This window comes from Rhizophagus irregularis, chromosome 8, assembly GCF_026210795.1.
Source record: "Rhizophagus irregularis chromosome 8, complete sequence".
NCBI classification, from domain to species: Eukaryota; Fungi; Glomeromycota; class Glomeromycetes; order Glomerales; family Glomeraceae; genus Rhizophagus; species Rhizophagus irregularis.
In genome coordinates this window covers 9,744-81,832 of record NC_089436.1, presented here as the reverse complement: position 1 = coordinate 81,832, position 72,089 = coordinate 9,744, and the positions used below count along the sequence as shown (strand labels likewise).

General features: G+C 31.5%; 10 protein-coding genes across 12 annotated transcripts; 4 read left to right on the top strand and 6 right to left on the bottom strand.

The window, feature by feature from the left end:
* Positions 1–18,484: 18,484 nt before the first annotated feature.
* OCT59_027922 (uncharacterized protein) lies at positions 18,485–19,012 on the bottom strand (the record flags this gene model as incomplete). The annotated part of the gene is made up of 1 exon (XM_066146964.1): positions 18,485–19,012. One exon carries the CDS (start codon positions 19,010–19,012, stop codon positions 18,485–18,487), a length of 528 nt encoding a protein of 175 aa, XP_065993725.1.
* A 2,979-nt stretch (positions 19,013–21,991) lies between these two features.
* Positions 21,992–23,404, bottom strand: OCT59_027921 (uncharacterized protein; the record flags this gene model as incomplete). Its single annotated transcript, XM_066146963.1, has 3 exons — positions 21,992–22,987; positions 23,069–23,277; positions 23,365–23,404. The coding sequence occupies 3 exons, from the start codon at positions 23,402–23,404 to the stop codon at positions 21,992–21,994; spliced, it is 1,245 nt and encodes a 414-aa protein (XP_065993724.1).
* Positions 23,405–26,055: 2,651 nt separating this feature from the next.
* On the bottom strand, positions 26,056–26,745 carry OCT59_027920 (uncharacterized protein; the record flags this gene model as incomplete). Its single annotated transcript, XM_066146962.1, has 1 exon — positions 26,056–26,745. The coding sequence occupies one exon, from the start codon at positions 26,743–26,745 to the stop codon at positions 26,056–26,058; it is 690 nt and encodes a 229-aa protein (XP_065993723.1).
* Positions 26,746–47,115: 20,370 nt separating this feature from the next.
* Positions 47,116–49,689, top strand: OCT59_027919 (uncharacterized protein; the record flags this gene model as incomplete). Its single annotated transcript, XM_066146961.1, has 6 exons — positions 47,116–47,150; positions 47,226–47,598; positions 47,786–47,945; positions 48,016–48,579; positions 48,645–48,950; positions 49,289–49,689. 6 exons carry the CDS (start codon positions 47,116–47,118, stop codon positions 49,687–49,689), a joined length of 1,839 nt encoding a protein of 612 aa, XP_065993722.1.
* Positions 49,690–49,735: 46 nt separating this feature from the next.
* OCT59_027918 (uncharacterized protein) lies at positions 49,736–52,221 on the top strand (the record flags this gene model as incomplete). 2 transcript variants are annotated; one of them, XM_066146960.1, is made up of 6 exons in its annotated part: positions 49,736–49,738; positions 50,021–50,479; positions 50,544–50,788; positions 50,853–51,352; positions 51,429–51,549; positions 51,615–52,221. In XM_066146960.1, 6 exons carry the CDS (start codon positions 49,736–49,738, stop codon positions 52,219–52,221), a joined length of 1,935 nt encoding a protein of 644 aa, XP_065993721.1. The 2 variants fall into 2 exon arrangements, with proteins under 2 accessions (XP_065993721.1, XP_025180654.2); XM_025329775.2 differs by lacking the exons at positions 49,736–49,738; positions 50,021–50,479; positions 50,544–50,788 and having other exon boundaries at positions 50,908–51,352.
* A 1,025-nt stretch (positions 52,222–53,246) lies between these two features.
* On the top strand, positions 53,247–56,676 carry OCT59_027917 (uncharacterized protein; the record flags this gene model as incomplete). Of its 2 annotated transcripts, XM_066146959.1 has the most annotated exons (6): positions 53,259–53,452; positions 53,536–53,864; positions 53,959–53,985; positions 54,122–54,367; positions 54,457–55,674; positions 55,851–56,473. In XM_066146959.1, exons 1-6 carry the CDS (start codon positions 53,370–53,372, stop codon positions 56,471–56,473), a joined length of 2,526 nt encoding a protein of 841 aa, XP_065993720.1. In that variant the 5' UTR covers positions 53,259–53,369. The 2 variants fall into 2 exon arrangements, with proteins under 2 accessions (XP_065993719.1, XP_065993720.1); XM_066146958.1 differs by having other exon boundaries at positions 53,247–53,459; positions 53,956–53,985; positions 54,457–56,676.
* Positions 56,677–57,654: 978 nt separating this feature from the next.
* OCT59_027916 (uncharacterized protein) lies at positions 57,655–58,720 on the bottom strand (the record flags this gene model as incomplete). The annotated part of the gene is made up of 6 exons (XM_066146957.1): positions 57,655–57,821; positions 57,944–57,955; positions 58,034–58,083; positions 58,146–58,288; positions 58,367–58,588; positions 58,655–58,720. 6 exons carry the CDS (start codon positions 58,718–58,720, stop codon positions 57,655–57,657), a joined length of 660 nt encoding a protein of 219 aa, XP_065993718.1.
* Positions 58,721–59,376: 656 nt separating this feature from the next.
* OCT59_027915 (uncharacterized protein) lies at positions 59,377–59,583 on the bottom strand (the record flags this gene model as incomplete). Its single annotated transcript, XM_066146956.1, has 1 exon — positions 59,377–59,583. The coding sequence occupies one exon, from the start codon at positions 59,581–59,583 to the stop codon at positions 59,377–59,379; it is 207 nt and encodes a 68-aa protein (XP_065993717.1).
* A 2,351-nt stretch (positions 59,584–61,934) lies between these two features.
* On the top strand, positions 61,935–64,106 carry OCT59_027914 (uncharacterized protein; the record flags this gene model as incomplete). The annotated part of the gene is made up of 15 exons (XM_066146955.1): positions 61,935–61,937; positions 62,047–62,088; positions 62,187–62,194; positions 62,335–62,359; positions 62,438–62,477; positions 62,556–62,582; positions 62,675–62,712; positions 62,809–62,839; positions 62,933–62,962; positions 63,435–63,472; positions 63,566–63,596; positions 63,688–63,717; positions 63,810–63,847; positions 63,942–63,979; positions 64,064–64,106. 15 exons carry the CDS (start codon positions 61,935–61,937, stop codon positions 64,104–64,106), a joined length of 462 nt encoding a protein of 153 aa, XP_065993716.1.
* Positions 64,107–71,495: 7,389 nt separating this feature from the next.
* OCT59_027913 (uncharacterized protein) lies at positions 71,496–71,924 on the bottom strand (the record flags this gene model as incomplete). The annotated part of the gene is made up of 1 exon (XM_066146954.1): positions 71,496–71,924. The coding sequence occupies one exon, from the start codon at positions 71,922–71,924 to the stop codon at positions 71,496–71,498; it is 429 nt and encodes a 142-aa protein (XP_065993715.1).
* Positions 71,925–72,089: the final 165 nt, after the last annotated feature.

Sequence of the window (72,089 nt, the reverse complement as noted above, 5' to 3'; positions counted from 1 at the left end):
TCATGATTAAATTGGCTTAGTGGCTTACGAGTCAGCTTGGAAGAGCTCAAGCCAGTTATTAGACTCAGTTTAAAAAGCTTAAGGTTGTAACAGATTTAGCTCAAAAAGCTCGAGCTGGCTCACGAGCCAAATAAGCTATTATACAAAAAATGTTGCAAAACATTTTTATATAATAATGCATGCATAAACAAAACGTTTTACAACTTTTTTTTTTATTATTTATTAAAGAAGTTGCGAAAATGTTTCTTTAAGTTTTTACATGTAAAATCAAAAAAAACGCTAGAACTACTGTATATCGCGAGCTACAATACCTTCTCCTATACACAGTACTCCTTTAAAAAAATTTATCAAAATTTTAAAGTATCCAGATATTTTATATAGAAATTTTCAATTTAAAATCTTAAAATTTGTAAAATACCTGGAGTATAAATACTTATTTATAATATAATATTCTGGATACAACTTTATTTATTAAATGGAGTATTACAATGCAGTACCTCTATAATAGATACCCCTTATATCTTGTGATCTAATGGTCAGAATTTTATAAAATTTTAAAATTATATAGCTTTTAAAAAGATAAATACATTAAGCAAATAAAAAAATTTTCTCAATTTTTTTTTGCTGACATAATACAAAATCACATGACTTAAAATAAATTTGATTGGCTAATGCAATACCTAATGTTAATTAGAATTATGCATAATTTTTTATATATAATTTATTATTTATTATAATTATTTAAAGTAATTTGATTAAGTATATTATCAGAAACTTTTCTGTGGGATTTATATTTTTTTTAACAAGTTTTCCTGTGATTCCTTTTTGAGAAATAGATATAATATAATTTGTAATAAATAAAAACTACTAAAAATTTTTTTAAATTTTTTTTTCAAAATTTTTTTAATAAAGCATAGGTAAGTTTATAAGCTAAAATAATTTATTTGAATAAGCACTATCAAATGATTATTTTTTTTTTATGTTACACAAAAATTACTTATTCTCAAATTTTTCCCATCATAATAAATTATCTGAACTTCAAACTTATGTAGTACTAGCATAATTTATTATTTTTTAATCTAACTCGATAAGTTTAAAAGCTCTTGATATGCTTTATTAAAATTATTGGTTAGAATTTTAAAATATTATTTTTTGCTAATGTGACATCTTTTTGAAAATATCACATTATGACTATAAAATTGGGTTGGTTATAGAGGTACCGCACTGTAGTCACATCTCTTTATAATCACCAAATATGGAGGATCATTGCAACTCTTTCCTGAATTTTTGAAAATACTAATAAAATTTATTTTTGAAATTTTCGTTAGAAAATTTCTAAGTGCTCGTTCAAAATACTAATAATTTCCCAGTTGCTTTCCTCTTTACTGAGCTCTAAACCATGACTACATCTCCAGCTCCTTCTGTTATTAACCCAGATATTCCACCGTCACCACGTCCTGTTGTTTCTACTCCCTCTGGAGACTGACCTTTATCTCCCACTAGTACCGCTGGCACACCTAATAAACGTACACGTATTGTCTCTGATGACGCTATGAATGTTGATATAACTTCGCCCTCTGCTCCTGCTCCCACTCTTATTTCTACCGTTCCTTCTGGTCTTCCTGTCAACAAAGTCCAAGTGATTACCTCTCCTCATAATACTACTACTCCTGTTGAAACTGTCGACGCTTCTATCCATGCTCTCACTAACACCAATGGTAAAGGCAAAGCTATTGCCTTCGATGTCCCTGAACGATGACCATCCTCCGATGGTAATGCTGCCGCTATAAAATCTGCTCCATCTCATTATTATGCTGCGGCATATTTACGCGACGTGCCTGACGCATTCAAAACTGCATTCACCACCAATCGCTCTATGTGTGACGAAGTGGATTGCTCACTCTCCCGATATTCCTCCTATAGTGCCCGCGCACGCTGCGATAGATCAGGCGATAACAAGAAAATCCTTGTCTTCTTCAATGATCAGCATGATTTTACCGATTATGTCAGCTCCCCACGTGCAGATCTTCTCAATTTAGTCTTCCTTCATTATTCCCCTGCAGATACCAAACTCAATGATGAAGCAAAATCTTTGTTTGTTACCGACATCCCTCTTTTCCTAACTGAGACTCAAGTCCGTCAGGCATTTTCCCGATATGGCACTGTAATCAAGTGCAAACTTACTCCTAGGAAACATTATTATAATAGGCATATCCAGTTTTCCTCTGCGGATGCAGTTACCCAATTTAATGATATTTGGGCGATCATTTGCCTTGGTAATTCTTTACGTGTCTGCCCGGCATCTTTTTCGAAATCCTAACGTGATAGCCGCAGAGAACATGTCGCTATCCTTGCCAGCATTCCTAAGAATATTAAAGAAGCTGATCTATTAGAAATTGCTACTCAAGTCAACGCTAAGGCCCTTAACGTTCCTTTATCTATCAGCTCCTACAAGCCTAAACCCTATGTATATTTGAATTTCTCCTCATTTGAATCTCTTGAAGCTGCCAAAGAAATGACTGTGGCTTTCTACGGCAAAGGATTAACATGGCACCCTCCCAATGAAGCACAAACTTTATATCACATTTGTGGGCATCCTGGTTGTTCTCCCTCTGTATGCAATCCCCGTACCACACGAAAAGTAGACGATCATCTTAACAAACTTTACTCTCACTTCAATGCTGGCCCTAGACGTGGCCGTTAGGATTCACGACAATCACGTGACAATTCCAATTCCCATTCAATATTGCGTTCCAATTCTCGATCTCGCAATAATAATTCCTCTTCATCCCGCTCTAACAACAGCAATAATAATTCTAACACTTCTCGTCCCAATACTTCTCGAAGTAGCAACCGGACCAACAATAATAATAGTAATTCCAGGAACAATGAAAATTCTTCCGGACCTACTCAACCTCCGCACAGACCTCATCCTATCATTTCTACACCACCTACTTCTTCATCTGATAATCCTGCCCCTACACTTCCGTCCTCAACATGTTATTAATGAATTAAAGGCGCAGATCAAAGAGATCGCTAACACTCTCCGTACTTTAGAGGAAACTGTCTCTTGGATGAATGATACTATCACGACTCATGAGTATAGGCTATCTAAGCTGGAATCAATGAGGAATTATGATGCCTCTGGCGACTCTGAATTGTATTCGCCTCAGGATGATCATGAAAATTATACTCATTCTTATGATAATGGATGGGATGATGCTCCAACCCAAGACACAAATTCTGGATTCAATCTTCCTCCCCATACTTCCTCTTCTCTTATGGATACTTCTCCTGATGCTTCCTTCTCAGCTCTGGATCCTAACTCCGTCCTATCAAGAAGACATGTCCCCTTACCTGTCTCCCGACCTATTAATATTACCCCCAATGCTAACGCTTCCTGTCTACAATCAGAAATTTTTAGTGTTACTAATACACAAAAAAATCTTTCTGCCCAACTTGGTTCGATTATGGAAAAATTGGACTCCTTCTCCCCCTCAAAACCCTCCCCTTCTAATGATTGAACACCAACTTAATTTGGGTGATTTACAGGGATTTCACCCCCCTAATAGTGCAAAACCTGATAATAATAGTCTTAATAATTCTTCCTCTCCCTCTTTTTCTTCCCCTCTTATTAACTTTGGACAAATCAATGTTAATGGTTTGTGTTCTTCTGTTCGACAATTACATTTGTTAAATTATTTCCTTCATTCTTCTTTCGGCGTTTTATCTTTAAATGATACTCGTCTTACTTCTTCTGGTGCTAAATTTATTTACCAAAATGAACATTCCCAACATAATTTTAAGTCTTACAGTGCGGTACCTCTATAACCAACCCAATTTTATAGTCATAATGTGACATTTTCAAAAAGATGTCACATTAGCAAAAAATAATATTTTAAAATTCTAACCAATAATTTTAATAAAGCATATCAAGAGCTTTTAAACTTATCGGGTTAGATTAAAAAATAATAAATTTTGCTAGTGCTACATAAGTTTGAAGTTCGGGTAATTTATTATGATGGGAAAAATTTGAGAATAAGTGATTTTTGTGTAACATAAAAAAAATAATCATTTGATAGTGCTTATTCAAATAAATTATTTTAGCTTATAAACTTACCCATACTTTGTTAAAAAAATTTTGAAAAAAAATTCAAAAAAAATTTTGGTAGTTTTTATTTATTACAAATTATATTATATCTATTTCTCAAAAAGGAATCATGGGAGAACTTGCTAAAAAAAATATAAATCCCATAGAAAAGTTCCTGATAATATACTTAATCAAATTACTTTAAATAATTATAATGAATAATAAATTATATATAAAAAATTATGCATAATTCTAATTAACATTAGGTATTGCATCAGCCAATCAAATTTATTTTAAGTCATGTGATTTTGTATTATGTCAGCAAAAAAAAATTGAGAAAATTTTTTTATTTGCTTAATGTATTTATCTTTTTAAAAGCTATCTAATTTTAAAATTTTATGAAATTCTGACCATTAGATCACAAGATATAAGGGGTACCTATTATAGAGGTACCACACTGTATTGGGCCCCTTCCCCTTCTAATTCACGACCTCATGATGGTGTTGGTCTTTTACTTCGTCATCCTTTACATAAACATGTTCAGAAGATTGATCTTTGGAAAGGTCGTCTTTTAAAATTAGATCTTTTTTTTCATCAAACAAAAATTTCTATTATTTCTGTTTATATTCCTCCTTATCATTCTATTCATTACAAAGAACGTGATGCTATTTTTGCCCAACTTAATTTATGGCTTGATAAAGTCCGTTCTAATAACTACCATGTAGTAATCCTTGGTGATTTTAATGCAGATGAAATTTCACATTCGCATTTTCCTCAACATCATTTGAAAATTTTACGATCACTTTCTTCTCGATATTTTACGGATCATCAATCCCATATTTCTTCAATTTCAGGTCCTAGTCCTACCTTTTATTATCAGAATGGTTCTTCAATACTTGATTATATTTGGTCATCCCCTGGATTTCCTGCTCCCAGTCTTTTCTCTTATGTTGAATCTTGTCCTAAGTTAAATGATAATCAATTTACTGATCACCGTATACTTATAACGGCCTTTAATTTCAGCTCTTGTTTCGCTACTCTTGCTAAAGCTAGATTAAAACAAAAAAGTGAACAACGCACAATTTTTCTCTATAAAAATATCAAAGAGGATTCTTGGGAGACATTTTCCAATGAAGTAAACTCACGTCTTGAGTTGTATCTGGCCACGCATTATCTCTTCATATCTTCATTTTCAGCTCTTTCTTTGGATAAACTTTGGCACGCTCTTAAACGCTCTATTCTTGGTGGTGCCATTGACTCTCTACCATTTCAACATGTATTTAATACCCATCACCATAAGTATCCTCCTGAGCTTACGATGCTTATTGCTATCAACAAATTCTTGGATAGATTATTGTTCAAATTGACCACGTCTCGACTTAGTTGTCTAGCTCAAATTTCACAGATGATTAATTCTTTGCCTACGCAATTAACTCTTCTCAAATCTCTTTTAAAAAATTATACTATACCTATTTATAGTACGACATCACTTCCTGCTTTTATCAAATTTTTGCGTTCGCAAAAAGCTTTGGTCTCTGCATATCTATCCACACAATTCCATTAACATCGTACAGACTCCATTGAATATTATACTGCTCTTAAAGATGAACATTTTCTACGACACCGGGATCTTTTATTTCTTCAGCCCTGTCAGTGGAACATCGTTCTATCGTTCTAGACAGAGTTTTGGTTGTAATTGATTCCAAACCCACTCTTCTTACTGATCCTTCAAATATCAAACAAGCTGCTATTAAACACTTCCAATCGGTTGTTACTCCTCCTTTGGTCCAGTATTCTTCTACCAATTCATTTCCTCCACGTTGGCAAAGAGCATATACTCCTCTTTCTGATATTGATTCGTCTTTATATAACTCGGTCATGTCTCCTATTTTGGAAGATGAATGGAAGAGCACTCTCAATTCTATGCCTAGTAATAAAGCCTCTGGTCCTTCCAAAATCTCTTATGAGATGCTCAAACATTTAACTGGCGAAGCTTTTAATTTGTCTCTTATTTTAGCTAATGCCTATCTTAACCAAGGTGATATTCCTGCTGATTGGCGTGAAGCACTCGTTTATCCCATTCCAAAGCCTCATGAATTTGATGCCCAATTAAAAAATACGCGGCCTATCACTTTGCTGGAAACTGTACGGAAATGTGTAGTTAAGGTCATTATAACTCAACTTTCAAAAATTTTAGCTGACAATCAAGTGCTTCAAGGTGGTAATTTTGCTGGATTACCAGGCGGTTCTACTGACATTCCTATTAAGATGCTTGATGCTATTATTCATCAACGACGCTTTGACAAAAGTGATGACTAAGAGTTATGGATTGTTTCTCAAGACATTTCTAAAGCTTTTGACTCAATTGATTTGAATATGCTTAGACTAGTTCTAATTCGTCTGCATATACCGTCTTTATTGATTAAATTTATCATTAATCTTTTTACGCGACGTAATAATAAAATTATTACCCATCATGGTGATACTTCTGGATATAGAGTTAGAATTGGTATTGACCAGGGTGAAATCATTTCTCCGCTATTATGGGTTATTTATTTGGATCCTTTACTTACCACACTTAATCGAGAAGCTTGTGATCCTTTTATTTTGAAATCTTCTGCATTAATGAATTATTCTCCGATTGAATATGAACAACATAATTTACCTGTTTCACATATTACATTTATGGATGATTCTACTTTGATTGCTTCATCTAAACGAGGAATTGAAGATCGCCTTTCCATCACTGCTGAATTCTATACTTTAAATAATACTCAAGCAAACTCAGCAAAATATATCCTTCTTTCTTCTGATCAATTTTCTCAAACTATTGTGTTTGATCTTTCTCCTTCTCCTTTAATTACATCTCATACCCTTACTTTAAAGGCGTTAGCCTTATCTACATCCTTTCGTTTTTTAGGTGTTTGGTTTAATCTTTTAGCTTCTTCTCGTTTTGTTCACAACCAAACTGTTTCCATGGTCAAAGATATGGCTGCTTTGCTTAGTTCTAAAAACTTTTGGTACAACATGTGGCTTATCTTTATAATATTGTTTTACTTCTGAGGCTAGAATTTCGCCTACAAATTACATTATTTGCTAAATCTACCATTAATCGCATAGTTTCTCCAATACTTTCCCTTATTCGACAGAAGGCTGGTTTTGCCTCAGTCACTTCTCTTTCTACGCTTTTCACACTGTTACCATTCTCAATCCAACAAGCATTTGGTCGATTTTTTTCGTCCCATGTGGCTTCATGGCAGAAAATTTTTTCTCACCCTTTATATAAGCTCTTTGCCAATTATATAATTACTTATCTTCAAGGTTTTTTGGATTGTGATGCCTGCCCTTCTATTATTGATCTGGAACCATGGTCCCATACCTTTTCCTTGCGAACACATTCTTTATTCAATTCTTTATTGTTCTCTTCTCGATTGAATATCATGTGGTCTTTATTGTTCCGACTTCCGAGGAAAGATTTATGTCCGGCGATTCCACTTCGGTCTATTTTACCAAAAGATTTATTTACTTCCATGAAAAATGTTCAGAATAATTTCTGCACTCATTATCTGGCTCAACTGATTACACCGTGTGACTCTCAACTTTTGTCATGGAAAGATTTACGGTTCCTTAAACGAGTATCGAACAAAGGATCTGTGCCTGCTTGGTTTAATTATTTATTTAATCTTATTGTTATTCCTAATTCTCTTTCTTTATTTGTTTTACCACAATTTAGAATTCTTATTTCTCATATTGTAGCTTCTATTTCTTTTATAGATATTAGTCGAAATTATTGGTTTAACCCTCAATGGGCTATTTCTTTTAATCGCAATACTAACTCTTTCCTCGTTGGCCGTGTGATTACTACTTATCCTGCTCCACGTAATGAAGCTCTTATTTCACATTGGATTGCGTCATTTGTTGATGATATGCTTTCTGAATTTACTGCATGCCAAGGTTGTGCCTCTGCTATCTCGCGATCCTCTACCTCTAAGACTTTACTTAAACGATGTCCCTCTGAAGGATGTTTTTCTTATGTTCCGTTATCAAGTTTGATCCGTTATATATTAAGGTAAAATATGATGGTGTAAGTGATCACAGAAGATATTTACAGGAGAAAATGCAGCACAAAAATTTGTAATCGAAATGCTAAATGAGGCTAAAGCAATCCGTAATGAATTCAGAAACCCAATGGAAATGATGCCATTAACAACCCAAGAGCAAGCAAGTTATGATAATGCAATAAACTGCTAGATATGTCGTAACCCTTTAGATGGAAATAAAGTAAGAGACCACTGCCATATTACAGGAAGGTATCGAGGTGCAGCACATAGAGGATGTAATCTTGACTTATCCATAAAACCTCGTGAAATGCATATCTCAGTAATCTTTCACAATTTATCAGGATATGATGGACACATAATTATGCAAGGAATTGGTGCAATGGAATGTGAGGATGATATTGATCCTATCCCTTATAACATGGAAAAGTATATGGCATTCAAGTTAGGTTCCCTCCGATTTATAGACAGCTTACAATTCATGAAATCAAGTTTCGACAAATTAGCATCCAATCTAGGTGCAGAAAAATGTAGAAAGCACAAGAATGTAGTAATCCACAACACTTATGGCGAATTGATGCAGGTAGATGCTTTGCACATCCCAAAAACTTTAAGATAACACGAAGTCAAATACCACCTGAATTACTCGAGATTTATCTTAAGAAAGGTGTCTACCCGTATGAATACATGGATGACTGGAAAAAGTTCGAGAAAACTAGTTTACCACCTAAAGGAGCATTTTATAGCAAACTTAATAAAACTCACATTAGTGATAAAGAACACGAATATGCACAGTATGTATGGGAAAAAGCAGGATGTAAAACAATGCAAGATTATCATGACATTTATCTCAAAACTGACGTCCTCCTACTAGCCGATATATTTCAGAATTTCCGAGAAATGGCCTTAAAAAAATATGGGTTAGATCCTCTCTGGTACTATTCAACACCAGGCTTCGCATGGGATGCACTATTCTTAATGACAGGGCAAAGATTGGATCTTATAACTGACCAGGACATGTACATGATGGTAGAACAAGGATTACGTGGTGGAATCTCTATGGTAAGTAAACGATATGCTCGTGCAAATAATCCAGGTATGGGAGAAGGTAAATGGACCGCAGATAAGCCCAAGTCATCTATTCTATACTTAGACGCAAATAACCTATATGGATGGGCCATGTTGCAATACTTACCTACAGGTAACTTCCACTGGATAAAGGAGGAAAACGAGTTATCTAACATTCAAAGGCAAATAGAAAGTAATGAAATACCAGACGATTCTTCTGAAGGATATATCCTTAAAGTTAAACTGGAATATCCCCAAGCCCTCCATTCACAACACACAGATTACCCCCTTGCACCAGAACGAATGAAGGTTAAGAAGGAATGGCTTAGTAAAAAGCAGCAGGAAATAATAGCACGCTCAGGACAACGATATACACCCACAGATAAGCTCATCCCTAACCTATTTGATAAGGATGAATATGTAGTTCATTATAGAAATCTCCAGTATTATGTTAGCCAGGGCTTAGTAATCAAGAAGGTCTATGAAGCTATAAAATTCGAGCAGGCTCCATAGATGAAACCATATATAGAATTTAACACCGCCGAACGTGCTAAGGCTAAGAATGATTTTGAGAAGGACTTCTATAAACTCATGAATAAAGCTCCGAACAGTTCCGGTTTGAACCGGGAACCGATCCGGAACCGGCAAAAAATTCGGTTCGGTTCTCGGTTCGGTTTTGGACTTGAAACCGTCCGGTTCGGTTCGGTTCTATCCGAAATTAAGAAAAATGCGAAAAAACGAATACACGACCATCCAGTGATCGTACAAGGACGAGCCATAGCTTGTTGGAATCCTCTCATCGAGACGCGTCGAATGGTGGTAAAATCAAGTCTCTAGCATAGATAGATCACGAGATAGAACATGGTGAGTGTTTCTTAAAAAATTTGCATTAGAAAACGATCCATTGATGCTAGAGACATGAATTTACCACCATTCGACGCATCTCGACGAGACGAATCTAATGAGCTATAATTCGTCTTTTTACAATCACTGGATGGTCGTGTATTCGTTTTTTCGCATTTTTTTTTTAAATTTTCGAACGTAAAAAATTAAAATTCCGATACAAGCGATTAAACGCCATCTATTGCTCACACAAAGACGAATTTTAGCTCATTGGATTAGCCTCACTGAGACGAGTCGAATGGTGGTAAAATGATGTCACTAGCATCGATAGATCGTTTTCTAATGCGAATTGTTTAAAAAACACTCACCATGGGCTATCTCACGATCTATCGATGCTAGAGACTTGATTTTACCACCATTCGACTCGTCTCAGTGAGGCTAATCCAATGAGCTAAAATTCGTCTTTGTGTGAGCAATAGATGGCGTTTAATCGCTTGTATCGGAATTTTAATTTTTACGTTCGAAAATTTAAAAAAAAATGCGAAAAAACGAATACACGACCATCCAATGATTGTAAAAAGACGAATTATAGCTCATTAGATTCGTCTCGTCGAGATGCGTCGAATGGTGGTAAATTCATGTCTCTAGCATCAATGGATCGTTTTCTAATGCAAATTTTTTAAGAAACACTCACCATGTTCTATCTCGTGATCTATCTATGCTAGAGACTTGATTTTACCACCATTCGACGCGTCTCGATGAGAGGATTCCAACAAGCTATGGCTCGTCCTTGTACGATCACTGGATGGTCGTGTATTCGTTTTTTCGCATTTTTCTTAATTTCGGATAGAACTGAACCGAACCGGACAGTTCCGGTTCGGTTCCATTTCGGTTTTCGGTTCTACCCGAACCACAAAAAAACCGAACCGAACCGACCCGTTCGGAGCTTTACTCATGAATAATAGTGTATTTGGTAAAACTATGGAAAATCTCAGGAAACATGTACGTGTCTCAGTAGTACAACCCCAAACCCATCCCAAGAAATATAAAAAGCTTACCTCAGATCTTGCATTCAAGGGTCGTAAAATATTCTCAGAAAATCTTGTTGCAATCCACCGACGAAAAGTGGAGGTAATGCTTAACCGTCCAACATATGTGGGTATGAGTGTGCTTGACCTCTCGAAGCTCTGTATGTATCGGAATTACTACTATATAATCTTTCTTAAAGTACGATATGGTGAAAAAATCCAGTTATGTTATACAGACACAGACTCACTTCTTGTACAAATCCAAACTGAGGATATTAATGCAGACCTCATAGATATGGCAGACCAATTTGACTTCAGTGATTATCCTAAAGATCATCCTGTACGAAAAGCATTAGGTGATAAGACTGACATAAATATGAAAATCCCAGGGAAATTTAAGGATGAATGTAATGGAGCAGTTATAGCAGAATTTATTGGCCTCCGCCCCAAAATGTACTCCATTCTCAAGGTAGGGGATGAGACCACCAATCCAAAACATGGTATCCGTAAGGCTAAAGGTGTCCCCTCAAAGGTAGTTAAAAAAGAGTTCCACCATGAGCGGTATAATAAGCGCACTCTTTGATCCTAAACATAATGATACAGTCACCTTTAGAGCAATCCGATCTGATAGATATGCTATAAATGTTATAGAAATGTCGAAGGTGGGGTTATCCCCTATGGATGATAAAAAATGGATTGCACAAGATAATATCACAATGTATGCACATGGAGATTATAGGATACCACAACTTGAAAATTAATATAATATATGAGTAGGAGGCAGCATAGTATCAGATGGCACAACTAATAATTCTTCCCGAGTAAATATTTTTTTAGGTCCATCAGATAACCTATATATAACCGGCTGCCCATCAACAACTGTGGAAGATTCAATTGTATAAACTTTAGTAGACCATATTGGATCAGTTGCACGTCTCCTACCTTGGTAATCTGAATTATCAAGTAAGTATCTCACAAGAGAACCAGCTGGTAAACGTATTTCTTCTGCACCTACAGGTCTATCCTTCCGAATTTTTGAAGGTAGTGCATACACTTGATCTTTCTGGATTGCCTCAACTGGAGACATACCTAGCAGACGAGTATTAGAATTATTTAGCTCATTCACAATATCAGAAAGGTTCTTAACCCAGGCAGTATTCACACCTTCTGTAAGGAGTTCCTTTGCATCCTGTATTTTAAATAGCCTCTCTGCTAAAGTTCGATTATACCGTTCAACAATAGCCTGACTCTTATGAGTAGTACCCACCCGAATACGCACACCTTTTTCATCCATTAATCGGATAACTTCATCCTTAAATTCTGATCCCCCATCTACTTGTAAAACTCTTGGCCAAATAAGCGGGCAGTCTGCTTTACCATAAATCTTTTTAAATGCCTTAGCAACACGTGCAGAGCTGCGATCTTCTAGAGGTACTGAAGCTTTATATCGGCTAGCAACATCTACAATATTCAGACAGTATTTATACAGCTTTCTATCTACAGTATCATAGGGCATATATAAGATATCTGCTTGATGATACATATTTGGTCGAGTAATCTTATTAAAAGAAACCTGTGGAACATACTTGGGTATAGGTGAGTGTATTTGCCATATAGCCTGTTTATGCAACCACTCTGTAATATCAGATATGTTAAAATCATGGCCTTCAGCTTGCACTTTAGCCCAAAGTTTTTCAGGAGTACGATAATATCCACATGGATGGTAATAGATTTGTTGAAGGATATAATTTTGTTCGATTTGTTTATTAAATGTAGGGTCTATAAAAATCTGTGGAACTGGCAATGGAAGATACATCATTAAAGACACAGATTACAAAGCTTGCACATACATTGCAATCACAAGAGCAATATATAAAATACCTGTATGGTGTAATTGAGGGTCATGAATCTGAAATAGAAGAACTTAGGCAAAAAAATGCTGAGTTGCGTGCAAAGCTTAAGAAAGCATTAAAAACGGCATCACTAAAGGAGGAAGGGCTTCAAGCATTAGAACGTCAGCTGATTGAAGTTGATACTCTAAATATTCAACTCAAAGATCGAATAAAAGAACTTGCTAATAGACAACGGAAAAACATGGCAGCAATTCCTCCTGACCCTATTACAGAAATCTTAAATAATCGGACAACTATAGCAAATAGTGTAGCTGGTATTCGTATTCACCTTGATCGTACAACTATAGCAGCACACCCTCATATAAATCATTTATTTAACACTGCAAATGATAGTCTTGATGCCATTATCCGATATGCTAATGAGTTGCGAAATATTATAGAAGATCAAGATAATATGGAGGATAGACTTGAAGGTTTGTTAGATGATGCACATAACCGTGAAGAATATCTTAGACAAGAACTTAATAATACACGTGCTACTATACTAAGAACAAGACGTACCTATGAGGATGCATATGCAAATGAAGTGCGTCATCGCCAACATTGGGAAGGCCTTGCACAAAATACTCAGATCCAATTGGCTAACATCCAGGCTCAATTTGCTAACAGTCAAATCCAACTAGCTAATGTCCAGAGAGAACGTAATGAGAGTAGAATAAATGCTCATAGATTATTACAGCGCTATAATACTGAAACAGAGCGAAGTAGAAGGCGGGCTAATGGTATCATTCAGCAAGCTCGAGCATGGAGAGGGCAATTTTTAAACTATCACAATCATGGTCAAAATTTGCAAAATCAGGTCAATAATTTGAATCAACAGATTCTAGCATTACAAAATAACCCTCTGGTAATACAACAACCTATAATGGCAGGATATGCACCTAAAAAATTTAGAGAAGCATCTGGTGAAGATCCAGAACTTTGGCTTCAAGAATTCAGGCAATGGTGTGAGTCTGCTGGACTTGATCCTGCTGCTAATGCTAGGACTCGTGTTAGGATTCATGGGATCTTTGAAACTTTACTTGAAGATGATGCTAGAGATTGGTATGAAACACATATCGAAAGGAAAAAATTGGGAATGTGTAAATCTTTTGGATAATACTGGTGTGGCCAATCTTGCTGCTTTTAATGCTTTGAATAATGGCGCTATACAGGCTGTAGCGGCGAATCAATTTCGTGGAGGGGCTGGTGTATTACATGGACAAGCAGCTGCAGATAATACTATTACTGGTGCTAATTTTATACCTGATCATACTGTATGGGATGAAGATTGGTCAATAGTCGAGGGTCATCCTACTGATATAGCTGTTAATAATCCTAATGCTAATAATGGAGGTACAATTGTGGCTCCTGGAATACGTATTGGACAATTAATATATTGTTTTAAGCATTACTTCCCTACTATAACATCTGAAAAGTCTAAGCTTGCATTTAATGCTATTGTTCAGGGTAGTGATACTGTAAGCCGATTCTATTCTAAATTACAAAGAATGGTTAGACTTGCATATCCAACTCTTCCAGAGGTAAATCAGAATGAATTAGTACGGCAACAGTTCTTAAATGGTCTTTCCAGTGAAAATAAGTTGGATGCGCGACGTATTGGTTTAGAAAATTCAGTTGCATCTATTCTGAATAAATTGGAAGAAGTTGAGAAATACAGGACAGATATGCCACCTACTCCTATAGTTACATATCAGGGTCCAACTTTAGCGGATATTGAGAATCTTATAAATTCTAAAATTCCTATGACTACGGCTAAATCATCTGCAGTACCAGTACCATCTTCTAGTCCATTTTCAAGTCCTCAAAATGATACATCATTTCAGAGATTACTTGCTTTAGCATATAAATTAGGTCTTCCAAGAGATATCGATATAAGTAAAGTAACCTTAGTGATCTTGAAATATTTATTGATACAGAACTTAATAAAAATTTACCATCTGACCATATTTACCGTGGTAATCAGGTATTTGGTATAAGTTCAGGTACACGCAAACCAAAGAAATCAAAGAAATGCTCAAGTTGTGGAAAATCTGGTCATACTAAGAGTTCCTGTCCAAAATCTAAGAAGGGAAAGAGGAAAACAAATTATGCACATGACTCCTCTGACTCCTCTGATAGTGATTCAGACTCTGGACATGCCTGCTATGGATTAAAAAAAAAGCCTACAGAAAGGAAACGTGTAGATAAAAAGCCTACTGATAAGAAAAAATCACAACTTGAAAGGCAGCGTATTATCTTTGAGGTTTTTATACAACTCTTAAAGCTTCTGGTTCAATCCTTCGTTAATGCTGTACCAAAAGAGACTGTTATATCTGCTTACAATGCTCTGAATGCTGAATTCATTAATTATAAAGAACCAGTACTCAGTCAGCTTAAAGGAGAACCCTCGATAAAAACATGTGAAAAAGTTTGGGATAATGTTAAGGACCTTTTCACATCTATCCTTCATCCTATGATTTCGGTTGTAACTAATAGTATGGCTGCAAATTTAATCTGTAAAAATGATGATGTTATATGTAATAATGACTTATGGTCTTCTATAGCAGGTATTGGAATTGTTAACCGCAAGTCTGCTAGTGATGTAGTCACTATTAAGACCAAAGTAGTCGCACCTGAGAGTGAAAAATCTTTAGTTATTCCTACGACAATTTTCGATACTGGTTCTGATAGTTCTCTGATATCTAACAATATTGTAAAGCGCCTAAATCTTGATGTTGATAGAAGTAATGCTCCTGACCTTAGTGGTGTTGCGACAAAATCTGATACTATTGGAACAGTATATGGTCTTGGTATCCTTGTATATGATGGGGAGAACTCTAAAAAAATCGAAGATGACTTCATGATTGTTAAGAGTGATAAGGACTTTTTATTGCTAGGTGTACCTTGGATTGATCGTGCCAATGTCATTCTAGATTTCCAAAATTGGCAACTGACTATCCCTCTATCATCACGTAAAAAAATTACCATTCCAATTTCTCTACATAAACGGAAAACTAACGTGACTTCCTTGCAGATGGATACTATCGACTTAAAAAAAATTTACACTCTCGAGGAAGATTAACCTGTCATCTATGTGGAGCAAGTTTTGACTTTCCCTCTAAGTTAAAGCATCATCTTGCTAGGAAAAATCCATGTGTTTCCCAAACTTCTGCGGCAGTGGTGAACAGTGATGGGCAGTAACAAGCAGTGCCCAAATTTTTTCGGCAGTAACGGGTAGTAACAGGGCAGTGCCCAAATTTTTTTGATAGTAACGGGCAGTAACAGGGCAGTGCCCAAATTTTTGGCAGTTACTAGTCTTTGCAAATATTACATTTACGTGTTACTCTGATTTCTAGGTCTTTACGGGTTTCTATAAGTTTATCAATGGCATTTCCCTTGTTAAAATATCTCTAACTACATCTGATATCTAGCTTTTGAAGGTTTGGTAATATATGCAGGATTTTACTTAGCAAATCTCTAACGTCACCTTTTCCACCATAGTATTGATAATCTTTTATGCTAAGTTCCTGGATATTGGGACAAGCTTGTAGCATTTTTACAATACAAATGGGCCATAATTTTACCTCATCCATATTAAGCTTTCTGATATATTTTCCGCATACTGTTCCTGGTTTTGTAAGATGTTTGTACATTTGGAACTCCTTAATATTATAGCGGTTATAAAGGTCTGTTTCACCCCATAGGAGAGAGTTTGCTACTACAGCCCATTTTCGACACACTAATGCATAATTGCAAAGATAATGCCAACGGGAGTAAGTACCTTCATATGAAGTTTTGAATATCTTTTCTAAAAGTTCGAAAGGTAAGCTATTGTTTGTCATGGTATCTCATATGAGATATTGATGAAAAAGTTTTATTTAATTAGATTTTTTCTTAGGATAAAATAATTTGAACATTTCTTTTCTATTAATAGAAAAAATCAGACATGCTTACTTTTAGTGAACTTACTCCATCTCTTACTGTTACTGAATTTAAGATCAATGTTGAAGGGCTTGATTACACCGTGCTTGGTCATAAGCTTGAACCTACTAAGGATGTTATTGCCATTAATAGCAACTTTATTCATAAAGCTTTTGAGGGTTATGAACAGTACTTGTCTAAACCAAAAGGTGAGAGGCGATGCAGACGAAGTACACCTGACAATCCATTAAATAGACGGCGACATACAGGGGATGGTAGCACTTTTAATGCATGCATTGAGTTTGTTATCATCTTAGCTGATACTGTACATACTATTCGTTATTTTCCTAAATCTGGTAGTATACAAGTTTTCGGGTCTTTTGATCCTGTTGCTATCTTCTTACGTTACCTTTCTGAATGTTCCCTACCTGAATTTTCTTCTGTAGAACTTGTGGGTGAAAATAAGGCTCTCCTGCGCAATTATAAATTTGTGATTAATATTGGGGTGATAAGTTTATTAATCTTTCTACCTTAGCATATGCTTTAGAATCTACAGATGGTATTCGTGAGATTCTTCCCTTTCCGATAAAATATATTAAGAATGATGCGGGTGATATTCATTCTAAAATTGCTATAATCTTTACTTCAAAGATTCGGGTACATATCTGGCCTAAATCTGGTAAGGTTAATATATTTGGCACTAAGATAGACTGAATTGGATGCTGATATGGTTTATAAGTTCTTACAGAAGTTGTTTTCTAATCCGAATGATTTTGGGGATTTTATTTGTGATGCACCTATTCCAGATTGCGAAAGGTAAAAAAATGGTTTCACTGAAAACTAGAAACCCTCTATTTGTAAAATCCAGCAATCGCATTCATGACTTCTTGTTGGCATAAGACATTCGTCACATAGAGTTATAGCCAACTCATTTTTTAGTCTATCCAGCTGACTCTCGGTGGTCGGTGCAAGATTCTGATAGTATTCATTGAATTCATTCTGCTCTATAGAGGTGCGCTCCGGATGAATCTGGTCAATCCGTCATCCGGATGATCACGTGACGGATCAATCCGGATTAAAAAAATCGGATCATCGGATTATCCGCGGATTGACCGGATTGATTATAATTCCGGCCGGAATTAAGTAATCGGCATAGAGTTATCCTTTTTAGGGTACGAGTAACGTTACACAAATCCAAAAAAGGCAATTTTGTTTCCCAGCAAAAATGAAATTTTGGGTTTCACAAGAATCCTAAAAAGGAAATTTTTCGCCGATCTTTTAATTTCAGCCGGAATTTATGATTAGGTATTTAATTGTTGTCACGTGACGCACGGGCATGTCGATCGTTTCCATTTTTGGCGATACCCGTTCCACAAAAAACCAGTTTTTCTAAATTTAGTTTCCGGTCGTGTAACATAAAATTTCCTAAAAAGGAAATTTTTTTGTCGATCCCGTATAGGATAGATCGGATATCCGGTCATCCATCCGGTCTATTTGACGGATTCATCTGATCAATCCGAATCCGCCTATTAGACGGATTGATCCTAGGATGACCGGATTGACCAGATTCGGAGCCTACCTCTACTGCTCTACTTCATCTATGTCTTCATCTGTGTCTTTATCTGTATCTTCGTCCATATCTTCATCTCCTTTAATATGGTAGATGCTGAATTCATTTCTATATTCATCATTAGGATTCGTGAATATTCTTTGTATATTGTAATCTATAATGTTGAATGTTGTAGGTTTCTTTTTTGATAATATTTCTACTAAGTCTAATAATGCATATGCTAATTCTTTATCCTCTGAGAAGTTCTTAATGATATCTGAAAATCTTTCATATATTGCCATCTCATCTGGTAGAATAGAATATCTTATTCGTGATAAAAGTGATGGATGTATCCATATATCATCACCTTCTAACATCTCATCAAATATTTCTACTAGCTCTTCTAATCCAGATACTAACATACTTTCTTTGCTAAATTCGGAATCTAAAGCTTTTAAATATGCTATATCTAAATACCACATTATTTCCTTTACCCATTCTTCTATGTTGAGTTCAAACTGGCCTAGTATACGTCTTAGTAATGGTCTGTATTGTGACATCTTGTAAACCTTTTATATATGAATCTTTTATTCAATTACATTTTTTCTCAGTATAAGGGTAATTGCTTGCCTTGCTATTCCACTCTATTGACTCCATGGCTGGTTTCCTGGATGGGTTAATATTTCCTTACCTTTTTTAGCTCCGTTAGCTTTGAAATCCTATTTCTTGTTCGGTTGATATTTTTCAGATTATATGGTGGTAATAGAGTTGTATGGTGGTAATAAAACTATATGATGGTAACTAGATTATATGAAAAGTGGTAGGTGGATTATATGGTGGTAATTATATTATATGATGGTGGTAAGCTAGATTATATGAAAGTGGTAGTTAAATTATAGTAAAAGTGGTAGGTGGATTATGTGGTGGTAATTAGGTTATATGATGGTGGTAATTAGATTATATAAAGTGGTAGTATTTTAGATTATATGGTGGGAGTGAGCCAGAATTGGGGTTTTCATACTACTTTATTAAAGTTAGTCAAATATAAACAATCATATTTAAAAATCGTGATTTCAATTTACTAATCAGTCTGTATCAAGAAAAATTCGCAAGAATTTTTCTTGAAATCGTGATTTCAGTTTACTAATCGGTCATTAAACTTTAAAATAAGCAGCATCAAGAAAAATTCGCGAGAATTTTTCTTAAAAAATCGTGATTTCAATTTATTTAAACTTTAAAAATAAGCAGTATCAAGAAAAATTCGCGAGAATTTTTCTTGAAATCGTGATTTCAGTTTGCTAATCGGTCTTTAAACTTTAAAATAAGCAGCATCAAGAAAAATTCACAAGAATTTTTCTTAAAAAATCGTGATTTCAATTTATTTAAACTTTAAAAATAAGCGGTATCAAGAAAAATTCGCGAGAATTTTTCTTGAAATCGTGATTTCAGTTTGCTAATCGGTCTTTAAACTTTAAAATAAGCAGCATCAAGAAAAATTCACAAGAATTTTTCTTAAAAAATCGTGATTTCAATTTATTTAAACTTTAAAAATAAGCTATCAAGAAAAATTCACGAGAATTTTTCTTGAAATCGTGATTTCAGTTTGCTAATCGGTCTTTAAACTTTAAAATAAGCAGTATCAAGAAAAATTCCCAAGAATTTTTCTTAATAATCGTGAATTCGTGATTCTAATCGGTCTTAATCACCATATACAGATCACAGTTGTTAGTATCAGCTGATCTTATATTTTCAGTGCTATCTTTGTGATTGGCCGCTATGCTAATAAGTTGTTTTCTAAAAAATCATGGGGCATTTTAAATTTCAGTCCATCAATATCAATACAGTATATATTTGTGAAAAATAGTTTCAGAAATCGGAAGATGATCATGATTTACGTCGCAATCAAACGATTAGAATTTACAAACAAACAATTGGAATTGAGTTTAATTAGAAATCGCTCTTTTTATTATTACATAATAGCATTATGACTATCTATTTTATATTATCTAACTATTATTGTTAGAAAAAAGCGCAAATTGATCAATTTTGTTAATATAACAGAATAATCATTAAAATTAAATTCGCGTTTAGCTATTTTTAGAAATTGATGGGCCTTATTTTTCAAAGGCTGATTAATAAATAAATTGAAATTGAAATTGAAATTACGATTGACAATTTTTAAATTTAAATCCAATTAATTGCGATCATCAAGAAAATTTTCTGAGAATTTTCTTGGTACTACTTATTTTTTTCGATTAATATATAAAATTGAGATTGCGGTCGTCACTGGATATAACGCGGTATATAAATTCTACCAATAAAATCAAATCACATGATTAAAAATAATTAAGGTGAATTATGAATTATCTTTATTATTATATTATATTATTTAATTCTTTACCCACTTCTGCGTATAAAATCTTATAGATTCGTTTATAAATCTTTTAACTACTGCCAAAGTAACTTTTTCTGGTATAAATAAGTTATTTCATTTTTGTATTCATACCCTATCAACAATTTCTTCATCAGTAAGTCCACCCTCTAGCATTTCATCCTCAATATGAACATATCCATACGCGTTAATATCAGCTAGAAATTAACATATCAAGGTCATCAATTTTTCCATCAAAACTAAGAAATAAAAGAAATAAATAAATATTAGAAGAATTTCATGCATTAAATTCAAGAGATTAAGTTCAAGAAGAATTTCATTAAAATACTAATTTGCATTCACGCCTTCTTATTCCAAAAATAATGAACGGGAAGGTTTTTGTAGTTGACATTTTTCATAATTTGTTGATATATTGTGTTAATATTGGGTTTTTTTTTAAATTTTGTATTCCGATAAAGAAAAAGATTATCCAATTTTAATTCACGTGATCATTCAGTATATAATATATTTGATCAAACAAACACGAGTTTTGGATAAATAGTTCTGCACTATTTGGTTCGATATAACGAGTTTTCAGTATATCCAGGTTTGTAACCAGTGGCGATTGTATTTCTAATTTTGTACTTTAAAGTAAAGATGACGACTATAAAAATTAAGATAAAAAATCAGATATAAAATTCCCATGCGCTTCGCATAAACTTTTACATTTAAAAATTATAATAAAATGGATATCAAAGTACTAACCCGAGAAATGAAATAACAAAAGGAGAAAAACACCCAAACAATGACTTAAACATGAACGTGAAAGAAAGTGTCAAAAGAGAGCCAAAGAAACGGACGAAATCAGTACCAAGTGCCGAGGAACAAAAAATCAAAAAAATAATGGATTCTACTGGTGAAATTAAAGAGGAAAAGAAAGGAGGAAGGGAAGGGAAGGGAAATGAAAGAGGAAAAGGAAGGAGGAAGGAAAGGGAAGGGAGGAAAAGAACGAAGAAGGAGAGAAGAAGGAAAGAAGGGAAGAAAAGAGCGAAAAAGGAGAAAAAGAAGAGAGGGAGGATACGAGCGAAGAAGAGAGAGAAGAAGGGAGGAAAGGAGGAAAATAACGAAGAAGGGAGAGAAGAAGAGAGAAAGGAAGCGGAGGAAAGAGTTAAGATTCATCCATAGGAAGAATAGATTCTTCGTTATTGGTATAATATCTTGGTGATTCTTCGTTATCAGGATTGTCATTATCAGAATAGTATCTTGGTGATTCTTCATCAATGTAATAATATTCTGCCGATTCATATTCCGCCGATTCATATCCCGCCGATTCATACACTTGTTTAAGAATATTTTCTCTTAATGAATTCTCCTCCTTCTTTTTTTGTTGATAGATTTCGTATCCTTGCTCCTCTGAAATTATTTCTCCCGTTTCTATGATCTTCAGCCAACATTCATATGCAGAGACATTAATTGACGACGATTTAAAAAAAGCTACATCTAAATTAGGAAATATGTCAACAATGAGAAAATTTTTATTGGAAAGACTTAATAGCCTATCAATTCTTTTTGCTGCTCTGAGAGTGATGGTGAGAGTTGTTAATTTAATTTTTTGTTTGCTATAATCGACAATTTTGGTATTTGTTTGATTTTTTATTGTTTGACCTTTCAATCTGATTTTGTATATGTTACAAAATATTTCGATTTTTTTATAAATCTTTAAAAAATTCAAATAATTACGAAATCCATTTTGTCTATTAATCTCTGCTTCGATATATTCCTGAAGAACATTGTCATAAATTGATATTAATTGAGCGACCAGCGCTCTTATTATTTCTTCCTTACTTCGTTCGAAGGAAGATTCCTCCATTTTTAACAAATTTACCTCCGAGGTAATCTCAAAATTATCTTTTAAATTTTCATTATTAGGAGGTAGACCGATTTCTAAGAAATTGTTATTATTACATCTAAGTTCTTCAACAAAAGCTTCTTTTGTTGAAGAACTTTTTAATTTGTTCAACAAAAATTGTACATATGATTCAATTATTGTGAATTTTGTCGGGTTCATCGTAAAAGATTGTTGATCTGGGAGTTTATCGATATTTAGTAATAATTCTCGTAGATTCCTTGCCATCGTAATAGCCGGAGATGATAAAAACGGTTTCTGCGCATAACAATGCATAATTAATATATTGTCAAAATGAATAGAATCTTAATGAATTAAAAGTATAAAAAAATTATTAACTTTTTTATTTTTTATTGTGATTGACTGTTTTTTTGAATCAACTTCTTCTTCATCAATTTCATTAAAATCGTTTTCTCCAAAATGAATTCGGAATATCCCAATATCATTATTTTCTAATATAGCGTTTGAATTAGAAATATTAAGAAATCTAATTTCTAATTCTTTCATCTCTTTAAATGTCTTTGAGGCGAACCTTATTAAATTTTGTTCTTTTGGAAAAATTATTAAGTAAATAAAAAAAAACTTATAATACATAAATAAAAAACATAAATTTATATATCTCATTCATTACATACTAATTTCTTTTAATTTACTTTCTTTGTCGATTGAATCCATTTTTGAGATTTTTGAGGAAAAAATTGAAGGAAGAAGAAAAAATTGAAGGAAGTTTGAGGAAAAAATTGAAGGAAGAAGAAAAAATTGAAGGAAGTTTGAGGAAAAAATTGAAGGAAGAAAATTAGTGTTAAAGATGTTAAATCGATAAAAAATTAAAGAAAAAATTAATTATAAGGGTGATTTTTGAGGAAAAAATTGAAGGAAGAAAATTAATGTTAAAGATGTTAAATCGATAAAAATCAGAAAAAATTAATTATAAGGGTGTTGAATCGATTTAAAAATCCAGAGAAAAAATTAATTGTAAAGGGTGTCTATTTAATAAACTCGAATTGATCTAAAAAATCAAGGGGGTGTTTTATTTATTAAAATAAATTTAATTACAATCTAATTATGGTCAATAAGGGTGTTGAATCGATCTAAAAATTTAGAGAAAAAAATTAATTGTCTCAAATTGATCTAAAAAATCAAAGGGGTGTTTTATTTATTAAAATAAATTTAAATTACCAATTTAATTATCTAATTATGGTTAATAATACTCTCATATATGTAATATTTATTTTGTGAATATCACAGCGCAAACTGACGGTTTTGCCTTTTAATATACTCATATTGATAGTCTTTTTTACTCATCTTTTTAATTAAATGGCAGAGGAAAAATTTTTTTTTTCCTCTTATTAAAACTTGAATCAAACTTGGATGCAGTGATCCCACTACCTGTGAGAATATCAAGAAAATTCCCCTTATATACAAATTTTATTTCATATGATTTTACGATCATCTTTTATAAGTATAGAGTTATCTTTAAACGTAATTGGTAACGATTCAAACAACAAACAATATCCTTAGTTTCACAAATAAAAATTACATCATCTCCATATAATCTAGCAGGTCGGGCGCGGTTTCTATTCATGCGCGATGCTGATCCCTACTGTAAACTGTATAGATAATTTCACGTGATCATATAAAAAATCCATCAGAAGTCTGATTTATAACGAAAATTCGCAAGAAATTTCCTTCATACTTGCTTAATTTTAAAGTTTAAAAGTCTGATTAAAAATCACGATCATCAAGAAAAATTCGCAAGAAATTCTTTGATAGAACCTTAATACTAAATTAGCTGAATTAGAATTAAGCAGTATCAAGGAAAATTCTCGCGAATTTTTCTTGATAACGACTAAAACATACTAAAAAAACTCGTTTTTTTTTTGAATTTGAAATTTTTTTTTTTTGTTCGCAAAAAAAAAAAAAAATTTAGTGTAACTGAACGATTTAATTAGATACTGCGTAATTTTTAAATTAAAACCTTAATACTAAATTAGCTGAATTAGAATTAAGCAGTATCAAGGAAAATTCTCGCAAATTTTTCTTAAAAACGTGATTTCAATTTTATTAATCGGGAATTAAGCACGGTATCACAAAAATTAAGCAGTATCAAGAAAAATTCTTGCGAATTTTTCTTTAACAATCGTGATTTAGATCTATTAATCTCGCAAATATTTTGCTATCATTTATTTTCTTTTTTCTTTAATATAAATATGGAATTTACAAGTATGGTAGTAAATTTACTGAACTACAGTATTTCATTGGTATGCAAAAAACTTTTATCAATGTTTTCTGGTTGATTATTTAACGTAAATTAAGACACTAAGTCCATTTTATATGAAATCATAGTACTTTAATTATACCTATAATATATACATGATTGCATATTTAAGTATTACTAAAATGTTTGATAAAAATCCACATTAATAAATTAAGATTGCAATTATTAAAAATTTTTATGAAAAATTTATTTAATTTTTATTATTATTTATTAGAAGAAAAGTTTATCATGTTACCTGGCAACCTTAAAACTTTTCAAAAATTCTAAAGTTTTACCTAGTTATGCTACCTAGCTAACCAACCTACTAGGTAAAACTTCAGTTATATGAAAAAAAACCAAAAAATAAAACTTCAAAAATTCTAAAGTTTTACCTAGTTATGCTACCTAGCTTAACCTACCAGGTAAAACTTCAGTTATATGAAAAAAAAACAAAAAAATAAAACTTCAAAAATTCTAAAGTTTTACCTAGTTATGCTACCTAGCAAACCTACTAGGTAAAACTTCAGTTATATGAAAAAAACAAAAAAATTATAAAATCTTTAACCATGTATGTTAAAAAAAAAAATTTTCATTACGACCTTTAATTTAAATAAAAAGAAAAGTTAATAAAAATATTAATAATAAAATAAATTGAAAGATATATATATAATCATTAATTACCTTTAATGACCAAAAAATATCGGCAATTTAATTATTATTTATTAATAAAAAAATATATTAATATATTATTAAAATCAAAAAGTATAAATCTAAAAATCTTACCTAAAAAAAAATTTTGAATTAATTGTGTTGGTTGTATATAACCTTCTTTAAACAGAGGTGTGACCCGATCATTAGTACAATTTCCCGATGTTCCATGGATTGGTCCCCAACACTTTATACAAATATTCTGAAGTTCTTGTACTGTAAAAATTATACTTGGACAATTTATAAAGCCATGTTCATAATATAGGCGAATATGGCAGGGGTCTTTATAATATTCCACTGGTAATAAAAAAATATATTAATATATTATTAAAATCAAAAAGTATAAATCTAAAAATCTTACCTAAAAAAAAATTTTTGAATTAATTGTGTTGGTTGTAAATAAAAAAAATTTTTGAATTAATTGTGTTGGTTGTATATAATCTTCTTTAAACGGAGGTGTGACCCGATCATTAGTACAATTTGTCGATGTTCCATGGATTGGTCCCCAACACTTTATACAAATATTCTGAAGTTCTTGTGCTGTAAAAATTATATTCGGACAATTTCTGAATCCGTGTCTGTAATATAGGCAAATATGGCAGGGGTCTCTATAAAATTCCACTGGTAAAATCCAGTTGGTTGTCAGACAAATTTTTATATCTTTCGCCGAATAAAGTTGTACTGGTGGTGGAGATGATGATGGCGGAGGCGGAGATAATGATGACGATGACGGAGATGAAGATGGTGGAGATGATGATGGGGGCAACGATGATAATGATGATAATATTGAAGGTGGTGGTGACGATGACGTAAATGATGTCGGTGGTGATGATGATGATATTGACATTTTTACCATGCATAATAACTCATGTATTGTTTTATCCTGATTACGAGTTAATTCATTTATTGTGTCATTTTGAGTGCGTGTTAATTCAACTAAAAAATTTGATAGATTAGTGATGACTCCAAAGCTTTTATCGATATTATTGAGTATATCTTTTGTAGTAACGTTATTTTCTATGACTGAAAAACTTTCGTTATCTTCAGTCATTTTTGTAAAACAGCTTGGTGAATAAAAGAGTACTTAGTGTGAGTAAAAAAAAATTTGCGTGAAAAAAAGTATTTAAAAAAAAAATTTTGCGCGAAAAAAAGTATTTAAAAAAAAATTTTTGCGCGAAAAAAAGTATTTAAAAAAAAATTTTTGCGCGAAAAAAAGTATTTAAAAAAAAAATTTGCGCGAAAAAAAGTATTTAAAAAAAAAAATTTGCGTATTTAAATAATGTGTGAAAATTTACTTGGTTCTAATACTTAAATAGAAGTTGATCTGCTTATCTTAAGGCTTTTTACTCATTCTGGTATTTAAGCTTTTTGGTAGTAGTTTTTTTAATTATACATGCTGCCCAAATTATTTTGGGATGCCATAATTATAATTTGGGATGCCATAATTCATTCGGTTTATATATAATTTACTATGTAAAGTGCCAAAATAATTTGGGATGCCATAATTGAATTTGGGATTTTACTTATAATTACGGCAGCCCAAAATAATTTGGGTGGCATGTATATTTTTAATACTTAATTAGAAATCGACCAGCTTATCTTGAGGCTTTTTACTTGTTCTGGTATTTAGATATTTATTTTTGACTGTAAAACTACCATTCTAATAGGAAAAATTTTTTTACTGCATTTCTTACGTTAAATGCTAAATATTTAATAATTTTCATTGCTTAAAAATGGTTTGTAATACCAAAATTACCCAATAAATTGATATTTAAGTTATTTAAGTCTACATTTGTTTTACTTTATTAATTTCTCATTCACATAGTAATTTTTAATATTAAATAAGGTAAAACAAAAGTTAATTTACTGGACACCATGTTAAAATCGTCATACGATTTGCATAATATCGACCATAAACAGTCTGAAATTTAAAAATCACAAGCCATAAATCAAATAAATTGCGTAAAATTGCGTAATATAGCATAGCCTATCTAAGAAATCAGTAGCACATAAATCAAATAAAGTCATATAGGAAAATTAATTGCGTAATATAGCATAGGCTATCTAAGAAATCAGTAACACAATATTTATGATCAAATGTTAGTATTTACGGATATTATTAATTTTTATGTAGTCATTCTCTTCAAAATGAATTAGAAGAAATTATGATTGAACTAGAATTAATTATTTGATAATATGTACTGTAAATAGTTTGATAAAAATGTATGTATTTTTGGCTATATCTAATTATCCATTAGTTAAAGAAGATAATATAAGACTTTTGTCATTTTTGGGAAATGAATCTCATGAGTTTATTGATGTATGTGCTATTGACCATTGTGTAGGATTTATTAAAATTAATTAAACTTACTATATAATAGATAAAGAAGAACTAAATAATGATTTAGATGAATGGAAAAATTTTTTTTTTAAAATACATAATATATGAAATAATGATCTAATATAAAATAAAAATTAAATAGAATTCAATACTAAATGATTGCTTGAATTAAAAAAAAGAGCGAAAAAAAATATTTATTTATAATATGATCTGACCCTATATCACTATTTTCAAAATAGTGTAAGACTAAAATCGGGTGAAAAACTGGATGAAAACTGGTATTTAAATATACAGATGATCAAGTATTTTTTTTTAATATGTCAGAGTGGCACAAAGCCAACCAATTCTCCATTATTCCTCCGTAATTCCATAAAAATTCTGTGATAACATGAAACGATAAAACACGGATCAACATTTTTTTTTACATGGGGCTTCTTTAATGAGATTAGATAGATTGGTTTATATAAATTTATATAATTCTGTGATACTGCTTTAGCTAATTTAGTATTAATTAAGGTTTTAATTTAAAAATTAAGCAGTATCAAGGAAAATTCTCGCGAATTTTTCTTGATACTGCCTATTTTTAAAGTTTAAAGACCGATTAGTAATGAATTTAAGAAAAATTCTCGCGAATTTTTCTTGATACCGCTTATTTTTAAAGTTTAAAGACCGTAAAAAACTAAATATAGTGCATGTGATATTTAACCTCATTCCTTTTTTACATCAGCTCATGATTTAAACTTATTATAAATAGCAAAGCGTGATACTGTTAAGAATTTGGTCGATTTATTATTATACGATTGAGGTTGTGAACGGGATCTCAGCCATCTTTTATGAATCAATTAAATTCAAATCTTTTGACGCCACCAGTTCATTTGATTAGATTTTATAAAAATTTGTTTATTATTATTTATTGTATATTTTATGCTGTACATATCCGGATGTAAACTAAAAATATTTGTTTTAATATTTTAAAATAATAACGGATTAATTAATTAACAATAATAAAAAATTTAATCAAATTATTTAATTTAATGATCAAGGCTTTTAATAATCAAGGCTTTTTAATGATCAAGGCTTTTTAACGGTCAAAGCTTTTAATAAACACGGCTTAATTTTAATTAAACATCCTTATTAGATTACAGATTTCTTCTTTTCGATGATACATATGGTACCTTCAGATATTGTTTTTCAAATGTTAAAACTAAGAAATCCGGATCTCAGCCCATCATCTATCTAATTAAAAAAATTTTGTCATATTTAGATTACCCGGTATAAATAATTTAAATTGTGTAATATTGAAAAGTGTGATATTCTTGCGTTCAATCTATTTCGTAATTATCATATCATAATTAACTAACTACGATAGCCAATCTTTAAACTAATACATTTATAGTTAATTAAAATTTTAACTGGATTTTAATACTAACAAAAAAAAAGTATAATTTCTCTTATCCCCTGATCGGCACCATTTACACGATTATGCAAATGTAGTTATACCTACTGGATAGCAAATTTTATATGTATTTATTTATCCGTTTCTAGGAAATTTTGCGGTAAAAATTAACTATTGATTATACTATAATGGACTGATTTGAAAATTTGAGTAATTTGGAAAGATTTGCATTTTCCAAATGAGAAAAACTTTCTTTTAATTTATTTGTAATCTCAATATTATTTTTCAAGTGTATTAGTAATAGTTCCGAAGCTTTTTAAAATTCAATTATTTTTTAAAATCTTTTAAAATGAAAAAAAAAACCAAGCGAAAGAAAAATAAGATACAACAATAAAATAAACTATATTAAATTCATGATATACTATAAAACACTTACTATTGTGTAAATGGCAGGGGATAAATCAATTATCTCCTGGCTAATTGGAATAGTAAAATTTTACTTAGAATCGGAACATGATCAGCCTTCGGCCGATCATTTATCCAATCCTAGTAAAATTTTACTTATTCCTAATTAGCCAGGAGATAAGTAATACTTATGCATTTATTTGCGGTCATTAGTTACCACGAACCATTTCTATAATAATAATTTTTACTAAAAAACCGAAACTACCTTTTTAGTCTTTTTTTTATTAATTTTTTATCCCTCTTTTTATCATTATTGTTTCTTTTGGTTAACTTAACCAAAATTTTTTTATTCTTATTGGATTTTTTTTTAGGGTTTTTTTTTAATCGGAATTTATCAAAATTTTGGATTTTTTTTTTAACCCAAAAAATATACCCTGTAAAAAATCTGATCCGTGTTTTATCTTTCCATATTTTTTTCCGTGAATGCATCATTTTAATGGAATTTATAGCCTTAAATCATGGAAATTTTCATCTCGCTAACACGGATATCTGTGAATGTATCATTTTCACAGAATTTTTACGGAAGACACGGAGAAATAATGGAAATATTCAGATAAAAATTTTTTATAGGGATAGTTTATTCTTTTTTTTGGTTTGGGTTAAGACTATAGAACTATATCCTACGGCTTTTTGTGAGATTTTTTTTAGTCAATGATATTGTTCTGACTAATAAATTCGTGTGAAAATTTTTTTTTTAGTGAGAATTTTTGATTTAGTGAGAACTTTTTCTGTTTATTGAGATTTTTTTTTCGATTTAATGAGAATTTTTTTTATGAGATTGATTTTTTCAATATTATTTCTGACTAATAAATTTGTGAAAAATTTTTTTGATATTAACGAATTTTTTTGTGAGATTGTTTATAATTATATAGATATTTTGTATTAAATCAATAATAAATTTTTTGATAAATCTATATAACTAAAAAAACTATATAACTAAAAAAATTTGTCTGACGTTTGGACTAGTTTTATTTGATTATATATAGATTGAAATTCGAAGAAAATAGTACCAACAAAACTTTTTTATTAAAAGACCAAAATACATATATATTTTATTAATTAGTATGCCTTTGTGTACGTGTACTCACTGTAAAGCTTTAACAAATGGTATTGGAAAAGAAATTCATAGAACAACAGTAATTCGTCATATGAAAAAAGAACAAGAGGAGCAAGAACTAGAAAATGCATACCAAAGTCTTCATTCTGAAGAAATTATTTTGAAGAAAATGAAGAAAATGAAGAAGAAAACTCATATGAAGAATGCTCATCTCCTATGGAAATATCGGAAATATCTGACAATGAAGAAATTCTTATAGAGAAAGAAAATCTTACTACCTTACATAATGATGAGGCTTCTATGGAAATTCTCTCCAGTTTTCAAGATGAGGATGAGGAAATTGATGATTACTATCATGAAAGCGATGACTTAAACCATTATGATTCTCAAAGTGAATTAGAGTTTGATACCTCTGATGATAAAGAAGGTGAATTTCGAAATAATTATAATAATATTTTAAATTAGTAATTTACCAACTTTTTTTTAGATAATACGACTTTTTCTAATGAATTGTTCGAAGGATTAAGGCTTTTATATGTGAAATCGAATTTTAATTTTTCTGAAGCAGCATTTAATAATATATATAAAGCCTTCAATAGAAATAAAATAAGTTTTAATAAAGTAAAAAGAAAGCTTGGTTCAATAGTAGGAATTGAACCAAAAATATACGATATGTGCGTTAATTCATGTTGTGCATTCGTAGGAGTTTTAGAAAATGAAACAAAATGTAAATTTTGTAAGGAGGATCGATATTATAGTAATGGTAAAGCGAGAAAAAATCTACCTTTTATTTCTATAATTGAGCGTTTAAAGCTTCAATTTAAAAACCCTGAAAGATCTAAAGAACTATTATATAGGCACAATTATACTTGTAATAAAGGAGAATTTGCTCATAATAACATAGGTGACATTTTTGATGGACAGATTTATCAAGAATTATTAAATGACGAATATTTTCCCGATCCAAGAGATATCGCATTTACTGCTTCTTGCGACGGCTACCAAATATTTCGTCAAAAGACCGATGATTGTTGGGTGTTCCTGTTTCTAAATAATAATTTACCTCAAGAATTAAGAGTAAAGAAAGAAAATTTAATGGTAACTTTAATAATCCTGAGGCCAAAACAACCTAAAGATTTTAATTCATTTCTCTATCCATTAATTCAAGAAATGAAATCCTTACAAGGTATATTTTAAATAAATGGTACGTAATAAATGTAATATTTATTAATAATATTTTTAATATTTACAGATGGAATCTCTTGTTACGATGGTAACAAAGAGGAACAGTTTACTCTACGTGCTCACATTCTGGCTTGGACCGGCGATATCCCTGCCCTTTCAAAAGTTCTATGTTTAACAGGACATAATTCATACTCAGGTTGCAGATTTTGTAATCTTCGAGGGACTTTAAATGAAACGAATAGACATGTGTATTATCCATTGCAACAAAATATTGATCCTAAACGATTACCAATTCGAACACATGATGAAATACTGAATAGCACAAATCAAATAGAACGTCTGGAGGAAGATCGTAGAGAAACTTATATACGTGATTGCGGTTGGTCCAATATTTTAAAATAAAAATAAATTCTTAGTAATTAATATTAATATATTTTCTCAATTTTAAAAATTTTTTGTTTAATAAAAAAATTAGGAATTAAAGGAAAGAGTATTTTATTTGAGTTATTTTCTATAAATTTTCCACGTTCATTTCCAGTAGATATAATGCACCTTTTTTTCGAAAATGTTGCACCCCATATGTTTCGACATTGGATAGGAAAATTCTATCCAAAAAATAATGAATGGAACTCAAATGAATATACAATAAGTTCTAAAACATGGGTTGAAATTGGTGAAATCATGGAACGAAGTAGATCTCATATGCCACCTGATATTGGACGTCCTCCACGCAATATCGTTAAACATTCAGCTGGGTTTAAAGCTGTAGAGTGGGCTAATTGGATCATTTTATTCTCTTTACCATTACTAAAAGGGCGATTGCCGCAAAGGTAATAAAAAAAATCAAATTGTTGGCAGATAAAATAATAAAAAGTCTGCTGATATCATTATTTAACTTAAAATAATAGTAACCTCTAAGGATGGTCAAGATTTGTTGAAGCTGTCAAGTTATGCATTCAACCTCTAATAGAATTTGAAGAGCTAGATTTAATTCGAAATTTATTAATAGAATTTTACAATCATTATGCAAAGTAATTTTCTTATGAAATTTATATATGCCTTTTTCTTTAAACGATATTTTTATTGATCGCGTGAATTTTTTTGTGCAATAGTTCATATGGCGTTGGAGGAGAAAGATTACCGGCATTTTTAATTTCTTTTCATTATTTATTACATGTAATAGATTCGATTGAAGACTTTGGCCCTTGTCGTGAATTTTGGCAGTTTCCGATGGAGAGGTTTTGTGGAATGTTAATTCCACTTGTTAGCTCTCGAAAACTACCATATGTGAATTTGTTTAATAATGTGTTGATGCAAGAAAGATTTAAGTATCTGCAACTTTTACCAATATATAATGAAAAAGTTTTTTCCAATTTTAAAGAAAAAGAAAAAAAACATGGCCGGTGCATAGAGTATATTCTAATGAATTATATGTTCACGAATACGAATTTTATTCACCATTTGTTAATTGTGTATTAACAAAAAATGAAGTCATAAAGTTAAAGCAATGTTATGCAGCTATATTTCAAAAGAATACTAGCGAAATTACGGTGATTTTATATTATAACTCACATAATAATATGTATAAGAATATTCTTTTTTAAAAAAAATAATATATAATTTTTTTTATATAGGACATTAAAAAAAACTATGCTAAGTATGGAAAACTTCGTACAAAGGATGGTAACATTATATCATCTAAGTGGTGGAAAAAAGAAAATGATAGTAGTCGAAATGATTTTTGCGTCGCTGTAAGAAATAAATATATTAATTATTATTATTGTTTCATTATATATTCAAAATTCAAAATATTAATAAGATAATTTTATTATATAGATTAATTTAACTGTTGACTTACAAGAAAGAAATTACCGTGCTCCTCTAAATTTGAGAGAAGAAGAAATTTTTGGACAAATTGAATATTTTATGGTTCATGAATTTCAAAATCAAAAGCGAATGTTTGCATATATTCGAAAAATCAAAAAATTAGAGAAAAATAGTAGTGTGAATTTAAAATTTTTTGATAGTTTTGGTCCTTTACAATATGTGGAAGTAATTGGTATTGATAGAAATGTCGGATTTTTTGAAGTATTCCTTGAAAAAAAAAATATTATTATATAATAGATAAATATGAAAATTGGTAATAAAAACCTTTACCTTGAAAATTCATATTATTAATTCTCTAATAAATAAGAAATATTTGCTTAAATTTTTTTTTCTTTGAATTTACATAAATAAGAAATTCTCGCTAATTTTTCTTAGTGATCGCGATTAGTAAATTCACGAATTTTTCTTAGTGATCGCAATTTAAATTTACTAATCGGTCTTTAAACTTTAAAATAAGAAGTATCAAGAAAAATTCGCAAGAATTTTTCTTAAAAAATCGTGATTTCAATTTATTTAAACTTTAAAATAAGCGGTATCAAGAAAAATTCACAAGAATTTTTCTTAAAATCGTGATTTTAGTTTACTAATCGGTCTTTAAACTTTAAAAATAAGCAGTATCAAGAAAAATTCGCAAGAATTTTTCTTAAAAAATCGTGATTTCAATTTATTTAAACTTTAAAAATAAGCAGTATCAAGAAAAATTCGCAAGAATTTTTCTTAAAAAATTGTGATTTCAATTTATTTAAACTTTAAAATAAGCGGTATCAAGAAAAATTCGCAAGAATTTTTCTTAAAATCGTGATTTTAGTTTACTAATCGGTCTTTAAACTTTAAAAATAAGCAGTATCAAGAAAAATTCGCAAGAATTTTTCTTAAAAAATCGTGATTTCAATTTATTTAAACTTTAAAATAAGCGGTATCAAGAAAAATTTGCAAGAATTTTTCTTGAAATCGTGATTTTTAGTTTACCGTATACGGAATTTATTTTTATTTTTATTTTTTACCGTATACGGAATTTAATACGGAATTTATAAAAACGTATATCAAATATATATAAAATGTATCATTTCCATATACAGATTTCTTATAGTTTGAACTTAAAATAATCAGACCTAAAAATTCAACGATATTAAGGAAAATACTCGCGAATTTTTCTTAAATTAAGCAGTAGATCGGACTTTGAACATTAAAATTAAGCGGCATTAAGGAAAATTCTCGCGAATTTTTCTTAAATTAAGCAGTAGATCGGACTTTGAACATTAAAATTAAGCGGTATTAAGGAAAATTCTCGCGAATTTTTCTTAAATTAAGCAGTAGATCGGACTTTGAACATTAAAATTAAGCGGTATTTTGCGCTTTAAAAATTAAATACTATTAAGAAAATTTCGCGCGAATTTTTATTGATGATCGTAATTTAAATTGGACGTTAGTAATAAGAAAATTTTACTGATCAGGGTTTGTACTTTAAAAAAAATTTATTAAGGAAATTGTCCCGAATTCTTATTAATGAATGCGATGGATGTGGTATATGACGAAAAATCACATTCATGCCTTCCGAGCGTGTTTTTTCTTTAAAATATTTTTCGGTGACGTATTGTATCTGTTTAAATACTATGGAATTGAATTTTTTACCATTTTTATATTGCGTCCATGTAACAAGAAGGGTTTAGGTTGATTCGAAAAATCTTCCTGATTTAAAATACTATGTGATAGTCTATTCTATCGTTTCACTTGATTTGGCGTTCGTTCGATATCAAACCGCAATTTGGAATATTCTTTATAATACAGTCAACTCCCTCTATAGTCACTCCCGTTATAGTCACATTCTACTATATAGTCACACCAGTTGAATGTTCAAAACACTTTATTATTAAAATCTATCCTATATAGTCACAATCTATCTATAGTCACTATCACACCTATCCTCAAAAATCTTATATTAAAAAGAACCGTTTATAATCACAGTTATATAAAGAATATATTAAATAACTTGGCATCTAATAATCGTACAAAGATGTACCATAGCTTGTTAGAATCGTCTCACTGAGACGAATCGAATGGTGGTAGTTTTATCCTTTTCCTTTGCAAGTGTTTACGGCCAGACCACCCATTGCCTCTTATGAGACTAATCTCGGGTCGTGTCCTATCATCTTCAATGGGCAACCATTAAACCGAGTACTTAATTCCTCAGGTAACAGCACCACTATGAAGACATCCCCCATCGGGCCATTTAGGCTGATCTGAAGCTAGGTACACGCCGCCTACTCATCCTATACCCATTGCATGATCGACTGATACTCAATTTATTTAACGACCTTTAGAGAGCATCTACTTTCATGGAGGACTTTCGACAGGTAACATCAACCATCTAGTACCCTTCCATACCACCATTTTAGGTACTAAGTCTCACTCAAAGGCCACTACAGCCCGCGATTACCTAGCACCGATAGTACAGTTGTTTACCCCAAGTGGTATACTTTTGTAGTGACCACTCGGACAGGAAGTAGCAGGCATCTGTCCAGGATCACCCCTTATGGTGGGTATCAACCACCAGGGATCACCAACCAGGACCCAAGGAGTAGGGAATCGAACCCCATAGCCATGCTACCTGTTCTGTGCACGAACACCTTGGTTGGTCCCTAAGACCCCTAACAGAAGGTCTAACTACCACTAAGACATTGCACCCTCAGCTTTACCATCTAGGACAACCATCTAGCCATTACTGACCCCAAGCGGTATCGTAGAGTGACCACCCGGACAGGAAGTCCCCCAAGGTATAGTAGTGACCTCAAGGACAGGACTGCGCGCATGCCAATGGCCTCATAGGGAACGCAAGGACACCAGCGACCCTTAGTTGAAATGCGCGGCCTAACCGTACACACTAATTACCACACGATGCAGTCCAACTACACTAATCCCTGTACCTTCACGCTATTGGTTGTAGCGTCCGCAGTAAAATTCTTTTTATTTCCGTGGTCATAGGAATCGAACCTGCGACCTCACCATACTCAGGCTTAATGAGGGTCTCAGTGACTAACCACCGAGATAGGGTGACCAACCCTAGTTTTATCCTTTTCCTTTGCAAGTGTTTACGGCCAGACCACCCATTGCCTCTTATGAGACTAATCTCGGGTCTGTGTCCTATCATCTTCAATGGGCAACCATTAAACCGAGTACTTAATTCCTCAGGTAACAGCACCACTATAGAAGACATCCCCCATCGGGCCATTTTAGGCTGATCTGAAGCTAGGTACACGCCGCCTACTCATCCTATACCCATTGCATGATACTAATACTCAATTTATTTTACGACCTTTAGAGAGCATCTACTTTCATGGAGGACTTTCGACAGGTAACATCAACCATCTAGTACCCTTCCATACCACCATTTTAGGTACTAAGTCTCACTCAAAGGCCACTACAGCCCGCGATTACCTAGTACCGATAGTACAGTTGTTTACCCCAAGTGGTATACTTTGTAGTGACCACTCAAGTTTTATCCTTTTCCTGTGCAAACAGTCTTATGACTTTATCTTTTATTTATACTTTGGACTTCGAAAAGTGATCGAACAATATTACAAAAATAAGAAAATAAACTAATAAAAAATAAAAAGAGTAGCTTCACGACTCATACAAGTAAAGAAATCTAAACTAAAATATATTTAAAGCAAAGAAAAACTGAACTATTACAGAATCGCATACCCCAACTTTACCCGAAGGCCAGTGTGAGTCAACTATCCAACATCCAAAAATCCAGTCCGTTACCAGAAAGAAATCCTAAGAGGTTGAACTGTTAAGCGGCGCAGAAAATCCAAGTGCGAGATCCAAGATCCACCCCGAATTATAGAAGAGGATATCCAAGAAATCCAGGAATCCTGAGAAACTGACGCCAAAGAAGAGTTACGTTGTTGTGGAGAAGTAGTATTAGGGAAAGAATTTGTAGAAGGGCCACGTAATTTGGAAGCAGCCGAGATACCCTGCGACTCCTCCCAAGCATGGAAAAGAACATTCCGACACAGCCAAATTTCACCATATAATTCGACTTGGAAGTCATTAAGAAGGGGAGAAATAATCTTGTATATAACAGAGAGAGGAAAGTATTGATTCAAAAATGCCGTTAAATGCGCAGGCAACAATCCTCGAGTAAGCCAAAGACAGGATGAAGAAGGAGCTTCATAGTTCCAGCAATCCAAAGCAAAGAACTCGGTATGAAAGGAATTATCCAAAGATTTCAAGGATAGGAAAGAAGATAAACAAGAATCTCTAAATTTAATGACTTCAGACCGGTGTGTTAAACAGGGATTTAAATCTGGTAAAATATAAGGACAAGTCCAAAGATGGTTCAAATCTTCAGGAGCAGAATTACACTGCGGACAGAGCCAGTCAGGAGAATATAAGTAAGGTTTACGTTGTTGAAGAGTAGTTAAAGTAGGCAACATATCCAAAAGAAGTTTAATGCGGAAGATCCAAAATTCAGGGCGACCATTCCTATGTGAAGCAAAACCTTTAATTTGTGAAAGGCAAAAATATATACCAGCCCAATCAAAAAGTGAAGGAGAACCAAGAGCAGTAAAACGCGCTAGCGAACAGAAAGATAAAAGAGCACGAGCATCTGCAATAGAGCGGAGAAAATGTCGAATATTCACGTCAATAGGTAAGGAGTTAAAAGTCAACAAGCATGGAGCATAACAAAATGTTGAAAGTAGAGTAGTGGGTTGTAAAGACGAATGAGCATCTTTTGCCAAAGAATCCGCTTGTATATTGTAGATATCATCGCCATGAGCAGGGACTTTAATCAATTCGACATTAAGATTACGATCCATGATAAGTTGTCGAATAGAAAGCCAAAGAAGATGATTAGGTTCTCGGAGCAACTTCGGTGAGAAAGGGGCATCAACAAACCATGTCCATAGTGAAATTAACTGACTACAATCAGTATGAATAAAGATTGACGAATCACGGGAAAGGGCGTTCAATCCTAATAGAACAGCAGAAATTTCAGAACGCAAAGCGGAAGGAAAGTAAGAAGGGAGGTGCATGGAAGAAGATTCCAGAACAAGTCCAACATCATCAAGAGCAATCCAAGCAGAAGTCATGGAAGAGGGCGAAGAATCATTGGCAGGATGGAACGAACCATCTGTGTACAAAGATTGCACCGAAAGTGGTAAAATAGTGTCTTCAATTCTATCGATTCTATCCTTAAAGAGAGGAGAAAGAACAGGAGACGCGTTTGAAAATTGAACAAGAGCCAAGGAAGTCGCATAACTCCATGAAGTAGATAGAGTAATGGGAAGGTAAGCCGCGAAAACTTTGGCATTTCTGGTAGGATAGCCCACAGTATCTGATAGAGTTACATTAAAAAAGCATTTCTCGCTATTACAGCGTTGTCTGATGGCAGATTTCATGGATAAGGCGGGAATGTTGAGAGCACAACCGGGACAAGGGTCATAGGATCGTTCATCAGCCGAGGTAGATACAGGAAGCCAATGAGACATAATAGCCGAGTTTTGTTTCTTATAAGTGATACACACACGACCAACAGATAAAGTTTGGGTAGCAGAGTCAAAAGTAATAGCCCATTGAGGATAAAAAGAATAATCTTTAACAGTATGATCTAATAAACAAGGAGAAGCTAAAGTAAAAGAAGAATTAATAAAATATGAAGATAAAAGTAAAGTAGAAGAAGAAGAAGAGAGAAAATTATTATTGATAAAAGTAAACCAATTAGGGATCCGTCCTTTACGACCAACGATGCCAAGATAACGAAGGTCAGGCCAATTCATAAGGTAACGTCCACAAGGAGAAACCAACTGAGCAAGCACAAATATATTCAAGTTTTTCCAAAGTTTCCAACTCGATTGAAAAATGGAATGAGGTAGAATAGACCGGAGTGGCAGAGCAGGTTGCAGATCATGCCTCGGAGGCCGGAAGGAGAGAGACCACGTGATGTTCAAACGCGAAGAAAACAATAACGAATTGAACAAAGTGTGCGTTCGCAAAGAAACGATCTGCGACCATGGTTCTAAGTTAATAGTAGTCGGGCAACTTTCAGCACCCAAATATCCTTGAAGAAAGGAGATAGCATAAAGAGCAAAGTCTTTGAAATCAGGATGAGTGAAAATTTTTTGCCAAGATGCCATATGGGAAGAAAGAAAGCGATAGAAAGCATTTTGAATCGAAAAAGGAAGTTTGAGAAATAACAAGGGCAACGGAGTAGTCGTAGCAAGACCAGCTTTTCTTCGAAGTACTGAAAACATAGGTTTAACAATTGATTGAATAGTACTTTCAGAGAAAAGGGTAGTTTGAAGACGAAATTCCAATCGCGGAAGAAGGACAGCATTATAGAGATAGGCCACATGTTGAGCTAATAATTTCTTCGGGCCCAGAAGAGCAGCCATATCTTTAACCATGGAGCGCGCTTGTTTCAAAACAAAGGCGGAAGAGGCGGACAAGGAAAACCAAACTCCTAAGAAACGAAATGAAGTATTAAGAGATAAAGAGGAAAGGGAAAGAGAAGTATCGGAAACTAAAGAAGAAGGTAAAAGTTCAAAAATAATATTTGAAGAAGGCGAAGAGGATGAAAGAAGAACATATTTTGCTGAATTAGCTTGAACATTATTTAAAGTATAAAATTCAGCAGTAATAGAAAGACGGTCTACTATTCCAGATTTGGAAGAGGCAATAAGTGTAGAATCATCCATAAACGTTAAATGTGAAACTGGTAAAGAATGTTGTTCAAATTCAAGTGGAGAATAATGTAAAAGAGCTGAAGATTTTAAAATAAAAGGATCTCGTGCTTCTTGATTCAAAACAGTAAGTAAGGGATCCAAATAAATAACCCAAAGAAGAGGGGAAATGATTTCTCCTTGATCGATACCAACATGTACTCTATAAGCAGCTGTGTCGCCATGACAAGTGATTATCTTATTATTTCGTCGTGTAAAAAGATTTAAAATAAATCGCACTAAAAGTGCAGGGATATGTAACCTATCTAAAGCTAATTTAAGCATATTTAAATCCATAGAATCAAAAGCTTTAGAGATGTCTTGAGAAACGATCCATAGTTCCTGATCATCAGTAGAGTCATGTTTATGTTGATGGATAATCGCATCAAGCATTTTGATAGGGACATCAGTAGAACCACCAGGTAAGCCAGCAAAGTTACCACCTTGGAGAACTTTATTATCAGCAAGAATGTTGGAGAGACGATTCGTGACGACCTTAACTACACATTTTCGAACTGTTTCCAGAAGAGTAATAGGTCGAGTGTTCTTGAGTTGAGCATCAAATTCGTGAGGTTTAGGAATAGGATAAACCACAGCTTCACGCCAGTCAGCAGGAATATCACCGCGAGAAAGGCAGGTATTGGCCAGTAAAAGAGAGAAATCCAAGGCTTCACCGGACAGATGTTTAATCATCTCATAAGAAATTTTTGAAGGGCCGGAAGCTTTGTTATTTGGCATGGAGGAAATCACAGCAGACCATTCTTGTAGGGAAATAGGCGCCAAAACAGGATCATATAATGAAGCAGACACATTTGTAAGAGGAGTGTAAGCTTGTTGCCATCGGGCGGGAAATGAAGTGATGGAAGAATAGTGGACCAACGGAGGAGAAACAATTGATTGAAAATGAGAAACAGCCGCATGTTTAATATCCGAAGGATCCGTTAATAAAGTAGGAGTTGAGTCCAAAACGACCAGGACACGGTCAAGAACAATTGAACGTTTTTCTACTGATAAGGCAGAATCGATAAAGGTGCCGAGCGAGTTCGAAAAGTGTTCATCACGTAGTGCAGTATAATATTCCACTGAGTCCGTAAGGTGTTGGGCGAATTTAGTAGATAAAAAGGCAGAAACTAAATTCTTCTGTGATCGTAAAAACGATTTAAATACAGAAGCAGGGGTAGTAGAATAGGTAGGAACTGAGTAATCAGGGAGTAAGGATGCAAGATTTTCAAGATGGGAAGGCAAAGCGGCAATCATTTGCGCAGTCTGAGTAGGCCGATTAGAACGACGAGTAGTAAGGCGATATAAAAATCGATCTAAAAACTTGTTAATAGCAATAAGTTTAGTTAATTCAGGAGAGTACGAATGTCGGTGTGTATTGGAGACTTTTTGAAAGGGTAAAGTTTCAATTGCAGCACTAATAATGGCAGCTTTCAATGCATGCCACATACGATCAAGAGAAAGAGAGGAGAAATCAAAATTAGGGTGATATTGTCTATCTAAATAAACTCCAAGAGAATCATCAACTTCAGTGGTAAAATTATTCCATTGTTCAACTGAAGTGGAAGCGTAAGAGAAAATAGTACGCAATTCTTTTTTTTGTTTAAGACGAGATTTAGCCAAGATAGCCAGGCAAGAACTAAAGTCAAAAACAGTTGAAAGAGCTTTGTGATCTGTGAAAGGACGATCAAAAAGATCCGGGCAAGTAACCACTTGCGAAAAAAGACCAGGGGCAGGAAAACCAGGTGAAGACCAGATATAATCCAGTCTAGAAGATCCATTATCATGAAAGAAAGTGGGATCAGGACCATGTGTAGAAGAGTGAGCTTGATGATCGGTAAAAAACCGAGAAGAAAGCAAGCGAAGAAGCTTAAAATGATTAGGTGAATAATTAGAATGAGCGATTACATCAGCATTGAAATCGCCAAGAATAACTACAAAATAATTATTAGCTCGGGCATAATCGAGCCAAGAAAGAAGTTTGGCAATAAGATCATTGCAAATAGATTGATGAACAGAACCAGAAGGGGGATGATATATAGAAATAATAGAAATTTTAGTTTGATGAAAGAACAAATCTAATTTAAGAAGTCGACCGTTCCAAGGATCAATTGTTTGAACATGTTTATGAAGGGGATTACGTAACAAAATACCAACACCATCATGAGGACGAGAAGAAGAAGATGAACAAGCCCAATAGGACTTAAAGTGATGTTGGGAGTGTTCATTTTTGAAAATAAATTTAGCATTTGAAGGGGAAAGACGCGTATCATTAATAGATAAAGCACCAAAAGAGGAGTGAAGAAAAAAATTAAGCAAATGTTGTTGTCGAACAGGGGAGCATAAACCATTAACATTTAATTGACCAAATTTGATAAGGGGAGAGGGGTGAGGGGAAAAATTATGTTTATTGTTGTCCATCATTATTACACACTGATAAATCGGTAATAAAGAAGGGGGAAAAAGAGAACAATTATTGATTAGCTTGGCCTTGTTGCCGAGCTAAGATGAGGTTGTTTTGTTGGATTCCTTCTTTAATCGAGCCAGCCAAAGAGGCAACAGTATCGGAAAGAGAGGAGAGACGCTGTTCCATATCAATAGGGGAGGAAGGAGCGACGTTGGAAGGCGGAATGGGAGCAAAATGAGGAATCGGGGAAAAACCACTTGTCGATTGCAAAGGGGGAGAATTAACATCTACGAGGATATTATTATCAGTTCGATTCACTGTATCATCCCATCCTTGCATAGAGGAAGGGATGTAGGAAGGAGGTTTAGTGACAAAAGGTCCAGGAACAGGAGTGCGAGCAGCCATAGCAGATTCCAAATTAGTAATGCGGCTGTTCATGGAAGCAAATTGTGTGGTAAGAAGGGCTAATTCTTCAACTACTTTTTCAAGAGCAGCACCAATAGATTTCCAATCAGTAAGCACAGTAGGAGGAGCAGGGTATGTAACATCCATGCCATCAGCATAGTGATCAAGTTCATTTGCATCAGGAATACGACGACGTTGATTATTATTATTATTATTAACATTGTCACGATTCCATGGTCGACGTCGAGAACGAGAACGAGATTGTTGTCGGTTATTAGGTCTGGATTTAGAACGATGGCGAGAAGCATTGGTACGGCTTTGTCCATCATTATTGTTATCAGGGCGGGCAAAACGGTTATGTCGTTTAGCAGGATGAGAAGGAGGTAGATGCTTATTATATAAAGCACGTAATTTATCATTAGATTGCCAAGGGCGAGAAGGGCGATTAGGTCTAGATGAAGAACCACATTGATCAGGGTTACAATTAGGGCGACCACATCGATGACAAAGAGAAGTGACTTCATCCGGAGAATGCCAGGTAAGGCCAACTTTCTTGAGGGCACATGAAATAGATTTAGCATTTTCCATAGCCGTTTCAGAGGCAAAGTGGCAATAGGCGTAAGGTTTGGGATTGTAAGAATTCATAGAGAAGGGAACATTGATAGATTTAGCGGAAATTTCATCGGCGATATCAGCAAGATCGACCGCTACAGTGCCACGCGGGAGACCGGCAAGTAAAGCAACATAAGCGCGTCTTTCAGCGCGTTGTTCAGGTGAGAAAGTAGCGGGGCAGATACGCAAACAATGTCCTCCACAAAGGACGCCCAGGTAGAGTCGAGGTTCTGTAAAGCACCAGTAGATTCAAAGGTAATGTATGCAGTACGATAAAGTTTAGATAAACGGGTATGGCAACGAGTAATATTGCCGTAACGAGAAAAGGTACCACGCAAAAGAGCGTCAGTTAGAAAAAGGGGGATATCGGTAACCACCAGGGTACGCGCGTGTTCATCAGCCTTAATAGCCTGGGGATCATATGCATGGAAATGCAAGCCAAACAAAGATTCCATAGGGGAAGCTGTGGCTGTGTCAAGATCATCCTTTTTCGGAAGTGGACGATGATCCTCTTCAAATCGTTGGATCCACTACACGTGGCACGACTACCATAAGAGGAGAACAAGGAAAGTTGTCGATCAACCGCGTCGCACGCGTCGCGGTTCGAAGCGAAGTGATTCCAAAAGCCATCGACGTCATTAGGAGCGGCCGAGGCGTAGAAAAGTGTAGGTTGAGATTGTACTGCAGCTTGGGACGCGTCCGGAGAGGCAGCACGTTCAGGGAAAGAGACTGCGGGAGTAATTTCAGGGCTTTTGCCTTTATCGTTGTTGTTAGCAGGGGCGTGTTGCGAAGCTTCGAGAGGAGGAGGTATTGGGTTGAGAGGGTATCTCAGCGGAAGTTGTCTCAACAGGGCCAGGAGGCGTGAGAGGTTTATCAACATCCATGACAGAGTCATCAGCACTGACTCTGGTACGTTTATTAGTAGAGGTGGTCGAAGGTGGAGGGTTCGAAGGGCCAGACATAGAGGAACCTTGACCAGAAACGTTGCCAGTTGGAGAGCTAGAGGCAGGACGTTTAGATGTAGTATCTTTGTTAGACTGGTTATTTTTCTTTTTGTTATCTTTACCCATTTGTAAAGTGTCGTAGTAGTTATCTAAAATAAAGAAATTATAAAGAAAAAGTAATAAAAAACTCCGAAAAAATTTTTTATTTTTTCGTAAATATTGTCAAGTGAGCAGAACGGGAGAGAGTTTTTAAGTTTTATCCTTTTCCGATCACTGGCTGACGAGTTATTCAACAAAATGTTAAACATCGGCATTATAATATTTCTTGATTTACGTTTACTGCGCCATTTAACATTTTGCTAGATTTCTCGGTACCTAGTGATTGTAAAAAGACGATTAATAGCTCGTTGGAATCGCCTCATCAAGACGAATCGAATGGTGGTAAGCTCATCTCTCTGTGATCAATAATGACGGAGTTATTACTTAAAAACCATTTAATATTTTTTTAATTTCGGAAATTGATCTAGTGATTGGATTTCGATGTATCATATACCATTAGATTCGTCTCATCAAGACGAATCGAATGGTAGTAAGATCGTCTTTCTAGGATCAATATTGACAGAGTTATTACACAAAAACCATTAATATTTTTTTAATTTCGGAAATTAATCTAGTGATTGGATTTCGACGTATTTTATACCATTAGAACCGTCTCATCAAGACGAATCGAATGGCGGTAAGATCATCTCTCTACGATTAATATTGGAGGAGTTACGATACAATAAAGTTTTAAGTATAATTTTGGCCAAAATTATGTTAATTTTTGGCCGGAATTATGATATACTAACATAAGAAATTTTTTATATAGTCACATCTCTTTATAATCACCAAATATGGACTGTCCCAAATGTGTGACTATAAAGAGAGTTGACTGTATACCCGTTTTGCATTGGTGAATGTCACTGAGTGATCGTAAGCAATATTAGCAGGATTTTCCATAACCTTCATTTTTCCTGTATGGTATTTTCGTAGTGTGACTTATAACTGACATCTAACCTACTGGAGTGTATTCTTTTAAGTTGGGTGTGGGGTCTACCGTATGTAAGGTTGACAACGCTGTATCTAGTATAAAGTTGTAAAGTTAATAAAAACAATAAAAACAAATACAATATCCAGTACAACTATAGAAAATACGTTATAACGTATGAATTTAATATAGTATACACAGTCTATAGAATAATACATTATATACGTATGGATTAAATATACCGTATCCTTCATTTATAATATTTTTTGTGAACAGTATACAAAATACTGATATACAGTAGAAATAGTATACGTTTCAAACGTATGAATTTAGATACGTATCGCGACAGATGACGTATACTTTATTGTATTTTTTGCTAAACACATTTTGCGAACAGTATACATTATACTGTTATACAGTATATAAAAATACGAACCGTATCAAAGATACATGTATACAGTGTAAAAACCGTATGCATATTTTTTATAGGGCTAGGCTGTATCGCAACGTTAACAATAACTTGCTCCTGCTTGATTTTTCTGACATTACAATTGAGTTCTGCAATGAGTTTAGCCTTTTCTTTATCACTCTGCTCTAATTTTGCAAGTCTGGCTTCATTCTCCTTCATAGCCTGCTTTAGTTTAGCATTTTTAACTTTAACCTTGGCATTTTCAGCGCTAAGCTACTACGGTCATTCAACCCATTTAGAAGGAACGATTGACGCGTTGTTTTAAGGGTAGAGTATTCGTTATAATTAATTTTTATTATAATAAATGTCCATTTGTTTTTGGTTCCAAAAACCCGGATTTGTTTATCTCCTTAAACACGACGTGCAGATAAAAATATTGGCTAAATAAGTTACCGCGTCTTGTACTAAAAATAGCTGGCTATACAAAATTAGAAATACCGGCTATATTAATTAACCGTGTCTTGTAACTTTTTTCTTGCGAAATAAAGTTTTTTAGTCACAATGACAACGTCAACTAAGGGTAAAAAGCAAGAAAAGTAATATTTATTATTAAGAAATTGAGAAATTCTTTAATGTTTTTCTATAGTTTTTCAATTATTAAAACATTTTAGACTTCCTAACTGGGTACAGCATATGCAAACTTATAATCCTGCACTGAAAATATTCAGAAGAGCAAACGGTGGATATATGTTTCGTGATACATCCAGAACACTAGAAGTTCTTTCTATCCATGCTGAACTACAAACAAGTAAAGAGTATTGCTCTAATCCATATTACCGTGCCATTACTAAAAAAGAAAATATACCAACTCCTCCATGGGTTCCTCTACTCCCTGGTTATTGTGTAATTGGAAAACTTTGTGGTCAATATATACGTTTAGAAATTCAAAGTAATAATGGAGAACACCTTATATATAGTTGGGAAATTTATGAAAATGTGGAAATGTCTGAACTTATATATTCGGGAGCAAATTCTGATTTTTTTGTAAGCATGAAAAAATACATAAAACTATCAGGGAGAAATCTCTATTCCTGACGTTCTTGGTTTGCGTGATCCTAATATAATTTATGATTTACAATTAAAAGTAAACTCAATTTATCCACATCTTTTTAACATTACTGCAACTAAATCTCAAAATAAAATTGCTAAATTAACTACTACTATGCAAAAGAAAGGAGAAAAACTACTAAAAAAAGTATCAGTAATCTCCCAACCGCCAATAATTTGTCATGGAATTGAAATCAAAGAACCAGGAATGCAATTAACTCCAGAAGCAACTTTAGCACTTGCAGTTGAATATGAAGCTTTGAAAAAATTAGAAGACACATCACGTAAACGGATCAAGCGAAACTAAGACCAATAATGAATATATGAAAAACTTGAAATATAAGCTACATGAAGAAAAAGATCAAGAATTATTAAATAATTGGATACAAAAAACATTGGAGGAAACGAATATTGGATCTACTATATTCGTTAGTACAGATCAGTATCTTACCAGCATATATACACAACCTTGTTTAACGTACCACAACCTTGATTTGTCTAAAAAAAAACTGGATGTTCATAGAATCGGTCATAATCTTCAAATTAAAATTAAGTGTAAGATTTGTCAAGGAATTACGGAATATAGTAATGAATCACCTAATGCACAATTCTCTTCTCTTGCAGCAGGTGCAGGACTTGTTGGTGGCGTTAATAGGCAACAACTTCAAACTATATTTTCTATAATAGGTATAACAGCACAATCATCAAAAGGTCATTATCATAATAAACAAAATGAATATTTGGAAAAAATAAATGATGAAGCGGAGATAAGTGCACAAATTGCATTAACTAAAGCTATTGCACATATTAAAGCAAAAGGGGAAAGAATATTACCCACTAGTTTTGATTGCTCTTGGTCTCACTGTCGGAATGCAAACCAGGCTAGTGGAGAACTAATATATCAAGGAAATCTTGATGGTAAAAGAAAAAAGACTTTGTCAATATTTAATAAAATAAAAACAAATTCAATTTTTTTATAATAGGATATGATCACAAACCTGTTATTGCTTTTGCTACTGCTGAAAAACCACGTAAATTAAAAAAAAGAAATGGCCAAGAATATGAGGTTTTTCATGGCAATCATGAAAAGACGTCACGGCAAATGGAACATGCAATATTATTACGAATTATTGAAAAAATTGTTCCAGTATTAGAAGCAGCTGAAGTACTTTTAGATATTGGAGTAGATGGTGATCTAAATTCAAATAAGACTTTAAATAATATTCCATGTGTGAGCAAAGTATATGCGGATTTAAAACATATTGGCAAAAATATTAGAGCAAAGATTGGTAAGTTATTGAAGGTAATTTAAGTATTTTTACCAATAACATAATATTAACGTAACAGTTTAACGTAACAAACAATCTTAAGTACTAACGATTTTAGATTATCTTTTTGTCATTAGTATGCAGCTAGCTGATCATTTAAGCTTTATTTTATTATAATTTTTTTTTGATAGAAAATTATTTTTTTTTGCAAATATTTTTTACTCATATTTTACATTAGTTATGTAATAGAATAGAATGTAAAAAGTTGTAATTATTTTCATTTTAATTATAAATAATTAATAAACTGCTAAATGTTTTATTTATTCTGATTCTCAATTATTAATTATTCTATGTTGCAGCAAAAAGTTCCATGTGGAAAGAATATGAAAATACGATAATGACCTATTACAATTCATGTGTCTATGCAGCAAGTGGACGAAAACTTGATGAAAATAAAATTACTGTATCCGATGCTGAATTAGAAAAAGTACAAATTGATGGTCTTGTTGCTCACCTTTCAGATGATCATAGTCTTTGTTGGGATGAAGTATGTTGGAGAAAAGAAAATCCTGATATTCAATTAAAAGCACCACATTTAAAAGAATATACATCTAATCAAAGAGAGAAGTTTCGTCAATTTCTCAAAGAATGCTTTTATATACCAACAAAACAGAGCTTAATTACTCACATTAAAACATCATATAATGAAGCATTCAATCGAGTTAAATTATGCTTTCAAGATAAAAAAATTGATTATTGAAAAACCTATAGTACTCGACATGCTCTAGCTGTTCTTCAATATAACAATGGTTTGTTAAATATGCTGAAAATTGCCCGATCAGCATGTAATATTCCATATTTTTCTGAAACTGATGAGAAAAATATTAGTAAAATAGCCGAAGAACGAAAAAAACAAAACCAAAGAAATTCTAATGATATTGCTAAATGAAATGAAGAACGAGGCAAAAAAATCCAAGAACAAAAAACTAACTTGGAAACATTTGATTGGGATAAGGTACAGTGAGCATCATATGCTAATTCAAAATTGAATAAATAAAATAAATAAATAATATAAAAAATATTTTCTTTAGGATTTCGTACCTTATGGACGTAATGTTCAAGAAAAAATCAAAGCTAAAGAATTTGAACCTACATTTGCCAAACATATACTTGATTTTGAAAAAATTCAGAAATGTTTGGCTTGTAAAGCATTTCCAAAGTATTCTCCATTAGGCTTATGTCGATACCATGAATTTTGTTTCAAATATGGATGGTATCAGGAATTTCCAGATAAACAATATATACCACCACCACAAAATTTAATAGCTAATCCACCTACATCATATGATATACTTGTAAAAATGTTTGGATATCAAGAGTTTCAAGATATGCAGGAAATAGCAATATCATCATATGTAAATGGAAAACATACCTTTATCTCAATGCGTACAGGTGCAGGAAAAACAATGTGTTATTGGATTTCTGCAATTTTACGCGAAGGTTTGACTGTTGTAATAAGTCCATTAGTATCTTTAATTGATGATCAAGTGGTAAGTTAAACTGATTATTTACTACAATTAATGAAAGAAAGATTATAATTTAATATTTCTATAGATCGAAACAATTGCTGCTGGAATTGGATGTGCTAGCATCTATACCGGAAAGCATCAACCTCCACAATATTTTGAAAAAGTCTTTTCTGAGATCGCTATTGGGTTGATTAAAATCTTATATATAACTGCAGAAAGCTTTATCAACAATAGTTCATTTACCAGAATGCTTTTAAATTTCGCAAAATATGCACCTGTATCATTTGTAATAGATGAAGTGCATTGCATTATAGAATGCAAGCATTTTAGGTAAGATATAATTCAAATATTAATTTAAAAATTTCATTTGATATATTAAACTTAACTTATATAGAGAATCCTGGAGTAAATTAAGAAAAATTTCAACATTCTTTCCAAGTAGTCCAATTATGATGCTTACGGGAACTTGCAAGGAATCTGATGCTTATCTAATTTTGGAGAATCTCGGACTTGCTTCAAATGATGTGGCTTTTGTTCGAGGGTTATCTTTTTCACGTCCAGAACTTACAATGAAAATGCACCCTAAAAGTACTAAGGAAAAAACCATTGGAGAAATTATTACCCTATTAAAAGAATTAAATGAAGGGAAATGCATTATTTACTGTCCAACAGTACGAATATGTGATGATGTTTATGAGCAACTTCAGGAAAAATCTGGCCTTGGATTACCAATGGCTGTGTATTATAGTTCCTTAGACAGTGAAGAAAAAAAAAAATTGAAATCATGGAAAGAGAATACAATCCAACTTATAATTGCAACTAATGCTTTTGGTATGGGTCTTAATGATAAAAAAGTTCGTTTGGTAATACATTATTCATTTCCATTGAGTATAGGTAAGACACTACTATTATATCAAAGAAATAAATATAATAGCATTATTAATAAAACTAATCTTACCCTTTAAAATAGGCAATCTTGTACAAGAAACTGGAAGAGCGGGAAGAGACCATAATCCCGCGAAGTGTATAATTTTTTATACCCGCCATGATATTTGCACTAATTATACAATTATAACACAAAGTAGAGAATCGTAAGTATTAATTGTGTAAAGAAATATAATTAATATTATGATTTAATTAAAAATATATTTTGTAGTATAACTGAAGATATGAATGATAGTTTTGAGGCAAATAAAAGAAAAGAATACCTGGCCAAAGCATGTGAAAAAATATTTGAAGTTGTTCATTTTTGTGAAGAACAATATATCTGTAGAGAGCAAATGCTTGCCGAATATTTTGCATGGAATGGTGATAATTTAAGTCCTCCATGTGCACATTGTGACAACTGCTTACGCGTACAAGCTGAGCTAGTACATGAAGTTGATGTAAAAACTGATGCTATCAAAATGGTAGGGGTGGTTGAAGAAATAATAAATAAGCTGCGTGAAAGTGGAAAATTAATTTCACCAAAAGATATCATACAGGTTTATTGTCAACTCAAGTGTGATAATGAAGAGCTTACCTCATTGAATATTTATCATGAAACACGAAAAAAAATTGTCCGTACAAAAGCAGACGCTCAGCACTTGCTAGACTGGCTTATAATACGTGGAATGGTAAAAATAATGATAAACTTGTACCGGCCAAATCCAAATGGAAATACGTTGCAAACAAATATTCACATAGTTGGTGTTATTGAAGGTGTAACTGCAATAGTAATGGAAAAGAATTGGAAAATGTGGCTTTGCCATTCTCGAAGATAAATATATGTATATTTTATAAAATAATGTATAAAATAATGTAATAAAATTTGTTTCTAAAATTAGAAAAGACTTATATGACGCGTCAACTCAAAAATGAACCAAAAATGTGGAACCCAATAATTTTCTTTATTTCACATTCGCCAAAAACATATAGACATTCATGATCATTTTAAAACTTCATATGAAAGTTTTTCAAAAAAGTTTTTAAACGAATATATCTTTTTAAGTTAAAAAATAGTAGTTCAGACCCGTGGCTTTCTAACCATGTAAATTTTATCCTTTTTTGTTAAGTATTACCAAAAGTTGGTATTGCAATGAAATCGTATTACAGAATTTTTTTTTTTTGGACATTTTACTATAATAAAAATTAATTATAGCGATTTCTCTACCCTTAATAAATCAAATTCAGATTGCATATTTGATAATAACTTTCATATAGAACACAATTATTTAAAATGCATTTTTACCTAAGTGGGACTTTAGGTCTCACCTTTTTTTATTTACTAATACATCTCTATATCCCATGAAAAATATACTTAATACAATGTATAACATTTTCAGCTTGAATTCTTTATTGATACAGTAAATAAATTACATGATTTGATAATACATAGACTTTTTTTACAATGTGAAATGGTAGGCATTTCTATACTAATGCCTACAGACCCACACCATCATCCAAACTATCTATACTAATATAATATCCCAACATTAATCCGATTTCATTTGTCCTTAACATCGATATTCTAGATAGAACAAAAATGGTCATCAGTTATGCAGAGCCAGAAATAAATTAACAGTATTGACCTTAGTAGAACTCACCAAAAGTTTATGTTCCCCTAACAAAAAAAATAGATATTAGCTTTGTAAGCTCTGAGTCACTTCCTTGTAAATGTACAGTCATAACATACAGTATCTTTGTTTGCGTAATGTCTTCCCAACTGGGAATTATTTTGATTGGCACTCTCATGTGACATCATGACATGTGGCTGATTTTTGATTGATAAATTTTTTTAATTTTTTTCGATTTTGTATTTGGTCCTTGACACATTGCTGACTCTGTTCGTAATATTACTGACTCACAGTTCGTAGTAATTAGTCAACAACCGTTTATGAAAATATATATATATATATGACATATAATCAAAATGTCAAGCTATTCTTCGCTATCTCGAGTACTTTCGCCGTTCCGGGTACAAACTAAATTTGAGGAAAAAACCCTACCCGCTAGGTTTAACGTTGTATCCAAAATGTTTTATTTGTGTTATTACTTTTTTGAACTTTGTTTCTAACTCTCGATTTTCGCGTTTGCAGATATACCGACATCATGGTATTTTGTCTCGTTCAAGGTGACGCTATTAAAAACTCTTTTCCGATTGATATTAGTAGTCACACGACCGTTGGGCATCTAAAAAAAGCTATAAAGGACGAGAAACAAAATGCCTTTATTGGCATTGACGCAGACAAACTGACATTATGGAGAGTCGATATTGTACAAACCAAGGAAAATCAAGAAATGACAATAAAAGAACACAAAGGAGTAGAGTTGCATTCATTCGAATCTGTTGGAACTCATTTTCAAGATGTACCCCTTAGCACTAACATCCGTATCATCGTCCAACCGCTTCTGCCCGCCACCACTGGTAAGTGTCTCCCAATGGTTTACCTCTCGAACAAGAAATTCGCAGTAACAAAATATCGAGTTTGTTCTGATCTCTTTTTTTCGCGTTAAAGTAGGTCCCTCTCATCAAGGCGTTCCACAAGGTACGGTATCTCTAGTTAAATTTCCTGTGTTGTCTTAGTCTTTGTATTCTGGCCCGCCATTATTGATACATATAGGTTACTTGTACCGTATCTATTTGTTAATACACTGTGCTTTCTTATTGTTTACAAAACATAGTGACGTCGATCGAAGATGCCATGAAAAAGATTTTGGAGGGAATTCATAAACAAATGGACGTAGACAATGTAGACAATAATAAGCCCAAGCCCATGGCTCTAAAACAACGTGACCTTAAGCAAGCTATTGATGTGATTGACAGGAATTTTTGTAATTCCTTAGATAAACAAAAAGCTATAAAAAAAGAAACTCCCACGGCAAAGACAAACTATCGAATCCTTTTATGCGGTGGGGCACCTGGCATAGGTAACTTTCATACATTCTCTTGTATGTTTTTACTGCAGATAAAGCGGTTTTAGCCTTCTAATTAACAAATTCAAACTATAATTCACTAGGAAAGACACGTTATGGAGTTGAATTGTTTAATTGTCTCGACAAAGAATGGAAGATATCAAAAGGCCAAAAGCCTTACATGCTTTACATGCTTTTTGATTTCACTAATGGTTATGCTTTAGATGAGTATGAAATCCAGGGGGATATTAAAATTGCATCAGAAATCATTCTTGGATTGCGGTTGGCGTACCACTATTTGGTCCACAAAAAATATGTGATGAGTTTTACAGTGTTCCGTACGAAATCCAATGAATATAAGCAATGTTTCAGATTGAGTAATGTCCTCTTATACATCCACAACCTTGAACATGAAAGTCTGATTCAACGTGGCAAGCATCTTTTCATTTTTCTTCAAATTGATGAATTTCAGCTAATTTTCAAAGAGCGAAATGGGGGGGAAAAATTATTTAAGCAGTTAATGTATACCCTTGGGCATCATATGGCCGGAGAAATTCCTGAAGTATTTGTGCAGACTCTACTTTCAGGTACAGCACCACAGGATGCAATACGAGCAATGGAACCTACAATGTATTCTATTGAACCTCTTGACCTTCCACTGCTTTCCTTGGAGTCACGCCTTGAAATAATGAGGGAATTTGCAACAAATCATGGTGTTTCTGATTGTGTATGGGTACCAAAAGTTTGGATACATCAATTACTTCTTGATACAGGTGGTCTTCCACGTGCTTTGGAGTATCTTTTTGCAGAATTTTTCGGGCAAGATTTTACAAGGGTTAAGGAATTTTTCGAAGATCTTGAAAAAAAGAAACTAATCCCATCGACAATCTACACCAGCGTCTCAAAAGATATTGATACAGCATATAAAATCAAACCTTATGCTAGAGAACATAAAATGCTCATATACGAGCTTGTTTACAGAAATATTATGGAAATCGAATCAGATATATCTGATGTACTGCAAGATGGTGACCACCGTATAAAATTGGAACATCTAGAACGTGATAGGCACTTGATATTAAGGAGATTGGAAGAGAAAGATAAAGTTCAAATTGATATACCATACTTCTTTATGTATCATTATGCCAGTGTCCTTGGAGTTTTCACGGAACATCTAAACCATGCATTTTTACTTGACGAAATTTGGTCGTGGCAAAATTGGGAAAAATTTATCGCGGATTTTATAACTTCACGCATCAATATGATTGATGTGCTGAACAAAGAAAAATTATTAAAACTTGGAAATTTCTTTCGTGGTTCAGGTAGCAATGTTACACTGGGCCAGTTGATCAATTTCGGGTCTGTTGAAATCTATGAATTAAACCATCAATTTCCATGCCTGAACCTTTCTGCGAAAGAGGGAAAAACTGCTGTGTTAAAGCCGGGTTACATTATGATCAATGGTTATTCGGCACCATTTGCAGATATCTTTTTTTAGTAGATGAACCTGATCCCATTCTTATTGCTATTCAATGCAGATTGAGAAAAAATCTTCTTAATCTGAAAACAATCGAAGATGAGCATAAGAGAAATGCAAATATTTCTCATAAAATGGAAGAAAAGGCCAGAAAACTGAAGAACGATAGCAAAATAGCGAGCAGAGAGAAGAAAGAGGAGTTACGAAAAGAAGCAGAGAAATATACGCAACTTGGTAACCTTTTGAGTAAATACCGTGTCATTACTATTTTTGTTACTACTCAGCGGTTTAATGAGGAATTAGAACGCATTCCTAATGATTGTATTCTGATTCATCAAGAAAAGTTTGATACTTTCTTCGGACCTGTATTTTCTTCTCGTACCAAGTTTGTAATGACCAGAGATTCAAATCCAAATTTGAGTACTGCAAGTCAATTGACGTCAAGATATAAAGCAATTAGTCAAGATATAGGGGAAAGAATTGAACAAACTAGAAAGAGAAGGATTTTTAGGTCACATGAAGAGTTCTGTGAAGAATTTAAAGAATTAGCTGATGTTAATGAGCTCCGAGATGATTTTATCTACTACCCATACCCTCCATATATAGAACCCTTTGAACATTCAAACAAGAGAACACGCGTTTAAGATAAAAATAATATCTTTGATTTTCTTCTACTGTATTTGATTTCATTGTTAGAATTATTGTTAATATTTATGAATAATATTGCTCTTTATCATATTACATCACGCACATATATTCACATATATACATAAAAAGACTTGTAGTTTTATTTTAATAATAAAGTATTACATGCGCTATATCATGCAAATATAAAACTCAATACAGTATAACAGCGTAATCATGTAGCATTTAAATAACTGATATAACAAGTTAAATGAGGTGTTACTTAAACCTGTATGGTATGGTTTTTTATGTATGTACTGTATGGTATGTATGGTTTTACGCAGTATGGATTTCAATCTATATATGCAAATCCATACAGACTTGCAATAAACCATACATGTATGAATTTTTAGCATACAAAAAATAATAATACATGACAATCAATACATGATCATAACAAATAGTATCTTAAAATAAACATGATATAACAATTTTATTTATTAAATCAAAATAAAAAAAATTAATTTTCTAATGCTTTGCGTAGCTTTATATTTTCTAATTCAAGTTTTTCAACTTCTGCTAAAGCTCTACGATTTGCTGTTTGCCTTTCAGCTAATTGCATTTTTCGTTCTTCAATTTAAATTAGGACCCCGAAATATACATAAAAGGGTCAGGTCAGAGTTTGCGTATAATGAGTCAAAAAAATCATGTAGATCATTCCTTTTATGGATAATCCCAGCCAAAATAATATTTCCTAATTTAGATAATGGCTGAAATTATCGTAATTCCGGCCCTGAAAGAATGCGTATTTTGGACCACTTCTGGACCTGACCTCTACATATATATTTCGGGGTCCTTTTAAATTGTATCAATCTCAAATGAATTATGTTCTTGATCATCACCATCAATTTTATTTTTTTTTGTTCTTACATTATCAATTGTTATTGTTGACTTTCTTTTGTTCTTGGTTTTTCTTCAGTATTTCAGAAAGTTATGTAGTATGATTGAGAATTTTTGTATAGTATGGTTAAAATGATCTATGTATGTATGATTTTAAAGTAGTATGTATGATTTATATTTATACATACATACTTAGATTACTATATAAAAAAAATCATAGTATGTATAATTCATTTTTTTATTATTATTCTATACTACTAAAATTTAAATTTTAAAAAATTATAACTTTATTTATATTACTTTAATACAAATTATATTTGATGTTATTATTTAAAGTAATCCTAATGACTTCTTTTTTTTCTAAATTAATTGGCTCCATTGCTTCAGCTTCAGCAAGTGCCTTTCTGGCTGCAGCCTCTTGAACACAAATCTGAAGTTCACGCTCCTTAAGGGCTATTTTTCTCTCTTCTATATCAAAATCAATATTTTCAGTATTATTTTCAGTAATTTTGCATTGTTTAGAATTTCTAGTTGATGCGAGCTTTCAGCTTTAATATTGGTTGAATCAACCAAAATTTGCTTATTTTTACCATTTCTTGTACCTAAATTTATTAATGATAATACCATTATTAATTTTTAACTTTTTTTTAATATATTAAGCTTATCAAATGCAAAAATACCTTTACGTGTAATTGCCTTAGAAATTTTTTTGACTTCTTCATTATCACGCCTTGAATAGGGAACTCCAAATTTATTTTCAGTTTCCATTGTTTTTAAAGCTTTTTAATCAACTTTATGTCCTCTAATGATATTAAAAAATAAAGAAAATAATTGATTAAAATGCAGTTTCTTTCTTCTTTTTTAATGCTAATATTATCAAAGAATGGACAGTTCTTAATTGAACTTTGACCACCTCCACCTAAGGAATATTGAATCTGGAGAAAAATTTATTTGTATTTAATAATTTTAATAGAATTAATAAAGCTGCAGATTAATAAATGATAATTACTTACATTTTTCCAACAGTCTCTTAGATTCTTCGAACCTGTAATATTATATACTGTGGCAACACCATATTCTGAAGTTTTTGGATATTCAATTGGTACAGTGGCATAATGAATTTCTTGTACATGTGTCTTTCTTGAAAATATTGCAATTGAGTCTTTTTCTTCATCGCTTATATCAGTATCTTTATCACTTTCAATAGTATTACTATCACTTTCAACTTGATATTCCTTTAAGAAATCCAAAAGAAAATTAATTTATTAAATTAAAAAATTAGCCTCACATATTTTACTTACAGGATCTAACTCAATATAATTAATATCAAGTTTTTTTATATCTGAAAGATCTATTTTCTCACTCATTTTTATTATTTTGGATAGAAATATTTTTTGCCCATAGAGAAAAAAATTTTTTCATGTAATTATAAAAGCCTATGATAGAGAGGTTATATCTGATGTTATTGTTTATTGCACGTGTTTCATTGTATCATATAAAATATTTTAGTATAATATTTATTGTGTCACATAGTATAATATTCATGTATATTATCTTAGTATGGTAATTTGTCTTATCATACATACTAAATTTATGAATCATACTATACTGATTTACTATATACCCGTTTTTCTTGGTTAGTTATTTCTGGTATTTCAGAAAGTTATGTAGTATGATTGAAAATTTCTGTATAGTATGGTTAGAATGATTTACGTATGTATAATTTTAAAGTAGTATGTATGATTCATATTTATACATACATACTTAGATTACTATATAAAAAAAAAATCATAGTATGTATGATTCATTTTTTTATTATTATTCTATACTACTAAAATTTAAATTTTAAGAAATTATAAATTTTATTTATATTACTTTAATATAAATTATATTTGATGTTATTTTTTAAAGTAATCCTAATGACTTCTTTTTTTCTAAATTAATTAGCTCCATTGCTTCAGCTTTGGCAAGTGCCTTTCTGGCTGCAGAATTTCTCGAACACAAATCTGGAAGTTCACGCTTCTTAAGGGCTATTTTTCTCTTTTTCTATATCAAAATCAATATTTTCAGTATTATTTTCAGTAATTTTGCATTGTTTAGAATTTCTAGTTGATGCAAATTGTCCTTTTCTTTTTGGTTGTAAACTTTCAGCTTTAATATTGGTTGAATTAACCAATATTGGCTTGTTTTTACCATTTCTTGTACCTAAATTTTTTAATGATAATATCATTATTAATTTTTAACTTTTTTTTAATATATTTAGCTTATCAAATGCAAAAATACCTTTACGTGTAATTGTCTTAGAAATTTTTTTGATTCTCCATTATCACGTTGTTAAAATAGAAATGTGGCGCAGTAATTTTATGTAGATCAATTTTGTAGATCATTTCGTAGATCCCTTGATTTTTTCGATTTTCTTGATTTATTTGATAAATCTGATAAATTTGATATATTTGATTTATTTATTTTATTAATTTTATTTATTTTATTTGTTATATTTTATTTATTTGATATATTTATTTTATCTTATTTATTTATTTTATTTTATTTATTTTATTTATTTATTATATATCACAGCATACATCTGACGATACTAAAACTTTAGAGTTACATCCTCGCAAACACGATAACAATTCATCTAATAACCTTGATTCACTTTATATAATAATTTAAATAAATTTATTTATAAATTTATTTTCATGGCTAGTACTAAGTGGTTCAGCCGGTTCTTTTGATTTGGCGATATTCAATGTGTCGGCGCGCTATCATTCAAAATTCAAATGTAGTACCCCATTCTTCTGAAAAATGGTGGGAAATTGTGGAAAATGCTGCATTACGCTGAGCAATTTTTTGGAATAGCATTGTTACAACATTGTCCGATTTAGCAAATCTTATGAAATTTTGGGAAAATGCTACATTATATCTCAAATGTAACATTTTTGTAACATTTCGTAACATTGTTATAACATTGTCATTAAAATCAAATTTTGCTTTTTTTTTGTCAAATGTTCCAATTTTCTTGCAAATGGTGCATTTTTATGAAAATTTCACATTTTACCTCAAATGTAATAACATTTAATAAAATTGTTATAACATTGTCAATTAAAATCAAATTTTGCTTTTTTTTTGTCAAATGTTCCAATTTTCTTGCAAATAGTGCATTTTTATGAAAATGCCACATTTTATCTTCAATGTGATATCATTGTAACAACATTTCATAAAATTGTTGTAACATTGTCAAATTTTGTCAAATATTCCGATTTTCTTGCAAATGGCTGTATTTTTTTACGAAAATTCTATATTTTCTGTCAAATGTTGCATATTTTCAGCAAATTTTACGTTTTTTTGGTCAAAATGTTTCATTTTCGTCAAAATGTTAAGATTTTACATTTTTTTTTGAAAATGCTCAGTAATATAGCATTACATCAAATGTAGCATTTCACCAAATTACACTAAAAAGCATCACAATTATCTCATTTTTTGGAAAATTCCACATTACATTAAATTATACTAAAAAATGTAGCACTATACTAGATTATGTGGCATTGCACTAAAAAATACCACAATTACACTAGACAATGTAGCATTACACTAAAAAGTACCACAATTATCATATTTTTTAGAAAATTTCGTTATTATGCTGGAAAATGTAACATTATGCTAGAAATTCGGAATTGCACTAAAAAATACCACAATTGCACTAGACAATGTAGCATTACACTAAAAAGTACCACAATTATCATTTTTTTTTAGAAAATTTCGCGTTATACTGGAAAATGTAACATTATGCTAGAAAATGCGGAATTGCACTAAAAAACGCGGAATTGCACTAAAAAACACAAAAAAAATACTACAATTACATTGGATAACGTAGCATTACACTTAATTACATTAAAAATTGATGATAATTTTTATTTATTTAATTACGTACATTATTAAATTTATAATATTTATATTTTAAACGCATTATTTAACATTAAACACATTGTTAATATTAACAATGTATCAACACGATGTGTTGTGATGTAATTTAATACTAAACCTTACTACTGAAGACTCCCTCTTTTTGTCACTATAAACAGGCGGAGGGAGCAGCAATGGCTCTCCCCCTATAGATACTTTATGGCCTCTACCTGTTTACAGAGGAGGGAACTTTTCGTAAAGTATTAGTTAATAGATATATATATATGTATATATAAGCATATATATACATCTATTTAAAATTATTAAATAAAAAAAGAAAAATTCCGGGGCGGGGGAAAGCCCCTATTTATATAAAATTATATATCACGTGTGTCACGTGATATTACTTAATAATTACCGCTGCGGTATAACGAAAAAAAAAAATTAAGCTTTTTTTAGCAAAAGCTTAATTTTTTTTTCTCACGGCCTTTACTTCTCCTTTCTTTCACCATTTCACCTTCCTCCCTTCCTCTTTCCCTTTCGTTCTCCCCTTCCCTTTTCGTTTCATTTCCCCCTTTCCCTTTCGTTCTCCCCTTCTCTTTTGTTTTCTCCTCTTTTTTCTTTCGTTCTCCTTTCCCATTCCCTTTCCCCTTCCCGGAACCGTCTTTCAGAAAAACAATGGTAAGTTTCAAAGCGAAACGCTTCAAAACTTTTTTAAATTTTAATTTTTTTTTTTAATTCTTTGTTGTAAGGAAACGTTTCTAACGTTTCCTTTCTTTCTTTTTTGTAGGATTTTCGATGTTTTGACTTTGGGAAACGAACTGAAATTATGGTAAGTTTCGAAGCGTTTCGCTTGAAACTTTAAAATAAATTTTTTTTTTTTTTGCTTTTATAAGGATCGTTTTTAACGATCCTTTATTTTTTTTTTAGGTCTTTCGGTATTTTTGACTTAGAAAACGAGAAAACGAAAAATGGTAAGTTTCGAAGCGTTCGCTTCAAAACTTTTTTAAAAAAAAATTTTTTTAATTCTTTTTTGTAAGGAAACGTTTCTAACGTTTCCTATTTTTCTTTTGTGTAGGTCTTCAACTTCGGAAAGTGAAATGGTAAGTTTCGTGTTCGAAACTTACTTTTTTTAATTTCTTTTAGGAAACGTTTCTAACGTTTCCTTTCTTCTTTTGTAGGAATGCCGGACGAAATTACGACCCGGACTTTGGAAGAAAGGTAATATTTTCTTTTTTTTGTTAAATTTTTTTTTTATTAAAAGAAACGTTAACTAACGTTTCTTTCCTTCTTTTGTAGGTTCTGGACGTTTAGATGAAACGAACGGTGAGTTTCACAACGAATCGTTGCGAAACTTAATTTTTTAATTTTTTTATTAAAAGAAACGTTAACTAACGTTTCTTTCTTTTTTTTTGTAGGTTCCAGATGTTTGGATAATGGAAATCGAAACGAACCGGTAAGTTTCGTAACATTGTGTTGCGAAACTTAATTATATTCTTTTTTTTTTTTAAAAGAAACGTTTATATTAACGTTTCTTTTTTACTTTTTGTAGGTTCCGGACGTTAGAATGATGGAAACGACTGGTAAGTTTCGCAATGTTACATTGCGAAACTTAATTTTATTCTTTTTTTTTAAAAGAAACGTTTATATTAACGTTTCTTTTTTTACTTTTGTAGGTTCGGACGTTAGAATGATGAAAATGACCGGTAAGTTTCGCAATGTTACATTGCGAAACTTAATTTTATTCTTTTTTTTTAAAAAGAAACGTTTATATTTATAACGTTTCTTTTTTACTTTTTGTAGGTTCCGGACGTTAGAATGATGAAAACAACCGGTGAGTTTCGCAATGAATCGTTGCGAAACTTAATTTTTAATTTTTTTATTAAAAGAAACGTTAACTAACGTTTCTTTCTTTTTTTTTGTAGGTTCCGGACGTTTGAAACTCGAAACGAACTGGTAAGTTTCGCAACAATTGTTGCGAAACTTAATTTTAATTTTTTTTTTAAAGAAACGATATTAACGTACGTTTCTTTTAATTTTTGTAGGTTCCGGACGTTTGGATAATGGAAATCGAAACGAACCGGTGAGTTTCGCAATATTGTATTGCGAAACTTATTTTTTTAATTATTTTTTTTTAAAGAAATGATACTAAACGTTTCTTTCTTTTAATTTTTGTAGGTTCCGGACGTTTGGATAATGGAAATCGAAACGAACCGGTAAGTTTGGCAACATTGTGTTGCGAAACTTAATTTTATTCTTTTTTTTTAAAAGAAACATTTATATTAACGTTTCTTTTTTACTTTTTGTAGGTTCCGGACGTTAGAATGATGGAAACGACCGGTAAGTTTCGCAATGTTACATTGCGAAACTTAATTTTGTTTTTTTATTAAAAGAAACGTTTATATTACGTTTAACTTTTTTACTTTTGTAGGTTCGGACGTTAGAATGATGGAAACGACCAGTAAGTTTCGCAATGTTACATTGCGAAACTTAATTTTTGTTTTTTTTTATTAAAAGAAATGATAACTAACATTTCTTTTTTACTTTTTGTAGGTTCCGGACGTTTGGATAATGGAAATCGAAACGAACCGGTAAGTTTCGCAACATTGTGTTGCGAAACTTAATTTTTATTCTTTTTTTTTTAAAAAGAAACATTACCTAACGTTTCTTTTTTACTTTTTGTAGGTTCCAGACGTTTGGATAATGGAACTCAAAACGAACCGGTGAGTTTCGCAACATTGGTTGTGAAACTTTTATTAATTTTTTTTTAAGAAACGTTAACTAACGTTTCTTTACTTTTTTTGTAGGTTTTCGCCAGCTTCTACTTGGCATCAGACATTAGATACATGAATGAATTAGAGGTGCGGATTACCTATGGATTATTGGATATCTGATGAATATAAATTAATATAGATTCTTATTATTAAATAATAATTGTGCATTTGTTAATAAATAATATTGTAATAAATTATGTAAAATTATTAAATCAATGTTTTAAATTGTTATAACGTTTACACTAAATTGTTTAAAATTATTACTAAATTTCACTCAATTGTCCGAAATTATTGCAAAATTTCACTTAATTGTCCAAAATTATTGCAAAATTTCACTAAATTGTCTCCGAAAATGTTGCATTTATACTGTTTACACTCAATTGTTCAAAATCGGTAAAACATTTTCACTCAATTATCCGAAATTATCCTAAATTTCACTAAATTATTCAAAAATTTAGCTAACATTTACCGAAAAAATGCAAAATTAACCACAATTTTTCACAATTTGCATTACGTTTGCACAACATTGCTGAAAAATCCTCCTAAATTTTCAACAATTTATATAACATTACTAAAAATACACTATAATTTACCACAATTTGCATTACGTTTATATAAAATTACTAAAAATTTACTATAATTTATCACAATTTACATTACGTTTACATAACATTACTAAAAATTTGACTAAATTCACCACAATTTGCATTACATTTACTAAATTCACCACAATTTGCATTACGTTTACATAAAATTACTAAAAATTTAACTAAATTCACCACAATTTGCACTTCGTTTACATAAAATTACTAAAAATTTAACTAAATTCACCACAATTTGCACTTCGTTTACATAACATTTCTAAAAATTTAACTAAATTCACCACAATTTGCATTACGTTTGCATAAAATTACTAAAAATTTGCCTAAAATTCACCACAATTTACATTACATTTGCATAAAATTACTAAAAATTTAACTAAATTCACCACAATTTGCACTTCGTTTACATAAAATTACTAAAAATTTAACTAAATTCACCACAATTTGCACTTCGTTTACATAACATTTCTAAAAATTTAACTAAATTCACCACAATTTGCATTACGTTTGCATAAAATTACTAAAAATTTGCCTAAAATTCACCACAATTTACATTACATTTGCATAAAATTACTAAAAATTTAACTAAATTCACCACAATTTGCACTTCGTTTACATAAAATTACTAAAAATTTAACTAAATTCACCACAATTTGCACTTCGTTTACATAACATTTCTAAAAATTTAACCAAATTCACCACTTTGCATTACGTTTGCATAAAATTACTAAAATTTGCCTAAAATTCACCACAATTTACATTACATTTGCATAAAATTACTAAAAATTTAACTAAATTCACCACAATTTGCACTTCGTTTGCATAAAATTACTAAAGATTTGCCTAAAATTTCCCACAATTTAATGATAATTTACTGAAAAATTTCTCAACATTTGAATTAGGAATTCTGTAGGAATTCTGCCATTTTGACAAAATTTGCCAAATTGTAAGTCCTCCATTATCCCAAAATTGTAACCCAATTTACCCCAATTTACCGGGATAATTCTCAATTTGCCAGAAAAATTCCAGGCAAATTTTGTGACAATGACATCTGTTCGACCTGTGATTAATACCGATATAGATGGATTTGATATAGAAGGTGATGAAACTGAACCTAAACAAGTAAATAATGAATTAGGCAATGAGAATCAAAAAATTATAATTGGAAGATATAAAAAAAAAACATCTGTTGCTCATTTGAACTTTACCTTAAATAAACAAAATAATACTTATTCTTGTATCTACTGCAGGTAAAGTTTATGTTTTTGATTTTTATAATTATAATTGTAAATTTAAATTTAAAAAAGTAGCTTATTTTCGATTATTCTTTTTAGTATAACCTATAAAGCATCGAAAGATGGCTCAACTTCTACACTTATAGAACATCTTAGAAATAAACATAGTAATTTAATTTCTGGTGAAAAGAAAGTAGTAGTAGAAGCAATGGATAAGTTCGTAAAACAAGCAGATGAACTAGTACGTATTATTAATTTATTATTATTTTTTCGTTAATTACTAGTTTTAGATAATTAATAACCATATATGTATTTAATTACAGAAATTTACACAAGATAATTGGTGTAATGATTTAATCAAATGGGTGGTTGTAAATGATCAACCTTTTACCGTTGTAGAGGATGATCATTTTAAATTAATGATAAAAAGACTCAATCGTGAAGCCACTATTCCATCCACTGTTACCATATGCAAAGATATTCACCAAGCATTCAATGATAAGCAAACTTTTATACTAGAGGAATTGCAAAATGTGCCTGGGCAAATTTCATTTACTCTTGACGCGTGGACGTCAAAAAACCAGATTCCATTCCTTGGAATTACAGCTCATTGGATTAGTGAAAATTGGAAGCTTAAAAAAATTACACTTGAATTTTATCATTTAAAAGGCCCCATTCCAGGGAAAATTTAGCTATTGCGTTCTTTCAAGTATTGAAAAACTACAAACTTTTAACAAAAGTTGGTATTTTCACATATAACATATTATAACAAACTTATAATATTGTATTAATTTTTTATTTTTTATAGCTATTAGGTGTTACTAGTGACAATGCATCCAACATGAATACGTTCTTTGATTATTTTAAGAAAATGTGCAATGAAAACAATGTCACATTTGATATTGAGCATCAACGCGTACGCTGCTTTGCACATATCATTAATTTAGCAGCTCAAGATGCTCTAAAGTCCCTAAAAGGAACAGGCCCTGATAGTGAAGAAGAAGTATTAAATAACAAAGTTCCTGTTGGAGTTATTGCGAAAGTAAGGTTTATAATTTCATTTAATTCATTATTTGTATATAATACATTTTACATTAATACTTCAATATTTATCAATTATATTTTATTAAATGTAGTTAAGAATCTTAGTAACTAAAATTAGAGCTTCACCCCAAAGACGGGAACGTTTCAGTATGCAATGTACTGTTTTAAAAATCAAAGATCTTGAATTAATACCCGATATAAGAACACGCTGGAATTCTACTTACATGATAATGAATAGGGCATTATATTTACGTGAGGTAAAGTCAATAATTTTACTTAGATTTTGTCATTTTAAATTAATAGTGATTTTTTTTTTTTATTATTATTATTAGCCATTACATTATATGGCATCAGCAGATAATGAATTGAAAATTTATTTATTATCAGATGAAGACTGGAATAGAATCCAGGAAGTTGAAAGTTTAATGGAAGTATGTAAATATATATAATTCCATTATTTTTAATTTTTTATTAATGATTTAATATATTATTAATTTATTATATATTTAATAAAATTTAAATTTATTGTTAGTGTTTTCAAACAGCAACCCTTGCAATGAGTGAAGCAAATCACCTTACCTTATGTCAAACAATTCCGATCTATAATTATTTACTTGATATAATTGAGGATTTTATTGATCAAAAAAAAACCTTCAGAAGATGTTGTTATAGCTGCTAACAATGCAAAGGAAAAACTATTACGCTATTATCCAACATCTGATGGACTTGTATATATAATTTCAACTAGTATGTATATATTATATAATATATATGAGTTTAAATATTTTTTATATTAATAATATTATAATAAATAACAATTATATTAAATATTTAAATCATTTAAACAGTTTTAGATCCAAAAAATAAAATGGAATATTATCACGAAAATGGGTTTGATGATTATATTGAAATATATAAAAAACAAATTACTGAATTATAGAAAAAAAATTATATGCCAGCTCAAATATATAACTATCAATCCACCTAATACGTCTAATGTACTTGTAAATCATATATACAAAAACGCAAATTTGTACAATCTGACGAACTTGATAATTATTTGAATAGTCCACCAGCAAATATTGAAACAAATACATTGTTATATTGAAAGGTAGTTAAAATTTATATAATAAATTGTACTTATTTGCTTTTATTAAATACAATTAATGAATTAATTATAGATTAATCTTTATTTGTTATATTTTTATTATTTTATATACTTTGCTGAAACTTGGAGTTTACAATCGATATTGATTAGATATTGCAATGATATCATTACGATATCATTACGATATTTTGATAAAAAATAGATTCGACGTCGTTAAGTTAGTCGTAACTATATTTATTCGACATTGATTAGTTCGATATCTCTGCGATATCGCAGCGATCATTATGCGATGTAAATATTATCACGTAATCACATCGTAGTGATGTCGTATTAACATTGAATTAATATTACAAAAATATTTGACATTTATTTGATATCGTAACCATGTCGTATTAACATTGAATTAATATTACAAAATATTTGACATTTTATTTGATATCGTAACCACATCGTAGTGATATCATATTAACATTGAATTAATATTGCAAAAATATTTTACATCTATTTGATATCGTAACCACATCGTAGTGATGTCATATTAACATTGAATTAATATTACAAAATATTTGACATTTTATTTGATATCGTAATCACATCGTATTGATATCATATTAACATCGAATTAATATTCAAAAATATTTTATCTATTTGATATCGTAACCACATCGTAGTGATGTCGTAGTGATATCATATTAACATCGAATTAATATTGCAAAAATATTAAAAATATTTTACATCTATTTGATATCGTAGCCACATCGTAGTGATGTCGTATTAACATTGAATTAATATTACAATTTTATTTGATATCGTAACTACATCATAATAATATCATATTAATATCGAATTAATATTACAAAAAATGTTTTACATTTATTTAATATCGTAACTACATCGTAATGATATTATATTAACACCGAATTAACATCACAAAAATATTTTTATTGTAATATATGTTTATTATTTATTATACATTAATAATAATAATTTTTTATTAGTGGATTATTATGGGTGAGTGGAGTACGTTTCTTTTCTTCCTTTTTTTTTTATTCTTTTCTTCTCTTTTTTATTCTTTTCTTCTCTTTTTTATTCTTTTCTTCTCTTTTTTATTCTTTTCTTTTCTTTTTTATTCTTTTCTTCTCTTTTTTATTCTTTTCTTCTCGTATGTGAGTGGATGGATACGTTATTTTCAATTTTAAAATATATATATATATATATATAAAAAATAAAAAAAACAATCATGATTAATAAAATGTACTCTTTGTAAAATATATTTAAAATTTAATACATAACCTTGGGATAATAGTTAGAGCAGGTAATTCCGGGATTTTGTAAAGAATAATAAAAATGATAATATTTTTAAGTTAGTTCTTTCTTTAAATTTTTTTGAAAGTGTTTTGTTTCTTAAAATCATAATATTGTAAAAAAATGCTGGTTGCTACGACTGATGGACAACGACAAATTGTCAGGCTACCCCCGGACAAAGTAATTGGAAGGCGGAAAATGCCATAAATATCCAGCCCTATTTTACAACATTTTCTTCCAGGCTAAAGCAAATATTACAAAAGAAATTGCAAATATATTTAACAAGCAATAGATACATGGCCGTTGAAAAATATATTCGCACTTCATATTGTAATACCACAGTCTAACAAAGAAATTGCAAATATATTTAACAAGCAATAGATACATGGCCGTTGAAAAATATATTCACATTTATACCACAGTCTAACAAAAAAATACTCAAACCACAACATATTGTAAAAAAAATATGAAAAATATGCGTATATCCTATTTTCATACCTTGCTTAACAGCTCCACTATTTATTTAAAAAACGGCTTTTTTCTCTTTTGTATGTGGGTAGGTGGGTACATTTTTCCTTTCTTTTATTCTTTTCTTTCGTATGTGAGTGGCGGGTACATTTTCTTTTCTTTATTCTTGCTTTTATTCTTGCTTTTCGTATGTGGGTGTCTTACTATGTTGAATATATAAACTAAAGTGTCCCAAAGTATTGTTAATATTGTAAAAAGATAATTAAAGTATACTTTAAAAAGAAAAAAGAAGAGACGAACTAAAATACCGTAAAGTATTAATATAAAAGACAAGAGAAAAGCGTATTTTTGAAAAAAAACAAAAAAAAATCTCATTAATAAACGCGAATTTTAGCTATTTTTAGATATCACATGCATGATATCACATGCATGTAATTAAAGTGATTTTAATTGGTTAATTTTAATTTATTATTACATCATGCATATGATTTTATTGGTTAAAATTTTATACGATACAAATTAAAATAATTATTTTATTATATTTATATAATTAATATAATTATATGGCTGTAAAATAAAAATTATTTTTTATCCAAATTCTATTTGTAGTATCATGATTTGGTAGTTGGCACCTTTCTGAATTACAATTATGAATAAAATGTACTTTTTGAACATTATCTATTACAGTAATTGGAAAAATACGTCTCCATTTATCTCCTGTTTGCTTGGAGCGGTAAAGTGAGCATTTTAATACTGAATGTTCAACCATAGTAATAAACCAATCTACAACAATAAATGCATAATATTTGTTATTGTTACCGCATGTTGAAAGATACCTTTGATTATTGCATAAGATTCTTCATGATCTTCTTCATAAATTGTGATAAAATCATCGAGATGTAGGTGAACTTTTGAAAGGATACCATTTTCTTCTTCAATCATATATGATGCAAATTTGTACCAACTAATTGAAGAGTTTATAAGTGCCGCCTCAAACTTCATATCCACATAAGATAAAAACAATTCAGTTTTAAAATTATGTAAAGTTAAAAGAAGTTTATCACGTTCTTGCTTTGGCATTCTTTTTTTTAATGAAATATTGGAAATAAAGTTTACTGGAGATATAACTAAATTAAAAGATTAGTAAATATAAATATCAAACATGTACTATTATATGCAATAAAATACTTACTTTTTGTATCATGTAAATCGTCTTGAAGCTTGTTCAGCTTCAGTTGAATATTTATCTTACATGCTTAATACCAATTTAAAAATAATTGTCCAAAATTTGAATTTGTAAATCCAGTACAAGATCTATTAAATCTTGGATCAATACCACCATCTGCTAAATGTCGAATTGCAAATAAAGTATTGTAACGCTTTAATAAATCCAAATCTATGTTTTTGCAATTAGTCTTTGGTACCATCCCCTTAAAAATACGATGGACCATTTCTTTTATACCAACTTAGGTATTAATAAGTGTTCCGAAAGGTTTTAGCGTGCATCAAAAGATGCATATTAACGTGTATATTTGGTAAATTAACAAAATTTACAAAAACCTATAAAAAGTAAAATATTGTTAATTATTTGAAATTATTCCATATTTCAATATCAAATTTGTAACTATACCTTTGGAAGGATTGAAAACTCTTCTTCAAGACATTGTTGCAATTCCTCATAGCTATCTGATGTAAATTTCTTGTTAAAAACCGCTTTCATAGTTTTTGCAACATGTATCCAACAAGATATAATAAATTTTTGGAACTGAACTAACTCGAAATGCATCAATTCTTTGTTGAATCATGGCTGTTTCATTACGTTTGATACTTGATTCTTTTAAAAACTGGTTTAACAAAAATGGCATAATCATAGCTAATCTAAGTAAATTCGACATCATAAAACTATTGTAGTGAGTAATCGGATTTGGTAAGCGAGACCATCTTTTTGGGATTTCAAAATTTTTCCAAATTTCGATAAAATTATCTTCTCCTTCTCGTGAAAATAATTCACAAGTTAATTTTAGTAGCCGCCCAATCTTTCCTGCAGTCGCATGATAAACATCCTGCGGCGTCTGTAAATGTCTTTCCCTTTTTAATTTATCTAAAATACTTAGGTAATGATCGTAAACCATATTCCGTACAAAGTTGATCTCTTCTTGACATTATAGTCTCGCAGAAATTTTTAAGATTTCTTCGTCTGTAATATGATGATAACGTAATGTTGTTACGATATCCTGATTGTGAGCACTCAATGATTCTTTAGTAGTTTTACAAGTACGACAACCCTTATTTGCATT